General features: G+C 37.0%; 3 protein-coding genes across 4 annotated transcripts; 2 read left to right on the forward strand and 1 right to left on the reverse strand.

Moving 5' to 3' along the window:
* Positions 1 to 15686: 15686 nt before the first annotated feature.
* LOC120092120 (protein S-acyltransferase 11) lies at positions 15687 to 19725 on the forward strand. Its single transcript, XM_039050332.1, has 4 exons — positions 15687 to 16142; positions 17169 to 17391; positions 17624 to 17922; positions 19174 to 19725. Exons 1-4 carry the CDS (start codon positions 16083 to 16085, stop codon positions 19651 to 19653), a joined length of 1062 nt encoding a protein of 353 aa, XP_038906260.1. The 5' UTR covers positions 15687 to 16082; the 3' UTR covers positions 19654 to 19725.
* Positions 19726 to 23021: 3296 nt separating this feature from the next.
* Positions 23022 to 25097, forward strand: LOC120091991 (large ribosomal RNA subunit accumulation protein YCED homolog 2, chloroplastic). Its single transcript, XM_039050176.1, has 7 exons — positions 23022 to 23242; positions 23490 to 23663; positions 24103 to 24192; positions 24375 to 24464; positions 24537 to 24617; positions 24726 to 24771; positions 24844 to 25097. Exons 1-7 carry the CDS (start codon positions 23105 to 23107, stop codon positions 24918 to 24920), a joined length of 696 nt encoding a protein of 231 aa, XP_038906104.1. The 5' UTR covers positions 23022 to 23104; the 3' UTR covers positions 24921 to 25097.
* A 10-nt stretch (positions 25098 to 25107) lies between these two features.
* LOC120091989 (anamorsin homolog) lies at positions 25108 to 30023 on the reverse strand. Of its 2 annotated transcripts, none has more exons than XM_039050174.1 (8): positions 29875 to 30023; positions 28134 to 28275; positions 27283 to 27446; positions 27090 to 27188; positions 26632 to 26791; positions 25824 to 25960; positions 25505 to 25579; positions 25108 to 25336 (listed from the first exon to the last, which is right to left on the reverse strand). In XM_039050174.1, the coding sequence occupies exons 2-8, from the start codon at positions 28264 to 28266 to the stop codon at positions 25298 to 25300; spliced, it is 807 nt and encodes a 268-aa protein (XP_038906102.1). In that variant the 5' UTR covers positions 28267 to 28275; positions 29875 to 30023; the 3' UTR covers positions 25108 to 25297. The 2 variants fall into 2 exon arrangements, with proteins under 2 accessions (XP_038906102.1, XP_038906101.1); XM_039050173.1 differs by lacking the exon at positions 29875 to 30023 and adding an exon at positions 29755 to 29775.
* Between the last annotated feature and the right edge of the window lie 42066 nt (positions 30024 to 72089).

Below are 72089 nucleotides of genomic sequence, written 5' to 3' on the forward strand. Positions count from 1 at the left end.
CTCCAGGCCCCTCAAGCAGTGAACTACTGCTAACATCTCTTTCTCGGAGGCGGCATACTTCCGTTCGGCATTATTTAGTTTCCTACTCTCATATGCGATGGGTGTTCGTCTTGGAGGAGAACACCGCCCAACGCAAAGTCAGAAGCATCAGTCTCTACTTCAAAATGGCTTGGTCACGTCGGCAATTCCGAGGACCGGCCCCTCAATCATCACTTTCTTCCCAAGCCCTCAAAGGCGGCTTGACATTCAGGAGTCCAGCTCCATTGGCTATCTTCTTCAACAGTTTGGTTAATGGCCCTGTTCTTCTCGAGATCCTTCTACGAACTGCCTATAGTAGTTAGCTAGTCCGAGGAAGGATCATAGTTCGGTCACGGATGATGGTACCCTCCAGTCTCTAATCGCGGCCACCTTGCCCTCTTCCATACCAATCCGACCACACTCAATCACGTGGCCAAGAAATTTATGTGCTCTTGGGAAAAGAGCACTTCTCTCTCTTTACATACAACTGATTTCTCCTCAGCTTTTCGAAGACTAGTTGGAGGTGATGTCGATGGTCCCCAGCGAGGCACTATAGACCACAATGTCATCAAGATACACTACGACGAATTTGTCGAGGTATTCGTGAGACACTTGGTTCATTAAGGTACAGAAAGTTGCTGGAGCATTGGTGAGGCCAAAGGGCATCACGAGGAATTCGAAGGCTCCATACTCGTGACACAGGTCTCTTAGGTTCGTCTCCTTCAGCAATTCGGACATGATAATATCCAGACCGTAGGTTCAGCTTCGAGAAATACTTAACACTGTGAAGCTGATCAAATAAGTCAGTAATGATAGGAAGGGGATATTTGTTGCGGACTGTGAGCTTATTCAAGGCCCGATAGTCGATGCACAACCGGAGGCTCCTATCCTTCTTCTTCTGGAACAATACTGGGGCTCCGTAAGGGGCCTTCGCCGGTCTGATAAATCCTGCATCTAACAACTCGTCTAACTGTTTCCGGAGCTCGGCCAATTCTGGCAGGGCCATCCGATATGCATTCTTGGCAGGCGGCTTTGCCCCTGGTAACAACTCAATCTCATGGTCAATCCCCCTTCGTGGGGGTAAAAACTTGGGCAAGCTTTCGGCATGACATCCCGATACTTTCCAAGACAAATAGAACGTCTTGAGGGATCTCCTCTTCAGTGGACTCAACTGATTCTATCGGGATGGCTATGAACGTGGGTTCGTCGTGGGCCAGGCCTCTCTTCAATTGGAGGGCTGAGATCATTCTCACCCCATTTGGCTGCTTGAAACTGGCTTGAACTACGGTGGGTGTAGATCCGATAATGACTAAGCATTTGGCGAGGGGCATGGTATGACTTTATGTTCAAGTAGAATTCCATCCATGTACAACGTCGAAATCATCCATCCTTGACAATCACGAAGTCAACGAAGCCTTCCAGCTTCCTAACTTCACTGGAGTTCTCTTCGCTATCCCCGTAATCGGTAGGGCTGCGGAATCACAGCTTCATCTTCCCTGCACTCTTTCCCAAGTCAAGTTCAGGCGGCGAGCTTCCGTTTTAGCCATGAATTTATGGGTAGCCCTAGAGCAACCATAGTATTTTTGGCCGATCTTTGGTTGACCCAAGCATCCACATACATGAGTCCTTTCTCTATTGGCTCCGTCGCCTTTCCCATCTTCTTCAGAGCGCAGATAAGAATTTCAATGCCCCAATCCTGGATTCTCATTTCTGCAGCTGGCTCGGTTACCGTCTCCTCCAGTTCAGCTTGTCTTCGGAGGTAGAGGCATAACGTGGCTTGAAAAGCAATTGAACGCGGTTCGATTTGGACATTCACCCGCCCTGTGTGGCCTCTACATATGAAAGACAGGGGTCGATGTGTATTGTTAGCTATTGTGGTGGCCCCCGCCAGTTGTTTCCTGATCTCGGTGGGATGATTTACGGTCCCCCCCTGTGTCCTTGCTCCTCCCTAGGTCTGGGAGACTAGAACGGCTGTTTCTGTTCCCCCATTGATTAAGTTGACTGCTTCCTCACATCTTGTGAGTCAATGCTAAGGTCGTATAGCCGTTCAGCTGCCGCATAGGCAGAGGAGAGATCCTGTACTCTCTGTTCATATAGTTTTGATTTCGCCCACGGTTTCAGCCCTTCAACAAAGCAAAAGACCTTGTCTTTTTCAGACATATCTCGTATGTCCAACATGAGTCCTACAAACTGTTTTACGTAGCTCTCTGATGTTACCTGTTTTCTTTAGCTCTCGGAGTTTTCGTCGAGCCAAAATCTCGACATTTTCAGGGAAGAACTGCGAGCGAAGTTCTTGTTTCAATCTATCCAAGTATACAATAGTGCAGCGTCCTTCCTGTATGTCTGTAAATCGTGATCTCCACCACAGTTTCGCATCTTCAACACTAATGCATCGTTGCTATGTGACTTTCGACTCTTCAGTCACTGTATTAGTCGCCTTGAAGTATTGCTTAAGGTCGAAGATATTTTCCAGGGCTTTCGCTTTTCGCACCCCACAGAAGGGTTTCGGTTCTGGGATTTTTATTCTGCTTACTGCCATTGCTCCCCCAGATGGGGCTTGGTTCCCTATCGCTCGGATGGTGAGATTCACCCTAGTATTCACATCTGCTATCTCGGCTCTGACGACGTCAAGGGCCGACCAGAAGTCTTCAGACAAATCGGTTACCATCTGAAGTATTGCTTTTTGGGAGCTGTCCAACTCTTCGACATGCTCCTCTATGTGGGCAACAGAGCCCGAGGACCATTGCTCGTTCAAAGCTGCCGGACCGTACTATTTTGGTCTCGAGGGTCTCTACCTTCATCATCAATTCTCTAACGGGTAATCCGTCTAGGCGGCCTACTACCGCATCAATTCCATCGGCTTTCTCAGCAACTTCTTGTAGCCAAGTCTCTAGGAAACGGACATTATCTGGGACCTCTCTCAGGTAAGAGTATTTGCTCTTCCATCTCTACCAATCTGTCCACATGGGACTTGTTCAGTTCTTCGTCGCGATATGATCACTGATCTTCCCTCTATAAGCCGACTAGGCTCTGATACACAACTGTCACAATCGCTCTTTCGGAAGCTTCTCTTAGCGATTGTGCGACACTTGTTCCCGCTCATGAACAAGTCAGCCAACTCGAATACGGACTGCCGATGGTACACAGAGTGCCTCTCGCAACCTCCACCCCCGTTTTAGGGAAAACGGTTTTAGAAAACGGGTTTGGAGAAAAGGTTTTCGTAAGAAGTTTTTGTGAGTTTGAATAAAGAAAAAAGATTGTAGTAGACTAGAAAGCAAAGCAACAACAACAGCTTTAGAGTACTACTCCGGGTATGAGGAAGTGATGGTTAGTCTTACCCCATATAGTGCATTCTGAACAAAAAGCCAACTGGCGCCCTTGCATATGCAAAAGGGCGAGTGGTCACTTACAATGAAAATGTAAAGAAAGCAAGCTAACTAAGCTAATACAATACAAATATGAAAGTATGCTAGAAGGGGTTGGATCGGGCATGCGCCCATGGGCAACAGGCCCTGGACAAGCATGACCGTGACACTGCGCACTCCGAAGTACTCCAATCTTGGATCTAAATTCCAAATATAAAGAGATAAAAATTTTAACCCAAAACCAAATGGGTAATCAAACCCTCAAAGACAAACCAAAATCTTGCCCAAAATTAATCAATCCCTTACTCAAAACAAGAGTCCAGTGATGCAGGCAGATTTCGGCGACGAACAGGGTTGACGGCGCTGGATCGACGTGACTGGAGGCAGCCAGCGAGCGGTAGCAGAAGGACTCGCGACGACGGACGCAGGCGACTTCGACGTGGGAGGTCGAGATCGGATTTGAGCGGCGCCGGAGTGCTGAGAGGCGAACGGTTTGACGGAAAAACAGTCGCGGCTCGGATCTGGGCGGTCGAGGTTGGTTCGGATCAAATAAAAAATTCGGAGGGGGGTTTCGGTCGCGCGTGAGGGAGAAGGGGATTTTGGGGGGGGGGGATGGGGGTTTATTAAAATAAAAAATAATAATAATAATAAACACTAAAAAGGAAATAAAAATAAACCATATTTTATTCTTTTCCTTATTCCACTTTATACTATTAAATTCCTTTCCTTCCTAAAATGAAATTAATTCCTGCCATTAATTTCTAAATTGAAAAATTTAACGCCAATAAATAAATTCCCACAATTACACTTGAAGTCCAAAATTTCAAAAATGCCCTTCAATAATAAAAAATTACTGAAATTATATTATTACTAAAAAAAAAATGCAGGGTGTTACACCAATTCCTCAGAGGACGATACTCGGTCTCTTGACTGTTTTACTATATTATAATTTGACGTGTGTGCTTGCATCTAGATCACTCTCTAATCAAACGAATCCCCAAAAATGGTAGGCTTGTTGAGTCGACGATTTGACCACTCTCATCCATACAAATCAAAGGAATGCCTTCAGAGGCAGAAGTTCACAACTCACTCAGGATTCAGGTCATATCACCTACCATTATATAATGAGATTAGTCATTTCATAGTCCGATCTTATACAAACTCCTTTGTTTGTATAAAATATTCCCGCTCACATGTTTCCACAAGAATGATCAAGATCAGATCATTTGTAGTACTTTACAACATTTGTAACATTTACAAAGCGAGTCATACTCGTAGTGTCACCAGGATAACGTATCTAGCCTTATCTATTTACTACAGACCATTTAGGTTATCACTTAACACATGATCCACCCATATGTCTTTACATATATTTTTAAGCTACAAGATAACCTTGGACATCAGTTAATTGGTTTGCGGATTTAATGCAACTAAATGTCAAATAAAACATCACATATTTTATTAGATAAATAAGATGTTTGTACAATACAATTACAAACTACAGGATCCTATGAGATTTAGGCATCAACCTCGACACTTCACACTCTCAAATTGGAATAAAAATAAGTTACATTTGTTGTAAAGAAGTTGAAGAAAATATCTACTCTAGCTGTCATTAAACTAACTAAAAATAGAACTATAAAGATGAGAGTAAAAGTGAGGAAACTTATCCTGTAATCACTTTGTTTTCCTTGAGAGATTTGAAATGAATTGCTCCTATGCACAGTGGATATAGGTTTTTATGGCCGAACCACTTTAAAAAGTCTTGGTGCTCATCTTCTTCACGTACTTCTTCTTCTTTTTCATTTTCGTCTGCAATTTTCTCTCCATAGATTCAAGCCTCAGAATGTACCTTCCCTTTCTTTGAATGATCAAGTTTGGTCATTTTGTATGTATTCCAAGTGTGAATAAGTAAAGGAAGCACGTGGAAAACTCAACAATTGATATGGTTCACTTCATAAATGAAAGATTTCCATCACAACCACCAAATGCTTTATCATTTTCTAGTCTTTCAACTTATAATTTACAAGTAAACAACTATTTGAAGACCAATAATTACCTAAATAAACATTTTAACTACAAGAAATAAAAATTAATTTTAGTTGTACACAATATAAAGAGACAAAAAAGGATGGGACCCCTGATTTTTATCGAGTAAAAAAAAAAAGAAGAAGAAGAAAAATTTTCAGAAACCTTCAAGATTAAGAAACACACACCTTTTCTTCAAGAAAAATAAGAAAACAAATAATACCATGATCTTTTCTCTGATTGTAGTGACCTAGAAATGTTTTGAATAGTTGTAACTCAAATAAACAACTTAACCTTGAAGACCCATTACTCGAAAATCAAAGAGAACAAGTACGAGAAAAATAAGAATGAACAAGAAATTTTACTGAGTAATGAACAACAACAATAAAGAAGAGATGTCCAACTGTAGATCATCATCGAGGAGTTCCTCTAATCAAATGAATGAGAATAAAAGAGATAACATCAGAGAAGATAGAGGAAGAAGCTCGAATGACATATGATCTTCAAAATTACTCGAACTGAGGAGATCGATGGTTGAACGAATGAATAGAACAAAGGTTTGAAAATGAACGACAAAGAATTATCAAGAAATGAAAAGGCTTGAGAAACGAGAAAATGGAGAAAGAAGTACTTTAGCCTGAAGGAACGAAAATCTTAACGCTTTTAGTTTTCTTACATTCGTGATTTGATCGGGCAACCCCACCCCACAATAGCTTTTTGTATGATAAGCTATAATGCAAAGCTATTAAAGGTTTTATTTGTTGTAATGGTACCCCAACTTCAAGTGGGTAGGAAATATTATACACTGAGACATCCTTAAAGTTTGTTCAAAGTGATGATATATTAAAGAACATCAAAATAAACGTGGAGAGATGTAGTTGAATTTGTTCAATTAGAAATAAACAACCACTGCAATTTATTTTTCAACCACTATAGTTTTATAAAATGGTTTATAATATTACGAGGGGTATTTGAAAACGTTTCAATTTCATGTTTCTTATTTGTTGTTTCTTGTTTTCTTAGAACCAGAAACATAAAATAACTAGAAACATGAATATGTTTGGCAACTAATTTTGTTTGTCGTTTCATTAAAAAAAAAAAAAGAACATTAACTTGTTTGATAACTATTTATTGTTTCTCGTTTCTTATAAAAATTTCCTTTACCATTTTAATTTTCACCTTATTTCATAATTTAAACATAATTTAGTTATACAATATAAATTAATATAACATGCACTAAAATTTGTAAATGACAATGACCAAATATTGATATTATCTAGTAGAAATAATTTACGATGTAATATTAATAACATTAATACAATTGTTTGTATCCGATGCGGATGACAACTATTTCTATTTATTATAGGAGTTTTTTCTTTTTGCACGGAATGTGCTTTAAGATATGTAACGCGGAATACATTTCATAACTCTTTTAATATAATCATCGCAATTTTACTTTAAAATCGGGTTAGGATTTTGGAAAAGTTGTCAAGTTGGGTTTGATTTTCCTACTGCAATCCGATCTTGGACGAAAAAAAGCGTGAACAATATTCATCGAGTTTTTATTCAAAAATCAAGCTAGGGCTTTGGTAAAGTTTTCGGGCTTGACAGTTCATCCCTAATCAAATATGAATGTGAACACAGTAAGTGCCCTCTAATATAAGCATAAAGTTTATATTACATAGGTTTGTGGGGGGCGGGTCAAAAATCATAAATGTGCCTGAGAAGAGGTCATCCATATAAAATACTCTGATTATAGCTCATTTTATGTAAGCCCTGAAACTCTTCCCTTAAAATTGTTTCTAAGATAAGTTTAACTATGAGTGTTGCTTTATGCATGGATGGATTAAGAAGGGTAAGGTGTTATGCATTTGGGGGAAAATGCACCAAAGATATTGTGTAGGCAAAGCTTTTAAGTGTTGAAGGAAGTATGATCTATGTTGGACTTGGGTGGTGTGATGAAGAAAGGAATTACCTAAAAGGGTGAGCTATGCGCTCAAGGTGGGAATTGATTATGCCTAAAAAAAAGTTATAGGTGAGCCTTGTTAGGAGGCCCACACGTTGGTGAGAGATGAGTAAGTGTGCATTGGGAAGGAGTATGAAGTACGTTGGGAAGCCTTATTTGGTGAGTCGTGCATAGGAAGGCATGAGGCAAGGGCTTGGTGTGAAGGTGTTGGACAAGTTAAGCTTTGGCAAACGCATGTGTGAAGGACCATGCGTTGGAGGAGCATGCATGGCGGGTCAAGGAAATGGAGGTTTTGTCTATGCATTGGGAAGCTTGAGTTGATCTATGCATTGAAGGTAAGGAGAGGATGACCTTGTCCATGCGATTATGAAGGTTGTGACCGAAAGGAGGAAGTTCTTTTTTACATGTAGGATGAGGTGGTAAGTGGATAAGTGAACCAAGTGTTAAAAGGGTGCCAAGTGGGGGAAAAGTTGTCCAACTTTTAGGCAACGAAGCTATGCAGACGAGTGTATAAATAGGGGCAGAAAGATGAAATCGGTTTGCACATTTGACTTGAGAAAAAAGAGGAATTTTTCAATCAAGTTTCAGGGAATTCGGTGAGAAGGATGACCGGAGGCTGCCATGGAGGAACTTAACTAGAAAAGATGATCAAAACTAAATAAGAGTCAAGTTTGGTATGAGTATGGAGCAATCGAAGCAAGCTGAGGATTTTTGGAGATTTTGAACATTTGGATAGAATTAGAAGCCCAAATAAAGATAAGCTTGTTCAAATATTGTTTAAGAGGTATGTGGAATAAATTTGGTTTAATTTGGGTTGGAATTTATGCTTTAAGTATTGAAAAGGTGATGGAAGAAAGGAAGGCTTGAAGGAAGGTTGTCAGCTGAAGGTTGAAAAAGGTAAGCGAGAAGTCTGGCCTGTCGGTGGGTATCGACGCTACACACATCAGACATTTTGTGCGCGTTAGCCTCGCAATCATCGAGCGTCCTATGTGCCCAACGCTAGTCTGCCATGCGGTCAGTGGCATGCTCAACACATCCCTGACGCCCAATCTTGTGCTCGCTCAGCGCATACTCTGTGCTGGACTGCCACACATCTACAAGCCTTGTGCACGCGTCCCAGTACCCATGCCCCGACGTCTGCACCTAGTTTTGTAGCACATCTACCACTAAGCCTCCACCAGGTTGGCATTGTGTGTGTGCCAACACCTAGGTTGCCATACGCTTAGCCGTGTCATGTAGCCTTACCTTGTGTTGGGTCGATGTTGTCTTTGCTTAAGTGAAAGTCGGCGGGCTCAAGTTAGCTTTGAAGACGAAGTTGGTAAAACTTAAGGATCGAAGGGAGTTGAACTTACTGTGAGTGATTTTATTTTCAAATGTTTTGATTATGAATATATGCTTATGGTATTATATGCTATAATAAGTAGGTTTTATGAATAAACACAAGCATGATCTATTCTTATTAATCTTGAAAGTATAATTCAGATAAACATGTTTGATCTCATGTTTACCAAAAGAGTTTGATGTATGATGTTTTACAATTTCATTGTGGATTTGAGGAAGGTAAATTTCAAACCACTGGATTAGGCATTTGGGAATGTTAGTATACTTTGTGGACGTCTAGCAAGAATTGTCAGTATACTCAAGTTTGTTTGGCGAAAATTGTCGACATGTGTACATGGGGTGGAATAAATTAGGTACAGGGTCTAGTTTGATTTTCTTGGATTTACTGGAATTTTATATGAGTTTATTCTTTGGTTTAATTGAGAAAATTTATGATCATGCTAATTACTAATTTGCATATGTTTCCAAGATTTCTCAACATGACTTGATTTTTTATATTTGAGGGTTTATTTGATAAGAAAATTTGAAAGATTTATTTAACTACTCTAAGATCTGGTTACTTAATTTATCTTACTTTATTAAAGTATTTTCAATAAAACCTATGTTCGTATAAAAGTACCACTCACTAGGGTTCCTAGCTCATGTTTTCCTTGTTTTTCCCCCCTCCCCGGTAGTAAGAGAGTTATAGGATTCCAGAGTGCCTTGCCTACAAGAGTCCAATCTGCCACTGCGTTAGAGTATTTTATAGGCCAAATACTTCGAGTCATGTTGTTTCAAGTTTGACATGTAGTCATTAACATTAGTAGATGTAGCATTAGGATCCAAGTTGTAATCTAAACTTGCACTTGGGAGTAGGTTATGAGTTGTCTCATATGTAATCAAAGTTTATGGTTTTATATTATAAGTTGAATGCATAATTCTTGTTATAAGTTAAAGTAGAGCACGTCTGGTTGGACAGTAGATGTCATACGAGGGTTGGCATTTACTATCCTCACATCTTCTCTTAGGTTTAGAGAGTAATGCGAGAGGTGTGTGACATTTTATGTTGGGGATTCTGTCGGTGTTTTCAACTATTATAATCTATAATCAACTATAATATTACTATTTCAAATCTCTTTTTTGTTACAACGATTACTATTTCTTACTCAAACTAAAACTATATGCACCCTATACATAGACTATTATAACTGCCAACTATAATAACTAACTCTACGCCTCAAACAACTCCTCAATAGCTATTAACTACCGCAAATAAAATATATTGCTATGTATTTGAATTTTTTTATCACTTAGTTTTATTTGTTAAAATTTGTAATACAAACTTATATGTATATTCGTAATTTTGAGAAATTGTCAGGAAAAACCCTTTTTAAGTTTCATCCTTTCACAAATAGTACTCTTTTTGAAAACTCGTTAAAGTAGTTAATCTAGGCCGAGATCGACATCAAGATTTGAATAAAAATATATATATTTTTCATATAATACCAACTATTGATGCTTTTGGGCTTTCTTGATAAAATTTTGCTGAGGATGAACATTGAGACCAGGCTTTCTCGAAGAAATTTTGTCGGGATGAACACCGAGATCCACATATTTTTTCTAAAAATTATGCAATATTTCCAAATCTTATACCCAACTCTTACCTCTTTTCAAATTTTATTCTGAAATCTTTCTGAAATCTTATCTCAAATGTTATGTAATCTTGCAATTTTGACACCCAATTTATGTTTCTACAACTTTCCAATTTGATTTACCGATTATCTAAATGAACTTACCAATTATATTTTCAAATTTCTTCAAATTTATACTCACTAGCGGTGTGATTTTTAAATTTTAGAAAAATTGAGATTAAGAAAACTATGTGGATCTCAGTCCTCATCCTAGTCAAGATTCCACCAAGAAAGTCCAAAAGAATCGATAGTTTGGATATAGGATGAAAAAGTTAACTTTTTATACAAATCTTGGTGGTTGATCTCAGTCGAGAAGAACCGGAAAAAATTATTTTAACGAGTTTTTTAAAAAAGTGTTAGTTGTGAAAAGTGAAATTTAGATATATGTTTACCGTTTATCTGTAATTTTATGCATACTTGAAATTAATAAATACATTTTTCTAAAGAAAGGTATTTTTACCATTCGATTAATCTCAAATATATTGGGAAGAATAAGTAAGAATCCCGCAAAAAAGCTACCTCCTTTTGTAAAGGAAATATTGAGAGGCATTAATTCCCTTGTCATTCCATGAAAAAAGATGAGGACTAATAAACATTTTGGTATCTTTCAAAGGGATTTAAACAAGCACATTTAAAAGTTGATATCTATCCAACAAGCTTCTAATGCAAGGGAGAATCGAGAGAGGTGGAAAAAAAACCACAAAAAGGATTGATATGATATATGGTCTAACATACATGTGTCAACATAGTACTTTTAGAACACTAAACTAAGCTTAGATTGATTGAGCACCAACTAAAAGTTTAAACAATTGAATCTTTCACCCCCACATTTTATAGTTCTAATACATCATATGAGGTAGAAGAATTCGAGCCTTGAAGAGTATTACAGATCAATTACCAATTAATTATGCTCATTTTGGCTCTCAACCTCAAATATCATTGAACTTTCTTTAAAAAAAAAAAAAAATTTTTATCTAGTTTCTAGTTGATCCTTAGATTTCAAAATATTACACATTGACTTAGTGATTCTTTATCTCTAAAAACAGAGTGTCCTAACCACCCAACAACTATTCCATCCCGGTTGTCCAGGGGCTTTTTAAGACGCTGACAGTTGTAAGATCAGACAAGTCCACCTAACTTTCCTCATAGGGGTAGATAAGCATATTTTTTGCGAGGTAAACGACTCTCATTCTCGTGTACAGATAGAACCAACCCTAAGATCGAAAAGAGCCCGAGAATTGTGTATGTACCCCATTGAGTAGAACAAAGAGTGTTACCTCTTCCCTACAACCCATGACATACCCTGCTTTCTGTTAGTTTTCGGATACGAGATATCCATCCTAGTTATTATGGGTATGCCTTATATACTGCTTTTGGGCAACCCTCTCAACAACTAAGAGATCTATTCAAGGAACACAGGGACTAGTTGAAGTAATGAGCCTCACAAGATGGCTTCACGTAGAGTCCCAGAGAGGCACACCCCCTTAAGTTATCGATATTTTGTATTTTTAATATAAATTCCAGGTAAGTTATATATATAATCAAAATGTACCCTTGGATCAATGGTAAGAGGGCTCTCATTGCTTGGGTCTGACTCATGTATATGATGACACGTCGAGGATAAAAGTGTAAATATTGAAATTTAGAGATCAAATCAAAACTAAATTTAATCAAAATTAAAAAACTGTATATTTTGAAATCTAGAGATCAAATAGAAATTAGATTAAAAAAATAATCTAAATACCAAAAAGATATTTTTCATATAAAATATCATTCAACAATCAATACTACGAAAAAGCAGTTTAAAAGTGAAAAGGAAGTGTAATGAAAGACAATTTAAAAAAAATGGTAAGGGCGTCTCTTACTTGATAAAAGATAAAAAGTAACATGATTTCTTTAATTTTTTTTACCACGTTAGTCCCTAGGTTAAAAAAAAAAGTAACCTGATTTCCTTATTATTATTATTTTTTTTCAAATTAGACAAAAGAAAAGTAACATAAAAGATTGAGGTTAAATTTATAAATCCTAGAATTTATGAAACAAGTTAAAATAAAACTCAAATTTAAGTATAATTGTTAGGCTTTCCAACTTTCAACTAAGACCCAAGTGAAAGAAAGATTGATTCAAAATAGGGGAACACTCAGACTTCAGGTTCAATGAGGGATCAAGGAGGCTCTATGTGGTAGGGATGTTTGTGGGTTAGGTTGGGTTGAGTTTAGAGATATTTTAGGGTCAACCCTATGATTCGGTTTGTGTATTTTTCTAACCCAAACTAACCCTTGTTAAATTATGAACCCAACCATGAAATATTTGAGTTGGGTTGGTTCAGGTTAATCGAGACATTTATTTAAAATTTTATTCTAAAAATAAATAAAACGTAAATATGTAAAAGTTTAATTTAATTATTTTCATATATTGAATTAAGATTAACAACTCAATTTCAGTTTATATAGTGAAAATTTTCTTTATTGTGTAAAGAAACTACTTCTAAGAGTTGTTGAAGAATAAATTATTCAAAAAATATTAGAATTAAATAAAATTAAAATCAATATATGTGTAAGTAATTGTGTTATAAGTAAGAAGAAAATATATTTTAAAGTTAATAATAAATTCGGGTTGGTTTGAGTTATATTAGGTGAACCCATGAACCAGCCCAACCCATAAAATTTTCATTTATTTGAACCCAACCCAACCTAAATGAGTTGATAACCCAACCCAAACCACACGAGTTAGGTTGGGTTGATCGATTTTTTCGAGTCAACGGGTTTTTTGAACACCCCTACTATGTGGTAGAACAGATGCAACATGTAGGTAAGCTCTTTCAACTTGATCCTATCCCTTTTAGTTGATCAACTCTCATAAGAACAAAATACTGACCTTTCTCTCTAACAGGTTTGAGAGAAAACGATCAAGAATTAAGCATTCATATGAGAAATGGAGAAGATGGACACTGAAAACAAATTAATCATTTGTTTGAATGCCGAAAACAAATTTAATGGAATGAAGCAAAAGATGAGGAAAAACAAATATGCATGCCCTTTTTTAATCTAAAAAACAGTTTCAAATCATCATTGACCTTCAGGAGAAAAAAAATAGAAATTAGACTTGTTCTTGGGTGGATTGACCCCCACCAAACTCCAATAACACAGTTTGCATCCCATACCAGGAATTAATTTGTCTCCAATTTATATGGAGAAACATAAGAAAAAAATCAAGAGAATGACATATGATTTAATATTGAAGCGGTAAGAGAAAATGTGGATAAAAAGTATGGAAAACAGTCAGGAAGCAGAACAGATATGAGCAAGGAAATGAAGAACAGAGACAAATTTAATACAATATAAATTGATAAAAAAATATAATTCATTCGAGCCAGTGGAAAGAACATAGTAATAGTGAGAGGAAGAAAAAAAATTATAAAGATTATAAAGATTTGCAAGGAAGAAAATCAAACATGGAAGGAAGAACATCAAACATGCAAGGAAGAATATCAAACATGCACGAAGAAGAATAAAGACAAATTTAATAACATATAAATGGATAAAAAAAAAAACTCATTTGAGCAAGTGGAACAGTAGACAGTAGGAAGAAAAAAATCATCAAGGTTTGCTTTGGACAGTCTAAAATCGGAATTGGAAAATAGAACATTCAACAGTCCCGAATCAGAAAATCAAACATGGAAGGAAGAACATCAAACATGCTAGGAAGAACATCAAACATACAAGGAAGAATATCAAACATGCATGAGGAAGAACAAAGACAGATTTAATAACATATAAATAGAAAAAAAAAACTCATTCAAGCAAGTGGAACAGTAGAAATTAGGAAGAAAAAAATTATCAAGGTTTGCTTTGGACAGTCCGGAATTGGAATCGGAATCACAAAATAGAACCTTCAATAATCCCGAATAAGAAAATCAAACAAAGAATGTAGAACATCAAACCTGCAAGGAAGAATATCAAACATGCACGAGGAAGAACAGAGACGGATTTAATAACATATAAATGGATAGAAAAAAATATAACCCATTCGAGCAAGTGGAACAGTAGACAGTAGGAAAAAAAAAATAATCAAGGTTTTGCTTTGGATAGCCGAAATCGGAATAAAAAAAAATATCAACTATGCATGAGAAAATTAAGACGGATTTAATACAAATCTTCAGCGGAGAACAAAGTAATCGCAAAAAAAAAAAAAATATAAACAAAAAAAACTAGATCTACTATAAAAAAAAAAACAAAATATCGTTAGATCTACAACAAAATCGTTTGTATCTACCAGACCTAACAAGAAACGAAAGAAGAAAATCGGGAATAGACCTACAGAGAAGCCAAAAAACCCATTCGAAATTAGAGAAACGAAGAGATGTATAGAGAAAAAAAAACATACAGAGGAACCAAAGCAGAAAACGAAGAGATAAAGAGAAATACAACCCATTCCAACCGGAGAGAACGAAGAGACCAGACGAAGAAGAGAAAGGGAGCAGAAACCAAACGATGGAAGAAAGGAAAGATGAGAAGAGAGAGAGTGGTGATTAATTACGCTTGACAAAAGAGAGAGAAAGGGAGCAGAATAATGAACTTGCAAATGGGGTGTGAAACGAGGGAAGTAAACATGGAGTAAAATGATGGGTTTAAAACCCACCAACTTTAAGTTAAATGTCCATCAAACATCGGGTGGGTTTTTTAAGCCCACCAACCTAACTCAAGATCCCATCAAGAGGTGCCTACGTCTACAAGAGGAGCTGGAATTATCAATCTAAGTAAAAATACAGGGTAAAAGATAGATAAGTTCTCTATACTTTTGTTTTTCTCATCAACTACTTAACTATTTGTTTTGGTCTTTTATATATAAGATAGTATTTACACAGTAGTTGTAATAGAAAGTTTAAAATAAAGGTTGATTCATTAATATAGTTACTGTTTTACAATAATGAATGAATGAGAGTCAACAAGAAAAATGATATCACTATTAGATCTCAAGTCATTGAAAGTTTTATTAATGGGTAGACTTCAGTCATTAATAGGTATATGAACGATATAGTCCAATTATAAAACCAAAGAAAATAATACTACAAAACATAAAAGAGACGACAACGAGAAACTAAGGTTCGTAACACTTTGAAATCTAAGATTAAATTGAAATCAACCTCAATCCTATTAAACTGGTTAATACTTTAGAGATGAAAATGAAAAATAACTTAAAATGTAGAGAGAAAAATCATCATTATCCGTTCATCAATGAGATGGGGATGCCTTCTAATTTTGTATGGTTTTTACATCTATTTTTAGATGAAGAAAACCCATCATTTAGGGTTTTTACCCATTTTCAAAAGATTAGATTTGACAAAAACGGTTTATTATCTCTTTGGGTTTGCCGGCGATTAAGAATTGTTTCTAAAGATGAGAAGACGAATGGAAAGTACTGTTCAAACGTATTGTCAAATTTTCATTTCCATACGTACGAAATTTACAATGCTTTTTCAATACAGAGCTTCCAATTCGGCGTCCATTCAATTCGATTGAGCTCAAAAGCAAGGACCAAGCCGTTGAGCAGGTCAACCGCCGCTGACAATCAAGTTCTTGGTGGGTCTGCTTTAGATTTTGGTTGTTCGATTGCCCGCAGTTGAGGAACATGATACTATGCGACAAAGGTTGGTTCTAAAATCGACCGCTCCTCTGTTTAGGATTATTCGGTATGATTACGGCAGCTCCAACAATAAAGCACGAGGAGATGATTGAGGTCGACCTTCCCAAGGTCAATTCTATTTCATTAGTTGATTTCATTAATAGACTTTTTCTAGCTTGCTTTTTTGTGGGTTTATTTGGGTTTTGATTTTGATGTTTTTTCTTTTTTCTTTTACCTATCTGGATTTCATTTGATCGTTACCCAGTTGGCTTTAATTGCATTTGGGATAACCTTGCTTCGTAATCTTTGCTGATAAACTGTTATTCGATAATTTGGAATTAGTGTTCAAATTTGGAGTCGGGTTCCTTGTAAACATTACTGGGAGAATGGAAAAATCGGTTCTAACGAGTCATGACCGGTCGATTCCTGTTATGTAGTTCGAAGAGTCGACGGAAATGAAAAGAAATAAATTATGTTCAAATTATGTACAGTATGATCAACTAACCCAGCAGGGAAAAACTACACAAATATTATCACCGATTGTTGTGATAAGTAGATAAATGGAAACCTTAAACAAGATTTCGGTTTATGTGATAATTGCAGCGATTAAACAAGTATGGTTATTTATGTAAATATTATGAGTAAATAAACTTATGGCAGCCTAGCAATTTCCACAGAACGATGATAGATTATTGCTATCCCAGAATGATGTGATAGTCGTTGTATGGTGTTTGATAATGCCATAGTAATCCTTTTTCCGGATGGATTCTTATTTCCTTTACATAGAATTTTGATGGTAATGATTATCTATGTTTCTTACCAAATTTACAAATAAACATGTCAAAATGATGGAAGATAAAAACCGAAGCAGTAAGGAGAATTTCTATCTACAACGATATCCTTTATGGCGGTCTTGCCAGTTTGATGCTCATACACGGTCTTGTTATTTTCATCTCATTTTCCTTTTAGTGTTCTCACATTAATATCAAGTTTCTGTTTCAGTTAAAGAAGTGGTACCTTGCTAGTGGTATGACGAGCTCATATTTTTTTTTCTGGATGACCAGCAATTAATTTTTTTGAAATTCTTGACTGTTTTGCTTGTTGGCAACATTTAAAAGCTCCCCATCCTTTTTCTCATAATATTGGCATATACAGGAGCATGTCATAGCATCAGTGGCAGAGGATCGAGAAGCAACTTGTTGGGGTTGTGGGCTGCGCCTCTTGCTTCCATCAGGTGGGCCCATTTTCAAGTGTGGTTGGTGTGGAGCCATAACAAATCAAAGTGCACGGAAGCAGGAAGACAGGGCCTTAAAGTGGAGGTGGTTACGAGACCGGGGGTTTGTTTGTGTCCTACTCGTATTCATACTTTTTGTGATATGTAAGAGGCTTCTGTTCCTTTTGTTATATATACCAATTAATGTTTGTCAAAATAGATTCCATTCCCTGGTTGCTAACATTTTGGAACAATTTTTTTTTTTAGTTATACTCCGTGGGATCCAATTTTTATATTTCCTTGTATCACTACTTTATAATCCATTTACTTGCAGTTGATATAATAAACAATAGATGTCATGTCATCTAATCTTCCATGCATTTTCTTTGAACTACAGGTGGTGGCGTATGGGCCGTATATCCTGTTATTTTCTCAATCAGCCAATTTTGTGGAATTTTCCATTCCACTATAACCATGGTTTTGGCTGTAGCCACCATCTCTTCATTCAGTCTCGCTGCATTTAGATCTCCTGGAACACCTCCAAATGTTCTATGGGGCAGCTATCCCGTTGTAGAGAAGGGTGACCTCGAAAACTATACCTTTTGTCACTACTGCTCGAAGCCAAAGTCACCAAGAACTCATCATTGCCGTTCCTGTGGTATGTGTGTCCTGGACATGGACCACCATTGCCCATTTGTAAGTTCTTCTTTCAGAGATTTTCTCAAACAAGGAACAATTTCGTTTACTCTTATTCTGTAATGCGCAAGATAGATCACTGCTTAAAATTTGTCGATAAACTTCTTATGCAATAGTCTACATTGTAACATTGGTGTAAAGAAATAAGCATTTTTCTTAACTTGGGATTTAGAAAGAAATAACTGGAAGAAGCTTACAGTTACAGGGACTAGGCAGCAACTCTGGGAGACTACAAGGGGAATAAAAAAGAAAAGAAAAAGAAAAAAAAAAAAAAGAACTACCTACTTGCCCAGAGAGATAAACAACAAAGAAGAAAAAAGCAATACTATTTTGAATTGGAAGACGAAAGAGAGGCATTTAACAGAAGTAATACTAACTGTGGACTTCTTCAGCACAAAAGTTGCAAACCAAGTACGATAGAAAGGATTCCGTGTCTCCTGTGATGCTAAAATGAAAATTTGAAGATATCTCCTCTTCTGAAGGAGACAACTAAATAAGAGAACTACCTGAAGTAGCAGAGTGGTTAATTCCAAGCAACAGTTTATGGATGCCTTGGACGATTTTATATGCCTTCATTAGTAGGATAGACTAGAGGGTGGTTGATGTGTCAGGTGATCTTTCAATGACTACCGTGATCACTGCAGCTAGGAGCTTTGTTATTCTATTTGCTGTTTGGTCTTTACATTTGCATTCTTATAGTCGGCATTTGATTTAGCGTAAAAGCTTGTCCTTGAGTGAACCTTAATCGATCGGTCCAGAGGTCGGCAAGGACTGTAATCAATAAAAGGGAGGGAGTGAATTCAAGTCAGGGTGGCAGAATTTAATCTCTTATAAGTTATAATTACAAACCAAATCTAGTAAATTCAAACAATTATCCCATGGGAATAATCAAGAAGTCCACAAGTAGCGACCTAAACACTCACAGAGTCACAGATATCAAAAAAGAAAAGAAAAATTGTCATTGAGGTAGAAACTAGATGTTAACTATAGACATAAGGACTCTCCCTAACTCTCTATGCCTTCTGTCTTTTAATGATGCCTACCAACAAATTCAATCCTTTTAGTAGAATGTCTGTCACCCTTTGGACCATTAACGATGGATCATGATTGACATCTACCTTGTTCTTTCTTTATTTTATTGTTATGTTGGTAATTTGAACTTTGGAGAAGTCCCTGTCAATAATGGGATGGGTCTTTCTTCATAATGAAGTTTTTCCTGGCATTCTGACCATAATTCTTTTGGGGGTGCAGATTGGGAACTGTGTTGGTGCAGGAAATCACAAACACTTCATTCTATTCCTCATTTCAGCTATTGCGAGTACAATTTATGTTTCAATCATGGCTGTATACTCAGTTCTGCATATGTGGCCGCCGTTATCGTTCCACGATTTGGGTCGCCTAAATGGTTCTGGAAGCAGGTTCGGTTGGAATCTTTCAAAGGAAATCTTTCATGCTGTTCTGAGCTCCACAACGCTACTGTCTATCAGAGGGTTCATACTCATTTATCTCTTTATCTCAAGTTTCTCCGTTCAAATTGGATTGATCGTACTTCTATGCCAACAGCTATGGTATATCTACGAGGGAAAAACTTATTTGAGTCACTTGAGTTCACAGGGTGATGATGGAGAAAAGGATTGCCAAAATCTTCTCCGCTTCTTTGGCTGCCCATCGGTTGCTTTCTCTCGACATTTTCCGATTTTTCGAACCTCAAGAAAAAGACACGAGAAGTGAACAAAATTCGTGTAATGGTAATCACTGCATCCATTGATCAATATAATGATTATATGATGTATTTTTTGGGTATATATCTTTCTGGTTTTTTGCCCTTTTGGAATCCTTATCGTAAACTCGGAGTAGAAACAGGCATTTGACTCAAGTACATCCAGTACATAGGTGAATGATTGTGGAAGGAAATTATGGAAAATATTAGAGAAGTGAGAATTCCTCAGTGTAGTGATACAAGATGTGAAGTTATAAGCTATAAATTATAGCAATGGTAGGGTCCTAATGTTATGTTTAAATGTCAAAATGAAAGATGATAACCATTCAAAGTTAAGCAACATTTGCACCGGTTGAGAAGTAATTTATAATGGTAATGCAAAAAGTGGGTCCCAGTTAATTACTTTTGTTATTATTTACTTGTCTTCCATAATCATAATGAGATGTGGAATCCGTATTGAAATTTGTAATCAAATTGTTTAATCTGATTGAGGAATAAAATATGTTTAATTTGATTGTGGTTGAAAATTATATGGGATTCACTACCTTAATAAATAATAATCCAATTATGTTTGCGATTCAGACCTATTACGATTCTTCAACCTTAGTTCTTAGGTTAGTTCTTAGGTTGTAACTCATGAAAAGTATTGTCCAAAATTTGATATTTTTCCTACCAGCATTGCAATTCAGCATTCTGGGAAAGAGGATTATTGAGTTAGAAAAATCTTGAAGCTTAATGAAAACATGAATGGTAACTTCTTAACCCTCTTTTTCCAAGTAAAAGAGAAAAATATAAAATACAGGGAATATGAATCATGTATTCGGTAAAGGAATGTACTTATGGTCTACAAAGTTCATAGGCCATATAATTTTATTCAATTTTATTTGTTACCATTTAGTAGAATTGTGGTTATTAATTTCAGTATAGTATATTTGTCTCCTTGAATAAAGTATTTTTTATACCAAATTCGTTCATGGTTAAGAATCGTGGGACAACAAGCTCTTTGAATGTATATATTTTCTATTTACACAATCTATCATTAATTTTTCAGTGCCAAAATGAGTATTGCTCAACTAGTAAACATGTATGATGACCTTAAGGATAGAAGTTCAATTCCAATACCTCACAAAAAAGTCATTTAGTTAATGTTGACTATCTACGTGAATCTTGAAAATATGTTCTTTAGATTCAACGTAGGTAGAAATAGTAAATCGAATTTTAAAATAATAGTAGGTGTCAAATCTAATTAAGATATGAAGTTCGTTCGATAACTATTCTATATTTTTTCTCTAAATTTCTCATTTTTATTTATTTGGATAAACCCTCAAATTCCTAATCATATTTTAAAGACAAGAAAAAAAGTCTTTTAAAACTACATTTTAGTTTTACAAACTTGACAGTCTTTTGAAACATGAGTAGCTCAAGGAAGAGAGGATCTCATACTTTTAAATCCTTCAAGGAAAAATGGTTTGAAATAACCCTTTCTAAGTTTTACCTTTTAAAACTAGCAATCTTTTTTTAAAATTCGTTAAATTAATTTTTTTCTTCTATTCACGACCACCAAAGTTTGTATAAAAAATTAATATTTTCAATTTATATCCAAATCATCAATTCGTTTGGACTTTCTCGATGAATCTCAACTACAACTACAATGAGGATCGAGATTCACATAATTTTAACAAATCTTAATCTTTTCAAATATTTCCAAAATTTAAAAATCACACTGCCAAATATTATGAAAAATTTGAAAAGATAATCAATAAATTCAATTAGATAGTTTAAATAAATTTTAAAATTCGTGTAAACATAAATTGGACATAAGATTTGCAAAAGATTTTATACAAGACTTGGGGAAGATCTTATCTATTCTTTTGGCTCTTTCGGTTAAATTTTTCCCATATGAACACCAAGATCAGACTTTTTTGATTTCGCCCATGATGAATTGAGATCCATATATTTTTTCAAATAGTTTCGCAAAATTCGATCTTTCCCAAAATTTAAAAATGACACCACAAGATCCATTTGGAAAATCCACTTAGATAATTGGTAAATCCATCTGTAAATTTGGAATTTTAGATATTTGAAACAAAATTGGGCGAAAAAATTGAAATTTTTATATAAGATTTAGTAAAGATAACAAAATTTGGAGAAAAATTTAAGATGTAAGATTTAGTAAAATTGGGAAAGATTACATAATATTTGGAAAAATTAGGAGAATCTTCATGTTCATTCCGTGCGAGATTTCACCAAGAAAGCTCAAAACAATTGATAAAATGAAAAAATTAATTTTTTATTCAAATTTCCATCTCGACCAAGATGCATCTAGAAAAATTATTTCAACAATTTTTTTTTCTTTTTTAAAAAAAGGTACTAGTTTGGAAGGATGGAATCTCGTAGATGCTAATTCTAACAATTTATCTGCTTTAAGCTTCCACTTAGTACATGTTTCTTATGATTTCGATTGGATTTACCTACATGCCTTTTCTTGACGTCCTCTCCCCAAATATTGAAAATCATACTTCGTGAATATTGTATATTTAGTCCATACTTACCAAACTCTAATGAAATGTGGTTAATCTTAATAAAATTCCATTGATATCTAAATCGTAAAGATAATTTAATTATTTTGAATCTCCTTTACTTAAAATTAAAAGTATCACATTTATTATTAGCATTGTTGTTATCTTAAGGTAAAGATATAAATTGATATAATTATTAGTTTAGAGTATAAATTGATAAAATCTTCAAAATTCAAGGTTTAAATTGATACAATCCCAAAAATTTAAGGAATTATTATAATTCTTATTTTAGGGTATAAATTGATGTAATCCCTAAAGTTTAGAGATATAAATTGATATTCACCCTAAAAAACAATCAAAATTAGATATCAATTTTTTTTATTATTTTATGATATAGACTTTTTATTTTATGAAAATATTAATCTCTAATTAGTTTATCAATTTATTTATACAAGAAATCTCATGATCTCTTAACAGTAATTTCTACTATAAGGACTAAACCATTACAAATTTTAAAATTAAAGACCAAATTGTTATACAGTAAAATTCAAGGACTAAATTGTTACAAAATTGAAAGTACAAAGATTAAATCATTACAAACCAAAGTTCATAGATCAAATCGTTACTTTCACGAAAATTTGGAGACTACATGTGATTTTTAACAGAAGAATTGTTATCAAGTAAGAAAAATAAAATCAACTAGATCTCTATAATATATAATTAAAATGCAAAATTAGAAGAGTCGGCACAGAGATTATTGGCAATAAAATTCATAGCAGCCAAAAAGAGGTGGAGAGAAAAATAGCAAAACTTAAATCAAAGTGAAGACATTTCCAAAAATAAATTGGGGCCTTATATTTTGTGTAGATAAGGTTCCAATTCCAACTACCTGTTTTTTTCTGCACGTATTATCATCTCTCACAAAGAGTGTAGAGACAGAGAAATGGCAGAAACTGGGCACCTTGTAACAGCTAGAAATATCAACTCCATTTCAAGTTCATTCAACAAAGCTGCTGCACCTAAATATGCAACTCAAACATTCAAAATCACAGCTTCTTCAAAGAGAAATGACATCTCCTTGGTAAACACATTCTTCTCCTCTTCATCTTTCAGATTTCTGCAGATTTCCATTTTCAAAAACTCTTCCTCTTCTATCTAATCAGTTCATCTTTTAACAATTGCCTATTAATTGATGGAATGAAAAACTTGGATTGTTCAATCTAGTTTCTGGCTTCTACTTGTTTGCTCTATTGTTGAGAGTCTCTAGAATGTATAGTTCTTCATACAATTCCCTTCCAACTCAAGCAAGACTTTTTGTTTTAATGAAGAGAAGAAGCAACAAAACGTCAAGGCGTCTAATCACAATATCAACATCAGGAAGCAGATGGCAGGGGAAATGGACCAGTGATTACCTGCTTTCCCTGCGAGATCTCAACTTAGAAGACTTGGTAGAAGATGAACACAAAAATGCACGCGTCTTCATCAACCTATGTATTGAGAAGGTAATTTCAATACTTTTTTCCTCCAAAAATCTATTTTATGTATAATGATATTTAATGAACACAACTTGAATCTAACTCCAACAACATCTAACAATGGATCCATATCCAATAACATCTCAGAATGAATCATTATTGGAGAGGCCGAGACGGGTAGAGACTTTTTTAAAGAATGAGACTTGTTTAGAGAGATGAGTGTGTTGGGGGGAGAAAAAAGGACTTTTCTTTAAAAGGGAGTAGTAAAGAAAATCATTTTTCTTCTTCTTTTTCTTTCCTTGTGAAGGAGCATGCTGAAGAATCCATTTCTCAACTCAACGAGAATAGATATTAAACAGGCATTTTTGAAGCAATTTAAAGAAGCCAAACAGCCCCAAATCAGACCAATTCTACACAAAATGCTCTGTCAGATTACTAGAATACTGATTTTCCCTTTGTTTACCAGCATGCAAGTTTCGGGTTCACCGTGGATGGGAAGATCAACACATCATTCACTCGAAAGTGCTGTACCTGTTCTTCACCATACTGCAGAGAGGTAGCACTGTTTAAATAACCAAACAAACTTTATTAGATTTACTTGCGCAATTGCAGAATTTCAGGGCAATTACTAGAAACTTCCACAATTTTCTGTTATCTTTATCTCATCTATCCACGAGGTTTCAATTCAGAAACATTCCAACCGAAGTTCTAACACATACAATTATCTTAATCAAACAGATCAATGCAAACTTTAATGTATTGGTTCTGTCATCAAACAGAACCAACAGGGAGATTCATCTTCCAGATATTGGAGGTGACGATCCATCAGTAAGTTTCTCAAGTTTTTGCATTTCTTCACTTCAATCACTAAGAACTATGACACCTTCTTAAACTTAACAGGTGATCTACGTTAAACCTGGACTTGAAGCTGATCTAGATTCATTCGTACGTGACACAATTAGGCTTACAACCTCAACCAAGGTGAGAAGTTGAATGCAAATAGAATTGGCCTACTTAACAATAACCATGATATCTAAATACTACCAAGTTTCAATTGGAAGAAGTTAACCAAACAGCATACTCTTCCAGGACACTTGCTCAGAGTTGTGTGAGAAATCTCAACCCACAGTACAATGTAAGTGGTCAAGTGTCACTCAAGCTTCCCTTGCAATCAACGTTGGAACTAATTGAGCAATGTTCATTGCAGATATTGGGGCACAGAATGGTGCATCTATAGACAAGAGATGGTCCAGGCTTTTGGAGCTTAGAAAATCAAATGCATAGATAACAAGCAATATATACATATATATATGTATATATATTAATGATTGTTCAGGTTTCAAAAAAACTATAATATTGATGATTGTTCAAACTAGGCCTTAAAAACATGTCTGCCCATTGGTAAAACTCAATTGTTTATCATGTTTTTAAGTATATATCATGATGGAAAAGTGGTTGGCATCTTACGCAGTGGAACTAAAACTAGTTTTGCCTCCTCAATTATATTTCTCCTTCAAGTAGTAGAAGACCAATGAGTTAGTACGGATTGTAGGTATACAATTGTCCATTTGACCAGACCATTCATCAGATGGTCAAAATACACAGTATAGCTAAATCGACCAGGGAAATTCCCAATATAGGTCAAAAGTAATGAAAGAACATCATATATCAGCAGCAAGGAAATTCCCAGGTAGTGACACCTGCATGCAAAAAAAAAAAAAAAAAAAAAAAGGGAAACTTAGTAGTCAAGCAACTGTCAAGGCATTTCTGCTCCTCCAAAGGCTAGAAGTTCAAATCGTCCCGCCCCGTGATGTAATATTCTCAAAACTACATCAAAAAGTAAAGAGAGTTATAAAGATTTTGCCTACCTTCTCCCCAAGTTTAAATGCTGGTAGACCCTTGTATGGGCACGTACTGCACCGAAAAGCATCTCCCAGTCCACACTGTAAGTCGTATTAACGTTAACATGCAGAACAGATGAATAATAAGGTAGATGAATTGCAAGTGAAAGCAAAGAGACTGAACAGAGGTAAAACATTCGAGGAACAAATGAATAATCTTGCTTTCCATAAAAACATAAGGATAATCAACAATTGATGCCATTTCAAAAATCATAAAGTAAATAGATTCTATCCATAAACGAAAAATGTCCTCGATCATTACGATAACTATGTATTCTTTACTCACATTGCCACATGCAGATTGAGGATTTTCCAACAGATCTGAAGTCAATCCCAGTTTTTCTACTTTCTCCTCTGCTTCGGCCCTACCACAAGTGCAGTTCTTGCAAGCTTTCCTTGTGCTGCCAACTTCACAATCACCAACTGTAGAACAAATTAAATGAGAAATGGTAACCAATACTGCCTCCACTAAATAAAATTAAGGTAGAATTTCAAGTTCAGTTTTAAACTTTCAAGTTTGTGTCTATTTGAAATTTGAACTTTCAATTTTGTGTCTCATAAGTCTCTAACCTTTCAATTTTGTACCTAATAAGCCTCTAAACTTTCAATTTTGAGTTTAATCCATCCTAAACCTTCAAATTTGTATCTAATTGATCCCTAAAATATGTTCAATTTTTTGTCAAAATTAATTGATTATTGATATTTTAAATATAAAAATGAATTTCACGTCTAGTAAATCTCTAAAAGTTAAAATTATATGTTTGAAAGAGACGGGGATTTTTCTTCCTTAAATAAATAAATAAAAAAAAAAGATCTAACACTTCAAGAACTATTAGATACAAAATTGGAAAATTTAGGGATCTATTGGACACAAAGTTAAGGTTTAAGATCTATTAGATACTTCTAAAATCTTAGGAGCTTAATGAACATAAAATTGAAAGTTTAAAAATCTATTAGGTACTTTGAGCATAGAGACCTACTAGACATTTTTCAAAGCTTGGTGATCAAATAGACACAAGCTTGATAGTTTAGGGATTGAACTTGTAATTTACCCTAAATTTAATATATAATGTGTCAAGCCTTTCATCATTTACCTGATGGTAGCTGGGGTTTCTTCAAATCCTCCTCAGTTAATAAACTATCTTCATCGATCAAATCAGAATCATCATCAAGCTGAATCTTTGGTAAACTTTTTGCAGGCTTCTTAATAGCAAAAGAGGAGCCAATCTTCCAAGAAGGCTTTTTGGCTCTTATCTATGTTCAAAAAAGGAACACAGCAAATATAAAAATGTTGCAAGAAATCGAAACAGAAATAAACAATGAAGTTGGTAGAACCAAATGGTTAAAGTTAAAAGAGATCATGGAGTTAAGATGCCTTTCAATCATCTTTACATAAAGAAGTTGACGGAAGCAACATGAAACATTGTATTAATAAAAAATTACCAGTCATTTTCAACATTACTAAAATGTAGGGTGGTGGTTTCTTCAGTTGGTGGGATGGAAGGGGGGGTGCTGTCTAAAGAGTCTAAACTAGATGATATCTGAATCTTACCACGACATTCTCTACATCAGATGGAGAAACTGATTTCTTTTCTGTTACTTGAGCTTCAAGAAAGCCGGCCAAAAGTAATCTACTCACCATGGCAGGGGACTGCAAAAAATAAAATAATATAAAAAACTAAAAATGTATCCATCTCTGTATCAATATTTTAAATATAAAAACCTACTAGCTATTCAGTAATTACCTCATCTTTCTCAACTGCAACGGACTGTGAAGTCTTGTGAATAAGGATTATCCCATCAGACTTCAAAACTCTTGAGATCTCCTCACACAACTGATCACTTGGAAAATCAGATCTACAAATAGAAACGACAGCATCCATGGATGATGCTCCAAGTGGCAACTTATCTATCATAAAACAATAACTATCAGTAACACAATTTACATCATATGAATCAAGAACCTGTCAACTCCTCATGTGCATGAGACCAAGAAAAAACATAAGAATAAGGAGGAGACTTGGAGGAGGAAAATTAAGATAAACCATCACTTTATGTTTGCATTTAACTAACAAAATGAAATGAAAAAAAAAAAGGGATTAACAGGGACTAGAAGCTGCAAATAACATTGAAAAGCCACTGGTCTGCATGCTAGCTCTCTCACACAGGAGCCAAGAAATCTCGACTCTGAGGACACTGACCATTGGCATTTATATTTGGCTACTCCGAAAGCTACAGCTTTCAGGCTAACTGTATGGTAAGAGTTTGACATACATGCAGAGTGTGTGTGTGTGAGAGAGAGAGAGAGAGAGATTTAATTTTGAAAGAAAATATTGAAAAAAAGATGACAACATTCTTTTTTATCCCTCCAAATATCGCTTATCAGATATCCGTAATGCTGTTTATTTTGATATAACATAATATTTCATTAAATAAGGGAATAAATCAGAGTCGGTAAGTTTATGTCACCATTATCACATCAATTTAGTCCTTCAACTTTCAAGATGAAATGCATAATGCACAAGTCCATTAAACCAAATATCAAATTGATTGAACTATTGGATAGAACAGGCTATGAGAAGGCATAAAAACTTACTTAGAGAAAAGGCTTGAGTGATTATTTGTGAATCACAGTTCCCAACATATTCATTCCCAAGCTCTTGTAAAACATTAATAACAATGCTTGTAGCCAGAATGGCGTCATCCGTAATTGCCAGTATACTCTTCATGGTGGTGTCCTACAATAACAAAGTTATGTACTTAAATTCACATAAAGGAAGAGGAGGAACAAATAAAGAAGTAAATGAATCCCATCACTTCACAGCAGAAACAAGAGAAACAGAAAACAATTAGCAAACAAGCTCCATTTCAACAAATTATACAGACAAAAATAACAACAGAAATAGAAAATAAATTCGGTGAATGTATTAAATTTGAAAAACTCTTAAGAAATTGTAATTTATCAATGGAAAAAGACCTATTTGTGCTCTCTCTACATTGCAAGGCCAAGAAAATTCTCAATCATTCTCTAATGTAATTTTGCTCTATATTTTACAGAATCCCTTAGTGGTTTAATGTTTGCTTGTCTTTCCAATTGATCCTTAATCCTCTTCACTTTCTAGAAACGAGGAGCTTCAATCGAAGTATGAAGGATTTTTAGAAAGGGATAGTCTCAGTCCCACCTTGAGAAATTTGCAAAAGAAAAACAGAAGAAGAAAATTGGAAAGTGGATTATGACAATTTCTTTTGTTGAAAAAAAAGTAAAGTCGTAGATACAGGTATTCTTTTAGCCTTCTCCTTGTATTTGAGATGGTCAAAATTTTTACAGTTCTATTGCTCAGCCTCCATTCATCGATAGGATTTTCTGGCTTTTCAGATTTCCATTGGAGGAGAAGACTCTTTGGCATAAATCAAAATCAATCTGACGTAGTACGGGTACTTGCAATTGGGTTAATTTGTTGATCTTCATCTGTGTTGGAAAAACCCTGGAAAGTGATAATAGTTCCTAGCAATAAGTGAGAGTACTTCTGTTTTGATGGATCGTTAAACTTACTTTCCAAATATCACCCATCCCAAACTTACCTTAGAACTATGGTTGTTTTTAAGAGTAGGCTTAGTTGACTGGGATGAGAAGGCAGATAGCTCATCATATGCAACAAAACCGTATCATAAAATATTCTGTGTGTGTTGGACAGGCCTCTTTTCCTTCTCACCTACTTTTCCTAAATTCTACAACATTGCTTTTGTTGGAACCTCACCTATAACCTAATTCAAAGAAAGAATTCAAATGATGATGAGTCCAAAGGTCGTCTATTCCTTGATTGCTCTTTCAACTCTCGCTTCCTGAGTATAGGCTACTTCCTTCAGAGGCTTTTTGCCCCGTATGCAGGAAAATACTCCTTTCAAGAGAGAAATTCATGTGGCTCAAAATCCCAAGGGAATAACTTGAGAGAAGAATTTGCAGTCCTCTTATCATGAGTGTATGGTCCCTCATCTGGTTACAAAAATGAAATTCTTGACCAAAATTTCACTTCTGACTACCCATCGGAGAAAAACAGCAGAGGAAAAAAAAACAAACATACAAACAAAAAACCCATACCGTAAACAAATCATCTACCTAACTCAAACTAAAACAATTTCCCAATAATCGCATGTTAAAAAATCTATACATTAATATTGAAGACGGAAGAATTCAATAAAGTAACACAAAATAACACCATCGATTATCTCCAATCAGGCGAATTGAAACAAACTATCATCCTTCAGGTATTATCCAACTAATTAATCATAAGATGAAGAAGCTGAAACTAAAAGAAAGAGAAATAATGAGATACTACCGAAGAGGAATAGCCGGCTGGCGGTGGGCGAGAGATGAAAAGGCAGGACTTCGCGAGAGAAAATCGCAAGAGAGACGATTACAAATACGGTAGAGGAAAAGGCTTCTTTTTCCTTTTGGGTATAAATTGTGGGCCGAAGTAGAACGGGGGAAAATTTGGGTATAAATGGTGGGCCGAAGTAGAACTGGGGAAAATCGACAAAAATGACTCTGGGGAGTTTTATTATGTATTTTTGACATATTTTTGAAAAATATTTTTTTTTTTATCCCTCGATGATAAAAATGATGTAAGCATGAAAAATTTTGGTTATATAATTACTCATATGTCTCTTATTAAATTCACACTTTTAATTTCAACAATCAACCTACCAAATTAATTCACAAAAAAGTATCCACCACAAACATTTATTCACAAAAAAAATAATTCATAAAAAATTAATTGACAAAAAATTCTTCACATTCCAATGCAAAAAACTATCCAACAAAATCGATTTTCCATGTTAGAATTCATTTGCTTGTATTTATGCTTGTTTGGTTGATTGTTTCTTTATATATATATATATATATTAAGATACTCGGTCGGGCTTCATCGGGTATTCACCAGGTACAAAAGGAAATAAGTTAAAATTATCCGATCGAACTTCACCGGGTACAAAATAGTTTAAGATACCTGATCGGACTTCAACGAGGATGAAGGAAGTTGATTGAAATCACCCGACAGGGCTTCACTGGGTCTTTGTCGGGTATGAAAGAAATTTATTGAGCATATTTTGCATGAGCCCGACCGGGAATTGGCGCCTACTTGTATGGGTCCGTCCGGGAATTATTGTGTTTTGAACATATTTTGCATGCGTCTGGCTGGGAATTAGTGCATACTTGCATGGACCCGACCGGGAATTAGTGTACTTTGAACATATTTTGCATGAGCCCGATTGGGAATTAGTGTACTTTGAACATATTTTGCGTGTGCGTGGCCGAGAATTGGTGTATACTTGATGGCCCTGGCTGGGAATTAGTGTACTTGAACATACCGTTTTTTGGCCCACCTATACCCGGGCAGGTTGAAGATCGAGCCAAAAAAATAGTATATAATGTTCCGATTTCCACCCTGATCGGGCCCCATTAGTCCCACCCGGTCACAGATCCGGTCAGGCTCGTATAAAACCAGACCTCGGACCGATTTTCAGGAAAAAAAGGGTCCAATTTTTATAGAAAATTTTAACTTTTAGGCTCTAAATTGTTCAGAAAATGATGAAAATGATGTTCTAAGGAAAAAAAAATAACATTAAAAACGGGTGGGGTTTTGGAAGAGGGTTTGTGACTTTTGAAATGTTGAAGGGCGTTATAGTAATTTTACATTGTTTGTAAAATTGTGGGGTAAAAAAAACAATGTTTTTAAAAAGGGTCTAAATTTCAAACACAAAACTCCAAATAGCCATTTTTGCCAGTTGCCCGTAGAACTATCTACAGATTGGATTGGGTCAATTTGGAGAAATTTTATGAACCAACCCGAAAATAGGTCGGTTTGGGGGTAGTTTATAAACCCTAGTAATAAAATAAAACAAGTTATGAAACAGACAATTACAAGATGGTGTCAGCAGCATTTGTAGAAGAGAGACCACGACGGTAGCACTAAATAGAGAGAGAATGTGGTGGCAGCAGTGGCATAGTAGACTGAAAAGAAGAAGAAGCCGACGAGGAAAGCACCTGAGAGTTGGGAGATTTGAAGTGGGTGTTGAAGGAGAAATTTTGAATCAATCACAAATTGTCACATTATTTAAATGAAATTCTAAATCATCAAATTTGGAATTTAGGAGTTGACATTGTTGGGATTGGTGTCCTAATTCTCTTGGAGTCTCATTGTTTTGTAAAGATACACATTGTTCAATGAATAAAATAAGTGTCATTTAATTCTGGCATTTATTCATATCCAATAAACAAAGCTCTTTGGTTATCTTATGTGAACTTAAGCATGTATATATGATATACAAGTGGATCATGCCTTAAGTGATAACCAAAATAGGTATGTAGTATAAGGATTAAGGTGGGATACCTGATCCTGGCGACACTACGGATACAGCTCGCTTTGTAGAAGTATGCAAGTGTTGTAAACTACTACAGATGGTAGATCCTGACCATTCATGTGGAGATGTGCAAGCGAGGGTGTCCTATACAAAGAGTTTGTATAAGACCTGGATCACGAGATGACTAGACTCTGTGTATAACGCCGTTGATACTAGAGACTTACATCTCACCTAAACGACCATAGGTGACACGACCTCAATCTTGAGTGTTTTGGGAACTCCTGCCTTTAAGGGCGGTCCTTTGATTAGTATGGGTGAGAGTGGCTAGATTTTCAACTAAACATGCCTACCTTTTTGGGGACTTGTCTGATTTGGGAGCTGGGAAATCAATCCACAATATGGAATTCACTCCATTTCCGAAGCAGGGATAAGTAGAGAGATTACTCCCTTAAGGGTTGATTCCGAGACTTGAACATAGTGACCACAACTTCTCTTTGGAAGAGAAGACTCAGTCATAGTAGGACTATGACTTATGTTCATTAGAGGGATCAGTGGTACTTAAGGAGACAGATGTAACTACAGGGCATAACGGTTATTGGCCCAGCTGTACTTACGAGTGATCTGTGAAGGGTTGTCGCATTGCTGATTGGTTAAGATGGACACATAATATATCTATGGTAAGGAGAGTTCAGCTGTAGGTCTTTAGTGGAGTGTCTGACAGTTAACGGATGGTGGATCCCGTGACTAAAGAGTTTAGAGTTATTCACGTACCACTGAAGCTTCGAGCTACAGGTCTATGAGGTCCCCTTGGTAGCTCAATGGATTCAGTTAAGGATCAGTTCTTGGTGTTGATTTGAAATGTTCAAATTGACAAGAGGTATTTTGATTATATATGATATAATCGGTATGATGTATGAGATACATCTAGTGGAGGATTGATGTAAATGAGATTTACATTAGGTACCATGGAATAGAAAAAGAACTATGGTTTATATGTTTCATGAGATGAAATATTAAAACTATAGGTTATAAATATAGTATGATAAGTTGGTTATCATTTATGTTTATAATAATATTAATTATTGGATAATTAATTCCTTTTCTTTTAAATAACCAAAGTAGTGGGTGGTTATTGAACCATGGTAACCGTGAGTTTAAAAGGAAAATAGTTTTCCTATTTTGGAAAAAAAAAAGAAGAAGTTATTTTACAAAAGATCCAAAAAGTTTTGAGTTTTCTCTCCACGCAAAAGAAACTCACGAAGTCGTCAAGTAAATTCGGATTTACTAAACGACGGCTGGGCAAGCTAAACGATCATGCAAAGTAGAGCTAAATGATCGTGCAGTATTTACTAAATGATCACATAGTTTTACTAGACAATCGTTGGCCCAAGGTAAACGATCATGTAGAGTCTGTAAGCGACAGACCGAGCTAAACGACCGCATAGCTTTTGTTGAAAGATCACATAGCTTTATCTAAACGATTGGGCATCAACCTATACGATAGGTCTCCACCATCTCCCACTTGCCCACTCGTGTACGTGATCATTGTTTGCTTCGTTCATCTGCCTCATATTAAGTCCACACAGAGCCCACCCTCTAGATTCTCACATCGAGAATACCAAGGTCGCCTTGTTGGTGGTGTCAGAATCAACTCGACACTGTTGAGGTTTTCTGGAGGCTGTTTGTGGTACTGTAGAGGTCGTTTGTGTTGCGGAGGAGTTCGTGGCCGATGCGATCGCTGAGGACGAGTGCAAAGTGTTCGTGCTGTATTCGTTGCGGTGTTGCGGTCGTGTAGATTGAGCGTTTGAGGTTGCTGTTGTTCGAGCATTCGGGCGCAACCGAGCGTAGAGACGCTTCTACCATTGTTAGTACGGTTGTTCCTTTTGTGCATTTGTGACTTTCATGCTGTAATTTCTGCATCTTAATTATATAATCGCTTGTTTGAAGTCGACTGTAAATGTATTGTTGATTCATGATTGTAATTTGGAATAGTCTTGTTTCGCTGCTCATGGAAATCTCACGTCCGATTTCCTTCAATTGGTATCAGAGCCAGATTATCTGATATTCTAAATTACAGATCTGAATTGAACGCATTTTACAGTCGCAGTGGGTTTCTACATTTGTTGTTAACCATTTTTCTATATCTGTGGTTGTGTTGATGAACGTTTTGGGTTTAAATTACCTTTTTGTTAAAGCTTTCGGTATTACAAAGTGTTATTGTAAGGGCCCCTGTGTTTTTGGGTGAAATTAACTTTGCAATCGAGTCTGTAATTCAAAATATTTGAGTTCGTCGAGTCGTTCGTGATAAAGCTTCGATGCATGGTGATGCAATTCTCAACAAATAAGAAGATCAAGCGTTGGTCGGATCGTGTAGCCTCATGTAAACGATCGTTGGGATTTCACCATTTAGATTTTTTTTTCTAGACGATTGTGTGTATTTTCTAATCGATCGTTTAGCTAATGCTAAGCGATGGGGTAAATCGTTTACCATATCGTGTGGTGTTGGTTGCGCGACCGCGTAGGCGCTGGATGTAGAAAATCGTAGTGGGAGCATGCGATGCTCGTCGTTTAGTAGAATGCGCGTGCTAGACGATCGTGTAGTTAGCAAGCTTCATCGCTTCGTTACTATTTATGCGATTGCACGTATGCGATACGGAGACGCTAGCTAAGCGATCGCTTAGGCGATGGTGCTTCGCGACATTGTAGTCGCTTAGACGATCGCGGAAGGCGAACGTTGTGCGGAGCGCACTAAGCGATCGTGTACTTCAAGCTTCATCGCTTAGTAAAGGTACACAATCGTGTAGTAATAACTAAACGATTGTTTGGATTTTTCTAGACGGTCGTATAGTAAATGCTAAATGATCGTTTAACTCTGGAGTGCTGGTAAGTGATAGAACGAAGTGTTTGTTTTATCGTGTAGACGATCGCGAGGTGCTTAGTACACGATGGTCGGAGAAGCGATACTTTTCCGAGCGGTTCAAGACTCGGATCGCCTATTTGAATCGGAGATTCCTTGTCTTTGTAATAGTTAGCTTTCCTTTTTGTGTTTTAAGGCAATTTTACCCAGTTCATCAACTTTGATTGCAATTATTGATACATGTGATGTATGATGCTTATATGTCAAAGTGCTTGTCATACAGTTTAACCCACCTTAGGTTATGCAATTATTCATGGATCATGTATTATAATTGTTATAATATTGCATGAAGAAATTAATTGAAAGCATGTGCATGCATCATGAAATATAAGAGTTATATTTTACATGCAGTGAGCATTATCATGCATCATCATTTTATTATAAGTGTTATAGTTTAAGGGTGAATGGAAGCATGTTTTGCTTGTTTCATTGCCGTTTTGTATAAGTGTTATATAAAAGAAGTAGCAATGAATGGACAATGCATTGAGCATGACACTTAGGCCGTTTATAAGCGTTATGAATGCCTTGCATGTGTTAGCTTAGCATTGTGGTTGTTTCCATTTATAAGTGTTATTAAAGGAAATTAGACCTAAAATCAATAATTCAGAGTTGCATGCGGACTTGGGGTGAACTCAAGTTTTTTAAAAGGGTTTTAAAATTGGATTGAGATAGACCTAAGTTCAAATGGTTCTAAAGAGTTTAGTAACCTAAATTAATCTTTTAAAATCGGTTTAATAGGATTAAATTGGTTGAAATAAAAGGTTAAATTTGTTGTAAACCTATATATAAGGGACCTTTTGTCTAAGGTGGGTTCTGGCTAGGCTGGGGCTCTTAAGTCAATGGAAACGTAACACCCCTACCTAGGAACCTACCTGGAAAGGTGAATTAGATAGATTTTCAACAAGCACGTGATGATTTGGTCAAAGACTCCGTTAAAGAGTTTAATGGATGATGATCAAAAAGTTGTTTCACTATCCAAGGTAAAAGTTACTCTTGGAAAAACCTAAAAGTCACTTAGTTAAAATCCTTAGTCGTGGTTTTTCTAAGTAAGCTAAACCCTAGGTTATAAAATACTCAATGGAAGGAAGAGGCGTATCAAATATGTCTATGATTCCACTCATGTTTCTCCTTATATGTTCATGTTGTGAGATTCATGCTTGGCCTCGAGATGCCAAGATGCATCCCCATTCGGATGGTGTTTGCATGAGTCAATATCAAGGTGGACGGAGAGAGTATTTATAGTAAGTGGGTGAAGGGTGTGTGTTAACACGTCATATGGTCTCTGTCATTGGTTCACACCGTGAGATCATTCTGTACGCCTTCATGTTGCCTTCGGAACATCCCCCTTCGGATGGGTTTTGTGCAGTTGGTCAATATCAAGGTGAAATTCAGAAATGGATAGGGTCGCTTTAGGTTTTTCCCCAATCGGATTTTTTCCCATCGAATTGACCTTTTAGGACGGACCTATAGAGCTTAAAATGGCAAGTCACACTTACGAGAGATTGTTAAGTAAGTTAATGATCTCTTAGCCAAATTAATGATGGCTTGTCGTTATAGGAACAAGAGTTATTCTGGTATTAATGACTGGTTGAGAACTTCTCAATTTAGAGGAGTGATAACTGACCTCCCTTCGGCGGCTTTTGTCCTAAACCTTTGAAGGTCATTGCGAAACTAGATGTCAAATGGGGTTCATGTTAGTTTTGCTAAAACTTATTGGATGTTGTTTTGTTTTACAACAGGTATTTTCTTAAAACCTAACATAGGTCAATGTGTTTTCTTTTCAGCAACTCGTTCGTATTTCCATTTAAAGCTTTTAAAAATGACCGATTACTTATAGTGGAAAGAATCGCGTGAAACGAATTTCGTGGCAAATGATCTCCATCCCACTACTCTCCAAAAGAGGAGACAAGACAGTAAATATGATTTATTGGTCTTGGAGACATGTCTGGTAGAGAATGATGATTCTACCTGAATCATCGATTCAGGTGCTATCAATCTTGTTAGTTCCTCTTTCCAAGGATTCAGTTCCTGGCAAACGTTGCCACAAGAAGAGATGACTCTTCGAGTTGGTACTGGTGAGGTTGTTTCAGTTGTTGATGTAGGCAGGCTGAAGTTATTTGTTGACAAGAAACGTTATCTGTTACTGGATAATATTTTTGTAGTTCCTCATATTAAGAGGAACTTAATCTCGGTTTCTTGTCTCATTGAACAAGGCTACACTGTCTCTTTCTCTGAGAATAAAGTGTTTATTTTCAAGAATGGAATGGAGATTGGTTATGGTTCAATGAAAAATAACTTATATGTACTAAGGTCATTAGTCATAAAAGGCTTGTTTAACACTGAAATGTTCAGTACAACAACAACAGCTAAAAGACCAAAGGTTTCTCCAAAGGAAAACGCCCATCTTTGGCATCTAAGGTTAGGTCACATCAACCTCAATGGGATTGAGAAGCTGGTGAGAAGTGGACTTCTAAAGAGTTTAGAAGAAAACTCCTTGCCGATATGTGAATCATGCCTCAAAGGCAAGATGACCAAACGACCTTTTACTGGAAAAGATTATAGAGCCAAGGAAACCTTGAAGCTTATACATTCATACCGATATGGTCCGATGAGTGTTAGAGCTCGAGGTGGGTATGATAATTTTATCTCTTTCATAGATGATTATTCAAGATACGGGTATTTATACCTAATGCAATGTAAGTCTGAAGCCTTTGACAAATTCAAGGAGTATAAGGCTGAAGTTGAAAACTTGTTAGGTAAGAAGATAAAAACACTACGATCTGATCGTGGTGAAGAGTATATGGACCTCGAATTCCATAACTATATGATAGAATATGGAATCAAATCCTAACTCTTGGCCACAGGTACACCTCAGCAGAATGATGTATCAGAAAGAAGAAACAGGACCTTGTTGGACATGGTTCGGTTTATGATGAGTTATGCTCATCTTCCAGACTTGTTTTGGGGTTATGCAGTGCTGACTGCATGTTATATCCTGAACAACGTTCCCTCGATGAGTGTTTCTGAAACATGTTTTGAGTTATAGAGAGGTCGTAAAGGTAGTTTACGCCACTTCAGAATTTTTGGCTGTCCAGCACATGTGTTAGCGCCTAATCCAAAGAAGTTGGAACTGTGTTTGAACGTTTGCCTTTTTGTAGGATACCCCAAGGAAATGAGAGGATGATACTTCTATGATCCGAGTGAGAACAAAGTGTTTGTTTCCACTAATTTTATCTTCTTGGAATAAGACCACAGGAGGGATCATAAGCCATGAAGTAAGCTCATTTTACGTGAGATCTCAAGTGAGACTGAGACCGATGAGGGTTCAACAAGAGTTATTGAACAGGCCGACAGATCAACAAGAGTTGTTGAGTTCGAGACATCTAGTCAACCAGCTCAAGTATTGAGACTGCCTCGACATAGTGAGAGGGTTATGAACCCACGGGATCGCTACATGGGTTTGACTGAAGCCCAAAACATCATTACGAATGATGGGGTCGAGGATTCGTTGTCTATTAAGAAAGCAATGAAGGATGTTGACAAAGATGAATGGGTTAAAGCCATGAACCAGGAAATGGAGTCTATGTACTTCAACAACGTCTAGAAGCTTGTTGATCCATCTGATGGGGTAAGACCTATTGGATGTAAGTGGATCTATAAGCAAAAGAAAGGTGTAGATGGAAAGGTGCAAACCTTTAAGGCTAGACTCGTTGTAAAGGGTTATACCCAGGTTGAGGGAGTTGACTATGAGGAAACTTTCTCACTTGTTATCATGTTGAAGTCTATTCGGATTCTCCTGTCCATAGCCACATTTTATGATTATGAAATATGGCAAATGGACGTCAAGATTGCCTTTCTTAATGGTAATCTTGAGGAGACCATTTATATGACTCAACTAGAGGGGTTCATCATTCCAGATCAAGAGGAAAGAGTTTGCAAATTTAATAGGTCCATTTATGGGCTAAAACAAGCATTTAGATCTTGGAACATCAGATTTGACACTGCTGTCAAGTCGTTTTTCTTTGACCAGAACGTTGATGAGCCTTGTGTTTACAAGAAGATCATTAACAACTTAGTAGCTTTCCTGGTACTGTATGTGGATGATATCCTACTCATTGGGAATGATGTAGGGTATTTAACTGACATTAAGGAGTGACTAGTTGCCCAGTTCCAAATGAAAGATTTGGGTGAGGCACAGTATGTTCTCGGGATTCAGATTATTCGGGATCGCAAGAACAAACGGTTAGCCCTATCTCAGGCACCATACATTGATCAAATGTTGATTAGGTACAGGATGCAGGATTCCAAGAGAGGTTTGTACCTTTTAGGCATGGAATCATTCTGTCTAAGGATCAATGCCCTAAGACATCTCAAGAGTGGAGGAGATAAGACGAATTCCTTATGCTTCTGCTGTAGGAAGCTTGATGTATGCAATATTGTGTACCAGACCCGACCTTTGCTATGCAGTAGGGATTGTTAGTTGGTATCAGTCCAATCCAAGATTTGATCACTGAACGGTGGTCAAGACGATCCTCAAGTATCTTTGGAGAACGAGGGACTACATGCTACGGAGATAAGGATTGATCCTTACAAGATACACAGACTCTGACTTTCAGACCGATAGAGATTCTCGCAAATCGACATCGGGGTCAGTGTTTACTCTGAATGGAGGGGATGTAATTTGGCAAAGCATCAAGCAAGGATGCATCGCGGACTCCACTATGGAAGCCGAATACTAGCGGCTTGTGAAGTAGCTAAAGAGGCTGTTTGGCTGAGGAAGTTCCTTTCCGATTTAGAAGTTGTTCCACATATGGATTTGCCGATCACACTGTATTGTGATAACAACGGGGTTATGGCAAATTCAAAGGAGCCTCATAGTCATCGTCGGGGTAAGCATATAGAACGAAAATATCAACTGATCAGGGAGATTGTGCATCGCGGTGATGTGATAGTCACGAAGATCGCATCGGAGCACAACGTTGCTAATCCCTTTACAAAGGCCCTCACGGCTAAAGTGTTCGAGGGTCACCTGGAGAGTCTTGGTCTGCGGGACATGTAGTATCTTGTCTAGGGAAAGTGGAGATGATACTGGGGTATGCCCTAGTTTATTGTATATTGTATTATACATTAGTCTCCCGAGTCATTAGGACAAGTGGGAGATTGTTGGGATTAGTGTCCTAATTCTTTTGGAGTCTCGTTGTTTTGTAAAGATACACATTGTTCAATGAATAAAATAAGTGTTATTTAATTCTGGCATTTATTCATATCCAATAAACAAAGCTCCTTGGTTATCTTATGTGAACTTAAGCATGTATATATGATATACAAGTGGATCATGCCTTAAGTGATAACCTAAATAGTTTTGTAGTTTAAGGATTAAGGTGGGATACCTGATCCTGGTGACACTACGGATACGGCCCGCTTTGTAGAGGTTTGAAGTCCACTAGAGAACTCTATAAATAGATGAGCTCGCTTCATTTGTGGGGATTGACAATTCTACACTTCAGAGGGCTTAGAGAGAATTCTCCCAATAATCAGAAGATTCCTTAACTCCTAACCACACTTGAAGACTGACATCATTTGGAGGTACAAATATTCTTCCAAGACTTCAACTTCTAGAATATCACACGATTTGCTTCCTCAAATTCAACGTTCTCATTTAATTGAGAGAGAATTAGAGGATCAAGTTCTAGAGATCGAACCACATTGCGTAATATCAACCTCAACACAAGTTCAACTCCACGAAACAAGTTTTTCTAGAAACCTTATGTTAACAAATTGGCATGTTCGGTGGGATATCTCTATCTCTCTCTCAACATCCAAACAAATCAATGACACCAAAGAAAGCTACATCCAAAATAACTGCTGCAAGCGACTCCTACATGGGACCTATCACTCGCAGTCGCTCAAAGAAGGTTCTACAGGGACAGGAGCAGATCTCCACCATCACACATAGCATTCTAAAGCAGTTGACAGAGTCTCCTAAAGGTGGGGTTGTCATCAAGGAAAATCCTTGTTTGACAGCTCTACTTCTGCCTTCAGCAAGTCGAAGAGGGAATCACACCCGGATGTGATGTCTGTCATGATGGCAAATGCGACGACTGAGATAGACATGGCAGAAATGGAAAGAAATATATCTGTCTCTTATACACATCTAGATGTGTATAAGAGACAGGATATATATTATAAAAGATGTTGAGGAGAGAGATCATGAGATCGCTGCCTTAAGAGACAGGTGTAGGCTTGTAAAACCACTAAGTTAAGTCAAACCTTTATTGCCAGAGCAAATGACAAAGGAAAGACCATGTTGCAAGAAGCTCAATTGCAACGATTAAACTCTGTTGCCTCTTTATCGATTCAACAATTGCAAGATATGATCATGACCTCTATAAGGGCTCGGTATGGAGGTCCATCTCAGACCTTCTTTTTGTATTCCAGGTCGTACACCCAGAGAATTAACAACTTGAGGATGCCTGTTGGGTACCAACCCTCGAAGTTCCAGCAATTCGACAGAAAGGGTAACCCGAAACAACACAATGCCTATTTTGTCAAAACATGCGAGAACGCAGGAATCAGAGGAGATCTACTAGTCAAACAGTTTGTCAGAACCTTGAAAGGAAATGCTTTTAATAGGTACACTGATCTAGAGCCTGAGGTGATTGACAGTTGGGAACAACTAGAAAGAGTGTTCCTGAATCGCTTCTACAGTATATGCACTGTCAGTATGATGGAGTTGACAAATGACAAACAACAGAAAGGAGAGTCGGTCATCGACTACATCAACCGATGGAAAGCTCTGAGCTTGGATTGCAAAGACCGACTCATCGAATTGTCTTTAGTAGAAATGTGTACTCAAGGTGCATTGGGGACTTTTTTTTTGCAGGGAATAAAATCCCGTACATTTGAGGAATTGGAAACTCGTGCCACGATATGGAGTTGAGCATCGCCAATAGGAGGACGAAGGATTTCCTGATCCCTGAGATGAAGAAGGACAAGAAAGAGATAGAAGGCGCTAAGAAGATTGTGAAGAGCACCACGAAGGAATCAATGGTTGTTAATATGACACCATTGAAATTTTCTTCGAAAGGAAAAGAGAAGAAAGACGATGGAGGCAAAAGGCATTACCTAACTTTGAAGGAGAGGTAGGTAAAAGTTTATCCGTTTCCTGACTCTGATGTTGCAGATATGCTCGAGCAACTGCTAGAAAAGCAGCTTATTTAGCTACCGAAATGAAAACAACCAGAGTAAGCCGGAAGAGTGGAAGATTCTAACTACTGTAAGTATGACAGGGTTGTTAGTCACTCGATCGAAAAATGTTTGTGTGGAAAGAGCTGATTCTAAGGTTGGCTTGTGATAGAAAAATTAAGTTGGATTTGGATAAGGTTGCTCAAATAAATCATGTCGCAGTGGTGGTAACTTCGAGTGCTCCAACATCGGATATGTGTTATGATGAAAATGAGAGCTTAATCTAGTTTGAGACCTTTGAACCGGTAGTCATTCGGTTTTAGTAAGTGGTTCGAATAAGAGATTTCTATAATAAAGAAGAACATGTTGATGATGACGATGATGAGGGATGGATTCTTGTAATGCGTCGAAAGAAGGGAAAATTGAGTTCTACCTGAAAAGATTCACACTTCTATCTGAGTTATCGAAGAAGGAACATGACTCAAAAAAGGAAAGGAAAAAAAGATGAGGAAAGCGCTAGAGGTTGTTGCATGTCACACCGTTAACACGTTAGGAGAAAAAGATACTCCTCTAAGTTTAGTGAAAGTGATGAAAGAATCAAAAGACCTATTATCATTCAGCAAAGATGACCTGTTGTCACTCCCTTAAGCAACTAAGACAACTCTCATCGACGTGTTATTAGAGTCCAATGCATCTAGTTTGCCGACCTCTACGATGCGTGCATATGCCTCTTGTTGTACATCCATAGGTTTTTCAAACGAGGATCTACTGTTGGGATCAAAGCAGCATAAAAGGCCACTGTATGTCTCAGGATACGTTCGAGAACAGAGAGTTGGGTGAGTTCTCATCGATAATGGATCAGCCGTCAATATAATGCCCAAGACGATTATCTTAGAGATCCATCATCTCGCAATTAAGTCGAAGTGTTGGCCAATTAAGTAAGGTCAATGACGCTTTTAACCATAGCTTATTCCCCAAATTGCAGTTGAAGTCAATAAGTTGATCGAAGTAGGGTTTACCCGCGAAGTCAAATACCCAACGTGGATAGCCAACATTTTCCCTATTAGAAAGAAGAGGGAACAACTTCATCTTTGCATGGACTTTTGTGACCTAAACAATGCATGCCCGAAAGATGATTTTCCATTGCCCATCATGGAGATCATGGTTGATGTGACAACAGGGCACGAGGCCCTATCCTTTATGGATGGATCATCTGAGTATAACCAAATATGAATGGCTCTTGTTGATGAGGAAATGACGGCCTTTCAGACTCCAAAAGGAATATATTGTCATAAGGTGATGCCCTTTGGGTTAAAGAATGCTGGCGCTACTTACCAATGGCCATGCATAAGGTGTTTGATGATATGTTGCATAGACACGTAGAATGTTATGTTGATGATCTCGTGGTCAAGTCCAAGAAACGATAAGATCATTTGAATGATCTGGAAGTTATGTTCGACCGTCTACGAAAATACCAGTTGAGGATGAACCGTCTCAAGTACACGTTCGATGTAACCTTAGGGAAGTTTCTTAGTTTCGTTGTAAGGGTATTGAGGGATCAAGATAGATCAATCCAAGATCGATGCCATTCAGAAAATGCCGATGCCAAAAAATTTACATGAGTTAAGAAGTCTTCAGGGGAATTTGGCTTACATCCAGAGGTTTATTTCCAATTTGACTGGTTGATGTCAACCTTTTCAAAGACTCATGAGAAAAGGAGAAAAAATTGAATGCGATGAGGCCTGCCAGAGTGCTTTTGATAGCAAAATGAGGTACCTGCTTAGTCATCATGTTCAGGTGCCCTTGTAGCAGGCAAACCATTGATATTGTACATTGTCGCGCAAGAAAGATCATCGGGGGCATTGTTGGTGCAAGAAAGGGATAATGGAAAAAAGTGTCCTCTCTACTACCTAAGCAAAGCTTTAATCGGAGCTGAAATCAATTACTCTTCTATTGAGAAAATGGGTCTTGCACTCTTCTTCGCTATTGACAAGCTGAGACACTATATGCAGGCCTTCACGGTTCATCTAATTGCGAAAGCCGACCCCATCAAGTACGTTCTATCTGAAGGAACTATTTTACAAGAGCTCCAAAAGTGGATCGTCCAAATCCCATTTCGATTGAAAACTCAAATTTACAGTCAAACATACATATATTATGCATCTTAACTAAAATTACAACATACTTTTGAACAACAAAAGCGTTCAAATAATTATACCTTTGAAGAAGAATTCTTCGTGTAAATGCCTCGTGCTAGCATGAACTCTTCGAACAGTCACAAACTCCTCGAACAACAACCAAACTCGAACCAAAAGGTGAAGACACTACCACTTGGTATCTTTAGTATTCTCAGGGTGAAAACCTAGGAGTAGTGGGCTCTGACTATTTTGGTTAGGAGGGAGTTTGTGAATTTGGAGGAGGAAGATGATTGAAAAAGAAACACACTATTGAATAGCAAACTGCTTCAATCGTTTAGCTCAGAGTGTCTATCGCGTAGGCTCTCTCAACTTCGTGTAGTGTTTGTTTCGTATGTTCTAATTGAAAAAACTATTTTTTTCATTTATTCCATTTTGCCATAAAAACCACTTAACCACCCACTAAGGTGGTTAGAGAGAAAAGTGAATTAATTATCCAAATAATTAATAATATAAATAAATATGATAACCAGCTTATCATATTATATTTAACCTATAGTTTTAATATTGCATCATATACAATATAAACTATAATTATTTTTCTCTATTATATGGCATTTAATAGAAATCATATTTATATTAAATGAACAACTACTTGAATCTTATTCAAATATTGATTTCTCCAATTAAACTATAATGTATCAAATACATTATATCAATTATATCATATATAATTGAATTAATTTAATTATATCATATACACTTAAATTCCCCCTTATTAATTTGAACAATTCAAATTAACCCAAAATCTGATTCTCAACTAAATCCTTTTGAGCTACCAAGGGGACCTTATGGACCTGTAGCTTGAAGCTCCAACGGTGTGTGAATAATTAATTAAACTCTTTAATTACATTATCCACCATTCGTTAACTGTCGGGCACTCCACTGAAGATCGACAACTGCACTCTTCACACTACAGATAAGTTTTTATATCCATTAGATATAATCAATCAACAATACGATGACCTTTCACAAATTGCTCGTAAGTATAGCTAGGCCAAATTACCGTTTTGTCCCTATAGTTACCTCTAACTCCTTAAATACCACTGATCCCTCTAATGAATAATAGATCATAATCCCACTATGACTAAACCCCTCTCGGGCTAGGAGAGGGTGTGGCGCCACATTGTTCAAGACCTGAAATCAGCCCTTAAGGGAGCAATTTATCTACTTACCCTGCTTTGGGGAAGAAGTGTTGGGATTGGTGTCCTAATTCTCCTAGTGGTATTGTAGTTTGTAAATAGATTGTACACATTTTTATTAATAAAATAAGAGTTATTTATTTGCATTTACTCATATCCAATAAACTAAGATCCATGGTTATTTCATGTAAACTTAAGCATGTATGTGAGACATACAAGTGGATCATGCCTTAAGTAATAACCTAAATGGTCTATAGTATAAGGATAAAGGAGGGATACCTTATCCTGGTGACACTACGGATACAACCCATTTTGTAGATATTTACAAGTGTTGTAAAGTGTTAAAAATGGTATGATCCTGACCATTCATGTGGAGACATGCGAGCATGGGTGTCCTATATAAAGAGCTTGTATAAGATCGGACCACGAGATGATTTGTCTTTTTATATAATGCCATTGATAATTGAAACTTACATTTCATTAAAACGACAATAGGTGACATGACCTTAATCCTTAGTGGTTTGGGAACTCCTACCTATGAGAGGGTCCTTTAATTAGTATGGGTGAGAGTGTCCAGATTGCCAACTCAACTAGCCTATCTTTTTGGGGATTTGTCTGATTGGAGAGCTGGGAACTCAGTTACATAAGATGGAATTCACTCCTTCCCCAAAGCAGGGGTAAGTTGATAAATTGCTTCTAAGCTGATTCCAAGTCTTGAACATAGTGGCCATACCCTTTCTTCGGAAGAGAGGATTAATTATAGTAGGACTATGATTTATTGTTCATTAGAGGAATCAGTGATACTTAAGGAGTTAAATGTAACTACAGGGGTAAAACGGTAAATTGACCCAACTGTACTTACGAGCGATTTGTGAAGGGTTATCACACGTTTGATTGGTTATATGGACAAAGAAATATATTTGTAGTGAAAAGAGTACAACTGTCGGTCTTTAGTGGAGTGCCCGACAGTTAAAGGATGGTGGATCTCGTGACTAAAGAGTTTAGTTAGTTATTCACGTACGGTTGGAGCTTCAAGCTACAGATCCATAAGGTCCCCTTGGTAATTCAATGGGTTCAAGTTGAGAATCAGATTTTGGGGTTGATTTGAAATGTTCAAATTAACACGAGGAAATTCAATTATATGTGATATAATTGGTGTGATGATACATTATTTGGAGGAATTAATATAAATATGATTTATATTAAGTACCATAAAATAGAAAAAGAACTATGGTCTATATGTTTAATGAGATGAAATATTAAAACTATAGGCTATAAATATAATATGATAAGTTGGTTATCATATTTATTTATAAAATATTGATTATATGATAATTATTTCTTTTTCTCTAATAACCGATTGAGTGGGAGATTATTGAAATTTTTATGGTAACCGTGAGATAAAAGGAAAATTGTTTTCCAAAATTTAGTAGTTTATCCATTCAAAATTTTCTCACAGAAAAAGGCTATCAAGTAAAAATTGTTTTTACTAAGCGATAACTGTTGAAGGCTTAAATGATCGTTTAGAGTTGACTATACGATAGTCACTCAGCTGATCGTTGCTACACGATCGTGTAGTAAATTCTATGCGATAGGCTTCAGTTTACTAAACGATTGAGTACATCGTCTATGTGATAGACAACTTCATATCTCCAACTTACTCGATCATCTACTCATCACATACCTCCTCTCTGCCTCAACCCAAGATCATACAGAGCCCACAACTCCTAGATTCTCACACCGAGAATACCAATTAACACTTGTGGTGGTGTCCTAACTCAGTTCGTGAATTGAGTTGGACTCGATTGGGTTCGAGGATTTATTGGCTATTTATGTTGTTGGTGTGCTGTTTGTTGCATTCGAGTGTTGCTATGGACGCATTGGAGACTGATCGAGAGATACTTAAAGAATGGTTCTTCAAAGGTACACATATTCTATCCCTTGAATCATTTATAATATGTTATAATTTCTATTGATGCATAATCTGTATATTTCTGTTTGAGACTAAAATTGTTTGTGTTCATTCGAATGGAATTTGGAACCATCCACTTCCGCTGCTCATGGAGATCCCCGTTTTAGATTTCCTTCAATTGGTATCAGAGCCAGGTTGTTCTGATATTCCAAATTTCATTGCTGTTTTGAAATTCTTTCACAGCCGTAGTGGGTTTTCAGTTTGTTCTGCAATGCGTTTAAGGGTTAAATGTGCTTGTGGATGTGTTGATGAATGTTTATGGGATGGTTGCCTCTATTTGAAGCTTTTTTTAAGTTTACAAAGTGTTAATTTGTAAGGGCCTCTATGTTTTTGGGCATAATTAACAAGCAATGAATTTGTATTCAAAGTGTTTGAAGTTGTTTGATTCGTTCATGATGAAGTTTCGAAGCATGGAAATGCATTCTCATTGAGGAAGAAGACAAAAGGTTGGTCGTATAGTATAGCCCAAGTTAAACAATCGTTGAGATTTAGCTAAATGATCGTATAGAAAAGTTCCGCCTAATCGTGTAGTATACTAAATGATCGTTTAGCTAATGCTAAATGATGGGGTAAAGAGTTTACTCTATCGTGTAGTGTTGGCCGCTTGATCGTATGGATGCTTGAGGTAAACGATCGCATAGAGTATTTAATGCTCGTCGTTTAATAAAAGGCGCACACACTACAAGATCTGTAGTTTAGCATGCTTCATTGCATAGTCACTGACTATATGATCACCTAGTATACGATACCTTACGCTTGCTTCGCGATCGTTTAGACGATTATGCTTCACCACATCGTTATCGTCTACTTGATTGTTTAAGGCTTACGTTGCACGATCGCGTGGACTTCATGCTTTATTGCATAGTCAAAGGTACACAATCATTTATAGTCACACAGCGTTGCTAGGCGATCACAAGGATTTGGTACACGATCAAGGAGATGCGAGCTTCGCCCGGACGATTCAAGACTCGGTTCGCCGGCGAACCGATAGACTCATTGTGCTTTGTAATAGTTAGCTTTGTTTTTTTTAGGATTTGAGGCTAATTATCTCGGTTCATCAACTTTTATTTAATGTACATGAGATGTATGTTTGTTTATATGCCCTAGTGTATGAAATATAGATTTAAAACCCACTTTAGGTTATGTATTTTATTCATGCATCATATATTATAAGTGTTATAATATTGTTATTGGCATGATGAAATTACAAGAAAGCATGCTCATGCATCATATAATATAAGAGTTATATTTATGCATGCATTAAGCATATTCATGTATCATTTTTATATTATAAAAGTTATAGTATAAAGGTGTATGGGAGCATGTATACTTGTTTCATTGCTTTGTTATATAAGTATTGTATAAAAGTAGCAATGAATGAACAATGCATGGAGCATGACACTTAGGCTTATTTATAAGAGTTATGAATGCCTTGTATGTGTGAATGCCTTGTATGTGTTGCTTTGCATTATGGATGGTTTTGGTTATTTCCTGTTATAAGTGTTATAATGGAAATTAGAACTAAAATCAATAAGAAAGTGTTGCATGTGAACTTAGTGAACTCATGTTTTAAAAGGATTTAAAAATTGGATTGAGATAGACCTAAATTCTTGGTTCTGATGTGATTAGATACCTAAGTTTAATCTTTTGAATCGGTTTAATAGAATTAAATTGATTTCCATAAAAGATTAAATTTGTATTAAATCTATCTATAAGGGACCTTTTGTCTAAGGCTGGTTCTAACTAGGCTGGGGTACTTAAGCTGACAGAAATGGAACACTCCTACTTGGGAACTTATCTGAAAAGGTGAATTAGATAGATTTGCTGCAAACATGCAACAGTTGATCAAAGAATTCGTTAAAAAATTTAATGAATGATGATCAAAAGTTGTTCAACTTTCCAAAGTAAGAGTTACTTTTGGGCAAACCTAAAAAGTCACTTAGTTAAAATCCTTGGCCGTGTTACTAAGTAAACTAAACCCTAAGTTATAAAATACTCAGTGGGAGGAAAAGATGTATATGATATGTCAATTCCACTCATGTTTCTCCCTGATTGTTCATGCCGTGAGATTCATGCTTGGCCTCATGGTGCCCTGGGAGCATCTCCCTTCGGATGGTGTTTGCCTGAGTCAATATCAAGATAGACGGAGATAGTGTTTAGAGTAAGTGGGTGAAGGATGTGTGTCAACATGTCCTACGGTCTCCTTCATTGGTTTGCACCATGAGATCTTCTTACACGGCCTCGTGGTGCCCTGGGAGCATCCCCCTTCGGATGGTTTGTGTAGTTGGTCAATATCAAGGTGAACTCCAGAAATGGATAGGGTCACTTTAGTTTTTGCCCCAATCGGATTTTTTCCCTTCGGATTGGCTGCTTGGGGTAGAACTCTAGGATCTAAAATGACGGGTCACACTTACGAAAAATTGTTAAGTAAATCAATGATTTCTGAATCAAATCAATGATGGCTAGTCGTTATAGTAACAAGAGTTGTTATGGTATTAATGACTGGTTGAGAGTGTCTCAATTCAGAGGAGGGCTAAATTGACTACCCTTCGGTGGCTTTTGTCCTAAACCACTGAAGCATCATTGCAAAACTAGATGTCACACGGGGTTTATTTAGATTTTGCTAAACCAATTTGGATGTTGTTTTTCAACAGTATTTGCTAAAATCTAATGTAGATCAATGTGTTTGTTTTTTCAGCAACATGTATGATTTTCCATTAGTTGCCTCTTTTAATTTGACCGATTACATACATTGGAAAGAGTCTCTTAAAACATATTTCGTGGTAAATGACCTCGAGTTTGTCATGGTTGGGGAGTGTCTTCAAGTCCCGACTCTTGATGCACCGCGAAATGTTTGTAATGCATATGAGGTGTGGATGAAGGCTAACTCGTTGGGCCGACTTCATATTTTGGTTAGCATACCTGATGCATAAAAGGGTAGAGAACATGGTCATTGTACGTCAGATCATGGACTCATTGCAAGAATTGTTTGAATGTTAGTTATTACTTTTTGAGCACAAAGGGATGGATGACAAAGAAACTAGTAGTGTCAATTCCTTAGATAATCTCCAGTCTTTCTTGAATGTCAAGGGACTAAAAGAGAAAACAATTGTTCCTAACTTTGGAAAAGTTCATCAACGAGAATTATTATCTGAAATGGAACTTGGAGCTTATTTAGGTTCTGACACTGATCCCACTACTCCCTAAAGGAGGAAGAAGTCTAAAGACAATAAATGTGATTTCTTTGTCTTGGAGACGTGTTTGGTAGAGAATGATGATTCTGGCTGGATATTTGATTCAGGTGCTACTAACTATGTTAGTTCTTCCTACCAAGGACTTAGTTCCTGGAAAATGTTGGAAGATGGAGAGTTGACTATTCTAGTCGATACTGGTGAGGTTGTTTCAGTTGTTGCTGTAGACAGGCTGAAGTTATTTTTGGACAAGAAACGTTATCTGTTACTGGATAATATTTTTATAGTTCCTTATATCAAGAAGAACTTAATCTCGGTTTCTTATCTGATTGAACAAGGTTATACCGTCTCATTTTCTGAGAGTAAAGTGTTTATTTTCAAGAACGGTATGGAGATTGATTTTGGTTCAATGGAAAATAACTTATACGTACGAAGGCCATTAGTCATAAAAGCCTTGATACTGAAATGTTTAGAACGACGACAACTGCAAAAAGACCAAAGGTTTCTCCTAAGGAAAATGCCCATCTTTAGCATCTAAGATTAGGTCACATCAACCTCAATAGAATTGAGAAGTTGATGAAATGTGGACTTCTAAAGAGTTTAGAAGAAAACTCCTTGTCGGTATGTGAGTCATGCCTTGAAGGCAAGATAACCAAACGACTTTTTACTGGAAAAGGTTATAGAGCCAAGGAAACCTTGAAGCTTATACATTCATACCGATGTGGTCCGATGAGTGTTAAAGCTCGAGGTGGGTATGATAATTTTATCTCTTTCATAGATGATTATTCAAGATACGGGTATTTATACCTAATGCAACGTAAGTCTGAAGCCCTTGACAAGTTCAAGGAGTATAAGGCTGAAGTTGAAAACTTGTTAGGTAAGAAGATAAAAACACTACGATCTGATCGTGGTGGAGAGGATATGGACCTCGAATTCCAGAACTATATGATAGAACATGGAATCACATCCTAACTCTTGGCCATAGGTACATCTCAGTAGAATGATGTATCAGAAAGGAGAAACCGAACCCTGTTGGACATGGTTCGGTCTACGATGAGTTTACATTTTGAACAACGTTCCCATGAAGAGTGTTTCTGAAACACTTTTTGAGTTGTGGAGAGGCCGTAAAGGTAGTTTACGCTACTTCAGGATTTGGGGATGTCTAGCCCACGTGCTAGTGGCTAACCTTAAAAAGTTGGAACCGCGTTTGAAAGTTTACCTCTTTGTAGGGTATCTCAAAGAAACGAGGGGTGGATACTTCTATGATTCGAGTAAGAATAAGGTGTTTGTGTCGACAAATTCTATCTTCTTGAAAGAAGATCCTATCAGGGATCATAAGCCACGAAGTAAGCTTGTTTTACATGAGATTTCTAGCGAGGCTACTGAGAGTTCATCAAGAGTTGTTGAACAGATTGATAGATCAACAAGAGTTGTTGATGTCGGTTCATCTAGTCAACCATCTCAAGAGTTGAGTTTTCCTTGGCATAGTGGAAGGGCTGCGAACCCACCAGAACACTACATGGATTTGACTGAAGCCCAAAACATTATGTATGATGATGGGGTCGAGGATCCATTGTCTTATAATCAAGAAATGGAAGATGTTGACAAAGATGAGTGGATTAAAGCCATGAATCAGGAAATGGAGTCTATGTACTTCAATTCTATCTGAGAACTTATGGATCAGCCTGATGGGGTAAAACCTATAGGGTGTAAGTAGATCTATAAGAGAAAATGAGGTGTAGATGGAAAGGTGCAGACCTTTAAGGCTAGACTCGTGGCAAAGGGTTATACCTAGGTCGAGGGAGTGAACTATGAGGAAACTTTCTCACCTGTTGTCATGTTGAAGCCTATTATGATACTCCTGTATGTAGCCACATTTTATGATTATGAGATATGAAAAATGGACGTCACTGCCTTTCTAAATGGTAATCTTGAGAAAACCATCTACATGGCTCAACTAGAGGGATTCATTGTTCCATATCAACAACAAGGAGTTTGCAAGCTTAATAGGTTCATTTATGGGATGAAACAAGCATCTAGATCATGGAACATTAGATTTGATAGTGTGATCAAATCATTTGGCTTTGATCAGAATGTTGATGAGCCTTGTGTTTACAAGAAAATCATCAACAACTCAGTAGCTTTCCTAGTTCTATATGTGGATGATATTCTACTCATTGGGAATGATGTAGGTTTTCTGACTGACGTTAAGAAGTGGCTAGCCACCTAATTCCAAATGAAAGATTTGGGAAAGTATGTTCTAAGGATCCAGATCATTTGAGATTGTAAGAACAAAAGGTTGGCCTTGTCTCAGGCATCGTACATTAACCAGATGTTGATCAGGTACAAAATGCAGAATTCCAAGAGGGGTTTATTACCCTTCAAGCATGGAATTGTTTTGTATAAGGAGCAGTGTCCTAAGACACCTCAAAAGGGTGAGGAGATGAGGTGGATTCCCTATGCTTTGGCTATTGGAAGCCTTATGTATGCAATGTTATATACTAGATCATTGAACGACAGTCAAAACGATTCTCAAGTATCTTCTGAGGCGGATTTCCTATGATTTGTCTCTTTATATAATGCCGTTGATAATTGTGACTTACATTTCATTAAAACGACCATAGGTGACATGATCTTAATCCTGAGTGTTTTGGGAACTCCTGCCTATGAGGGCGGTTGTTTGATTAGTATAGGTGAGAGTGGCCAGATTGCTAACTCAACAAGCCTACCTTTTTTGGGGATTTGTCTGATTGGGGAGCTGAGAACTCAGTTATACAAAATGGAATTCACTCCTTCCCCGAAGTAGGGGTAAGTAGATAAATTGCTCCCTTAAGGGCTGATTCCGGTTCTGAAATTGTTTGTGTTCATTCGAATGGAATTTGGAACGATCCACCTCTGTTGCTCATGGAGATCTCTGTTTTAGATTTCCTTCAAGAAGTGAATTCCATCTTGTATAGCTGAGTTCCCAGCTCCCCAATCAGACGAATCCCCAAAATGGTAGGCTTGTTGAGTCGACGATCTGGCCACTCTCACCTATACAAATCAAAGGACCGCCCTCATAGGCAGGAGTTCACAACTCATTAAGGATTAAGGTTATGTTATCTATGGTCATCCTAGTGAAATGAAAATCTCTATTATGAACGGCGTTATATAATGAGACTATACATTTCATGGCCCGATCTTATATAAACTCTTTTGTATAGAATATCCCTGCTCGCATGTCTAATACCTAAATAATCACGATTAGATCATTTGTAGCACTTTAGTTTACAACATTTGTAACATCTACAAAACGGGCCATACTCGTAGTGTCACAAGGATAAAGTACCCAGCCTTATCCATATACTACAGACCATTTATGTTATCACTTAAACATTATCCACTTGTATGTCTCCACATACATGTTTAAGTTACAATGATAACCTTGTATGTTAGTTTATTAGTTTGTGGTCAATGCGACTAAAATATCATACATTTCATAGATGAAGTGAATAAAATTTCAAATATTATTAATCACATATATGTTTGTTCATATAAGGTTTACAAACTATAGGACCATATGAGATTTAGGGTATCAACCCTAACACTATCTAGGCTAATCATCTCTGGGCATTTTGCCAAATGGGCAATCATGCTTCAACAATACGATATTGTTTATGTGCCGCAAAAAGCGATTAAAGAACAAGCGTTGGGCGATTTCCTGGCAGATCACCCAATCCCATCAGATTGGAAGTTAAGTGAAGACTTGCTCGATGATGAAGTTCTCTTTACATAAATCACAGAGCATTGGATAATGTTCTTCGATGGTACGACACGAAGCAGTGGTATAAGGGCAGACATCATCCTCATTTCACTAGAGAAACACATGATTGTTGAATTGTGTTTGAACAATATCGCTGAATACCAGGCCTTGATAATTGGCCTCCAAATGGCTTGGAGATTGGAATATTGTACATGGAGATTATTAGTGACTTAAGTTGATAATCATTCAGCTCTTACTCCAGTATGATGTGAAACATGCTAACTTTGAAAGCTTACTTCATTTATGCCAGACAATTGATGGAGAAATTCGAAAGCATGACATTGGAGCATGTCCTGAGGATAGAAAATAAGAAGGCGAATGCCTTGACGAACCTGGCTATTGCCTTGAAAATTCTAGACGACGTGTCTCTAAGTATATTATGCGTCTCCGGTCGAGACTGCATGTGAAGAAATAAATGCGATATCAGTTTGCTTAATCGATGAGAAAGACTAACGACCCTCATTATAGGTTACAAATGGGTTTTATTTTGTCATTCCTTTGAAGAGCTCTTTCTTCGATGCCTTGGAAAGAAGGAATCAATAAAGGCTTTGGAAGAATAGTACTCTGATGTTTGCGACGCACATCAATATGGACAAAATCTTTCAATTCCAACTGAAAAGGATGGGTTACTACTGGCCAGGGATGATACAAGATTTGATGGAGTATGCAAAGAAGTGTGAGGCTTGTCAATACCATGCAAACTTCATTCATCAACTGCTCGAGCCTCTGCATCTGACTGTAGCTTCATAGGCTTTTGAAGTGTAAGGACTTGATCTCATTGGCTCTATAACACCTAAGTTTCGACAGGACATTCTTACATCCTCACAGCCACTAATTACTTTTAAAGGTGGGTTGAGGCCATCGCCTTCAGAGAAGCTAAAAAGGAAAATGTGGTGGACTTAACCGTTCTCACATCAACTATCGACACGGTATCCCTCATCAAATTGTGACAGATAATGGGAGGCAGTTTTCCAAGTTTAAGCAGTACAAGTCATCCATGTACAACACTGTTACAAATGGGTTGGCAGAGACATTCAACAAAACATTGTGCAACCTGCTAAAGAAAATTGTCTCTAAGTCAAAGAGAGATTGGTAAGAGAAGGTTGGTGAGGCACTTTGGGCTTATCGAACCACTCCCCGTACCCCTACAGGAGTTACACCATACTCTCTTGTTTATAGAGTGTAAGTTGTCCTCCCTTTGGAAAGAGAAATTCCATCACTGAGAATGGCAGTGCAAGAGGGATTGACTACAGAGGACAATGCCAAGTTACGCCTTTAGGAGTTATAAACACTTAATATCTAAAGCCTTTGATAAACATGTGAAACCTCGATCTTTTCAAGTCGGTGAAATGTAAGTCTCTATTATAAGCAGTATTATGTAATGAGATTAGTCATTTTGTGGTCCAATCATATACAAGCTCCTTTGTATAGAATATCCTCTCTCACATGTCTCCACATGAATGATCAGATTAAATCATTTATAGCACTTTACAACAATTGTAACATCTACAAAGTGGGCCACGTTCGTAGTGTCACCAAAATAAGGTATCCAACCTTATCCATTTACTACATACAATTTAGGTTATCACTTAAACATGATCCACCCATATGTCTCTACATACATGTTTAAGTTATAGATGACAACCTTGGATGTTAGTTTATTGGTTTGTGGGTTTAATATTACTAAATGTCAAATAAAATATATCATATTTTAATAAATAAATAAATGTTAGTACAATATAATTACAAACTACAGAACCCTACGAGATTTAGGGCATCAACCCTGACAATCTCCCACTTGTTTAAAACTAGTGGGGTGTACAATATAAAAGTATACTAATATATAAGTACACAAAGCAATAAACTAGGGCATAATACGCGTTCAGTGAAAAATCTCCCACTTGCCCTAGACTATATGTGACATGTTCTATAGACCCATACTCTGCAGGTGACCATTAAACACCTTAGCTGTAAGGGCCTTTGTAAATGGATCAACAACGTTATGCTCCAAAGCTATCTGCATGATGATCACGTCCGCTCATGCACAATCTCTCAGATGGGATGATACTTTCACTCTATATGCTTCTCGTGCTTGTGACTACGAGGCTCTTGGGAATTAGCCACAACACCACTATTGTCACAATAAAGGGTGATGGGCATTGATATGTCTGAAACCACTTCCAGATCAGTCAAAAATTTTCTGAGCCACATAGCTTCCTTAGCAGTTTCACAAGCTGCTACATACTCAGCTTTCATGATGGAGTCAGCAATGAAGCCCTGCTTGGTGCTCCTCCAGACTACTACTCCTCCATTAAGAGTGAACTTTGATCCTGATGTGGATTTCCTTGAATTCTTATCAGTCTAGAAATCAAAATCTGTGTATCCTATAAGCATCAAATCCTTAGAACCAAATGTGAGCATGTAGTCCCTCGTTCTCCGTAGATACTTGAGGATGTTTTTAACGGCGGTCCAGTGATCAAATCGTGGATTAGACTGATATCTACTGACTATCCTCAGTACATAGCAGATGTTAGGTCTAGTACATAACATCCCATACATCAGGCTACCAACAACCGATGCATAGGGGATCTGTCTCATTTCCTCAACCTCTTAAGGTGTCTTAGGACACTGTTCCTTGATAATATAACTCTAAGTTTGGAAGGGAGTAAACCCCTCTTGGAGTTTTGCATTGAAAATTTGACAAGCATTTTGTCAATATACGATGCCTGAGACAGAGCTAGCGTTTTGTTCTTTCGATCTCTAAAGATCTGAATGTGAATGCTTGATAACTGGTAGAACTACAAGTTATTAAAGCTCAAATTATTAAAACAATGGGAGAAAGCAATGTTAAAATAGGCAATATTGAGATTGAATGCGCCAAACTAAAAGAAAATTGTGATCGCTAACACTCATTGCATAAAAACAGTTAAATTGCATTGTTCTGTGCAGGTATAATGCGATGACACGTTTTGAGTTTGCGATCAAAGGGTACCTCAAAGATGATCACATAAAGACCTTACATAAAGGCGATCGCATAATATAATGAAACATGATGGGACGTAAAGCTAATAACGATCAAATTGGAAATGCAGTCGACCGCCGTTGAAGACCATACCGTTAAAAATACATTGAACTTCCAGTGACTATCAGACGGCGCAACAGGGTATGGAAATTAATGTTGTCCGTTCACGCAATCATTAGTGAGAAGAACTGCTTTGTCTAGAAGTCTATAAATACCTAATACTACCAAACCAGAAAGGGGAGCACGTGAGGAGGCGAGGCGGAGTCGAGGGAAGGGAATTCTTTAGAAGAAATAAATTTTCGGAGAGGTTGAGAGACTGTCGGAACAACACAGAGGAGAGACATCCAACCCTTGCGAGAGCAAGAGTCTACAATTCGGGAAAGAATTGAAGTGATAAGAGTAGTGTAAAAAGCTAGAGGAAGTAAGACATTGCTTACCTGGCTTGATACTTCTTACACCATTTATTGTTTTGTACTCAAACACTTTATTTGTAAAAATGGAAACTTCATTTCAAATTATGATCAGTCTCTCCACACCATGCATGAATAACTAAATTTGTGAATGGGTTGATAAGTACTTAGTTAGCATGACTTAAGCTATACACTTTATGCGATCATCTTGTCTTATGCATGCTTCATTCATCATTTGGAGTACTTGAGAAAGTAGTCTAAAAACATAATCTAGGCTTGAGAGAGTCAGATTAGATCGCATAAGTAAGAATAGAGACTTAGAATAAGTTCTATATGCTACATTCCATACACATTGCATGCCTCCTAAAAATAGGAAATGTGACATTATGCATTGAGAAATGTAGTGTTTAATATTTATGTATAGCATAATCACATGACTTGTACAAAACCTTGAGAAATTCTAGCTAAATCTCTTCTCAACCCCTTCACTGCATACTTGTTACAACATCACCCTTTCATTGTTGCGCATTTAATTCCATCGCATTAGAAAATCTAAGTTAAATCACCATCTACTTCTTAATCACCATCGCAATAGGATCAGAGAGTCCGTAACATATCTATTTAGTAATCCCTTCGTTCGACCCTGGACTTACCAGGACCCTAAGAAGGCTTATACTTGGGCTTTGTTAGGAAAGCTTGCATGATCATCGCATCCACACATCCTTTCATCGTATGATAAATCAATGCATCAATGCCCAAAAAAAACCACACCTTTCCAAAATCTTTCATTTGGAATAAAGTCGCTAGCCAATTCTTAATTTAAATCAGTAGACCTACATCATTCCCAATAAGTAGGATATCGTCTACATATAGCACTAGAAAAGCTATTGAATTGTTGATGATTCTCTTGTAAACACAAGACTCATCAATATTTTGATCAAAGCCATAAGATTTGATCGTAGTATCAAATCAAATATTCCAAGATCGAGAAGCTTTCTTCAATCCATAGATGAATAGATTAAGCTTGCAAACCTTTTACTCTTGACCTTGGGTTACGAACCCCTTAGGCTGCTCCATATAAATGGTCTCCTCAAGATTGCCAATAAAAAAGGCAGTCTTGACGTCCATTTGCCAAATCTCATAGTCATAATATGAGGCAATGGACAGGAGGATCCAAATAGACTTCAAGATGGTAACATGTGAGAAAGTCTCCTCATAGTCGACTCCCTCAACTTGGGTATAACCCTTAGCCTTCAAGGTTTGCACCTTTCCATCGGCAACCCATTTTCTCTTGTAGATCCATTTGCAACCTATAGGTTTTATCCCATCATGTTGATCTTTTAGATCCCAAACCAATTGAAGGACATAGACTCCATTTCGAGATCTATAGCTTTAATCCACTCATCTTTGTCAACATCCTCCATTGCCTTTTTATAAGATAATGGATCCTCAACATCTTCATCAGCTACCATAGCTAGGATTTTTGTTAAACCCATATAACGGATAGGCGAGTTCGCAACCCTCCCACTACGTCGAGGTTCCCTCAACATATGAGGTGGACATGACCTACTAGATGAACCAACTTCAACAACTCTTGTTTGAAGGAACTTTTGATAGAGAACCAGTGAGCGGAAATGGATTGCTCCAAAGTCCATTGAGAAAGAACACAAACATTTACAGTCAAGAAAAATAGATCATGCATAACGAGTAAATTACAACATGCTTTTTAAATAACAAACAAGGGATCGAGTATGCAATACCTTTGAAGAACCATTTCTTCAAGTATCCCTCCATTGTTCAGCAACGTGTCCAACAACATGAACTCGAACACAACAGTTAGAACTCGATTTCAACGAGCAACTGGATGAACCTTGATCACAACCGAGTACAACTCGATCCTCGACCCTTGAACAGAACAAGAACACCACCACAAAGGTTACCTTGGTATTCTCGGTGTGAGAATCCAGGACTTGTGGGCTCTATATGACTTTAGATAGAGGAATGGAGGAGGTAAACAATCGAGTATGCGACAGAAGAAGGAAATCTATCGTATAGACTTGATACTCGATCCTGTAGAAGAAGAAGCCTATCGTATAGACTTGCTACTCAATCGTGTAGCAATGAGTAACTGTTGTATAGAATAATCTATGCCTATCATTTACTCTCTCTACAAGTAATCTGATTACTTGATGCTTGTAATGTCTGTTATCGCAAAAATGAAAACTATTTTCATCTTTATCCAACAATTCTCCATAAACCGCAAATAATCTCCCACTCAAGTTGGTTATTGGAGAAAAATAATATTAATTATCTCATAATTAATATATTATAAATAAATACAATAACTAACTTATCATATTATATCTATAACCTATAGTTTTAATATTGCATCATATGCAACATATAAACCATAGTTCTTTTTTTCCTTTATGACATTTAATATAAAACATATTTATATTAATTCCTCCAATCAAATAATGTGTTAAATACATTATATCAATTATATCACATATAATTGATTCAATTTAATTATATCATATATAATCAAGTTTTCTCTTGTTAATTTGAACACTTCAAACTAACCCAAAATCTGATTCTCAACTTGAACCCATTGAGCTACCAAGGGAACCTTATGGACCTGTAGCTTGAAGCTCCAACGGTACGTGAATAACTGACTAAACTTTTTAATCACGATATCCACCATCCATTAACTGTCGGGCACTCCACTAAAGACCGACAACTGTACTTTTCGCACTACATATATATTTATGTGTCTATATAACCAATCAATAGTGCTATGACCCTTCACAAATCGTTCGTAAGTACAGCTGGGTCAATTTACTATTTTACCCATGTAGTTACATCTAACTCTTTAAGTATCACTGATATCTCTAATGAACAATCAGTCATAGTCTCGCTATGACCAAGTCCTCTCTTCCCAAGAGAGGGTGTGGCCACTATGTTCAAGACCCGTAATCAGCCCTTAAGGGAGAAATTTATCTACTTACCCCTACTTCAGGGAAGGAGTGAATTCCGTCTTGTGTAACTAAGTTCCCAACTCCCCAATTAGACGAATCCCCAAAATGGTAGGCCTTTTGAGTTGGCAATCTGGCCCTGTCTCTTATACACATCTAGATGTGTATAAGAGACAGATATTAGACTTATTGAGTCGGTGAATTTGGTCACTCTCACCCATACAAATAAAAGGATCGCTCTCATGAGCAGGAGTTCCCAACTCCCTCAGGATTAAGGTTATGTCACCTATGGTCATCTTAGTGAAATGTAAGTCTCAATTATCAACGATGTTATATAAAGAGACTAATCATTTCGTGGTCCGGTCTTATACAAAATCTTTGTATAGGATACCCCCGCTCATATGTCTCTATATGAATGGTCAGGATCAGACCATTTGTAGCACTTTACAACACTTGTAACATCTACAAAGCGGGTCGTATCCGTAGTGTCACCGGATAAGGTATCCTTCATTTATCCATCTACTACAGACCATTTAGGTTATTACTTAAGGCATGATCCACTTGTTTGTCTCCACATACATGCTTAAGCTACATAAAATAACCTTGGATCTTAGTTTATTGGATTGAGTAAATGTTTATAAAATAACACTTATTTTATAAATAACAATTTGTTTACTGAATGTTTACAAACTACGAGACTACTAGGAGATTTAGGATACCAATCCCAACATTGTTGAGGTGTTAGGTTCTTCAAAAACTCTTGTTGAAAGTTCAATAGTTTCCTTGGGAAGTTCATTCAACACAATCTTACTGCAGAACTTATGCTCCCTTATGTGGTCCTCTTCTAGAAATGCAGCATTTGTCGACACAAACACTTTATTTTTTTTAGGATCATAGAAGTAACCACCTCTCGTTCCTTTAAGTTAGTCTATAAATAGGCATAATTTTGAACGAGGTTCTAGTTTCTTAGGGTTTTCCTCAAGCACATGTGTTGGTGTCACAATCGCACTTTCAGAAGCTTCCCTTAGCGATTGTACAACACTTGTTTTCGCTCACAAATAAGTAAGCCAATTTGAATATGGAACGCCGATGGCACACCAGATGCCTCTCGCAACCTCCATCCCCATTTTAGAGAAAGCGGTTTTAGAAAACGGGCTTGGAGAAAAAGATTTTCGCAAGCATTTTGAACGTATGAATAGAGAAGAGAAAGATTGTAGTAGGCTAGAAAGCAATGAGCAACAACAACAACTTTATAACATACTACTCCGGGTATGAGAAAGTGATGGTTAGTCTTATCCCGATATAGTGTATTTTGAACAAAAAGCCAACTGGCACCCTTGCATATGCAAAAGGGCAAGCGCTCACTTACAACAAAAAGTACAAGGAAAGCAAACTAACTTAACTAATGAAATACATAACATGAAAGCATGATAAAGGGGGCTAGATTGAGCATGAGACCATGGGCAACAAGCTTGGACAAGCATGACCGTGACATTCTCCCCCATTTAATTGGTTAACGTCCCCGTCACCCGACTCTGCTCGAACTCAATGATCGCTGGAGCAGCATTCTTTAAGTCTTCCGCGTGCTCCCAACTGATTTCTTCGTCAGGGAGGTTTTTCCACTTCACCAAGAACTCTATGAGTTCTCATCTTGGTCTTCCAGTACGGTGTGTACGTCTGTCTAGAATTTATACGACTTTCTTCTCAGTTGAATTCTTCATCGTGACGGGTGGGCACTCAACATGTTACGTTGCTCGTCATCTGAGCCGGGGTGATAGGGCTTTAGAATACTTACGTGAATGATAGGATGGATCTTCATATACGAGGTTTTCCCGACCTTTTCAATCACCTCCACTGGTCTTTCATATTTTCTTATGAGGCGTTGGTCTCTCTGGCCTCGAAAACAAAATTGTTCTGGTCGCAACTTGATCAGTACTTTGTCCCTAGTTTGGAACTCGAGGGGCTTGCACTTCTTATCAACCCACTTCTTCATTCTTCTTGATGCTTTCTCTAGGTAGACGCGTGCTATCTCGGAGGTTTGACTCCACTCTTTGGTGAAGTTATATGCCTAAGGGCTTTTGCCTGCATAGAGATGGTCTACCAAGTGTGGCATGAGTGGTTGTTTACCACATACTATTTTGAAGGGCGTCTTTCTGGTTGCAGAGCTTTGCTGACTGTTAAAGCTGAACTGAGTAACATCTAACAACTGAACCTAGTTCTTCTATCTAGCGTCGGTAAAGTGACGCAGATATTCTTCAAGCATGCTGTTAAAGAATTCAGTCTGGCCATCTGTTTAAGGATGATAGTTGGAGGAAATATTCAGCGTAGATCTCAATATCTTGAACAACTCCATCCAAAAGGTCCTAGTGAATCTCCCATCACGATCATTAACGATACTCGCGGGGACACCTCATAATTTCACGATGTGTTTGAAGAACAATTGGGCAGTCATCACAGTTGTACACATCTTCGGCGTTGGGGTAAATGTGGCATATTTTGAGAATCGATCGATGATATCAAGGATCGATTCAAACTCTCCAACTTTGGGCAAGTGGGTGATGAAGTCGAGGGACACACTCTTCCATGGTCTAGAGGGTACAGGTAGGGTCTCTAGCAGACCCGATAATTTCACCCTTTCGACTTTATCTTATTGGTAGACAAGACAAGTCTTGGTAAATTTCATGACGTCGTCTTGAAGGCTCAACCAATAGTAACCTTGTTTTAACAGAGTATAAGTTCTCTGCCAACTATTATGTCCTGCCCATGGCGTGTCATGACACTCTTTCATCAATAATCTTCGTAACTCCCTAGATCGAGAATGTAGAGGAGGTTACCCTTGTTGTATATCAGATCGTATTCAACCTAAAAATGGTGTGTCTTCCCTTCTTTGGCCAACTACATAATGGCTTGAGCCAATGTGTCATTTTTCAAGTGTTCCTTGATAGTTTCACGCACTGTTCCACCCAACGTACTTGTTTCAGATGCGCAAGCATGCCCAAGGCTGCATGCTCGCTCTTTCGACTAAAGGCGTCAGCCGCTTGGTTTCATTTCTCTGATCTCTTCTCAAACTGGAAATCAAATTCTGCCAAACACTTTTGCCATCGTGCCTGCTTTGACGATAATTTTGGTTGATTGAAAAAGTGAAAAATGGAGCTATTGTCTATTTTGACCACAAATTTGGCCCCTAAGAGATACTGTCTTCAGGCCCTCAGGCAATGAACTATTGCCAACATCTCGTTCTTGGAGGCAGCATACCTCCATTCTGCATCATTCAGTTTTTTGCTCTCATACGCGATGGGGTTTCCATCTTGAAGGATAACACCACCCAACGTGAAGTCAAAAGCATCTGTCTCAACTTCAAAAGGTTTGGACACGTTGGCAATTCCGAGGACCTGTCCTTCAATCATCACTTTCTTCAAACCCTCGAAGGCGGCTTGACATTCAGGGGTCCAACTCCAATTATTATCCTTCTTTAACAACTCAGTCAATGGTCCTACTCTTTTGGAAAATCCTTCTATGAATCGCCTATTGTAATTGGTTAGTCCAAGGAAGGATCGTAATTCTATAATGGATGTTGGTACCTTCTAATCTCGGATAGCAGACATCTTACCCTCTTCCTATAGTGATTGTGCAACACTTGTTTCCGCTCATAAACAAGTCAGCCAATTCAAATACGGAATGCCGATGGCACAACGGGTGCCTCTCGCAACCTCCACCCTCGTTTTAAAGAAAGCGGTTTTAGAAAACCAATTTGGAGAAAAATGTTTTCGCAAGCATTTTGAATGTATGAATAGAGAAGAGAAAGATTATAGTAGGCTAGAAAGCAATGAGCAACAACAACAACTGTATAACATACGACTCCAGGTATGGGAAAGTGATGGTTAGTCTTATCCTTATATAGTACATTCTGAACAAAAAGCCAACTGGCATCCTTGCATATGCAAAGGGGCGAGCAGTCACTTACAAAAAAAAGGATAAGGAAAGAAAACTAACTTAACTAATAAAATACATAACATGAAAGCATGATAAAAGAGGTTAGATTGGGCATGCGGCCATGGGCAACAGACCTTAGACAAGCATGACCGTGACACTGGGCAACCCTAGATCCCAAAATGGCATAAACTAGCTTTACGACCATTCCATAAATCCAATGGTGTTCTCGTAACACTCTTGGATGGAACACAGTTCAAAATATAGATTGCAGTTTGTATTACATAACCCCAAAATGAGTTAGGCAAGGAAGCATAACTTATCATAGACCGAACCATGTTTAACAGGATTCGATTTCTCTTTTATGATACACCATTCTACTGAAGTGTACCAGGTGCTGAGAGTTGCGATACAACTATGTTCTATCAAATAGTTCTAGAATGTAAGATCTAGAAACTCCCTATCTCGATCAGATTGAAGTGTCTTAATTGTTTTATCTAATGCATTTTCAACTTCAGCCTTAAACTCTTTGAATGTTTCAAAAGCTTCAGACTTCTGTTGCATTAAATAAACATACCCATATCTTGAATAATCATCTGTAAAAGTGATGAAATATTCAAACCCTCCTCTTGCTCTAACATTCATCGGACCACAGAGGTCTGAATGTACAAGCTCTAAGGGTTCTTTGGCCCTATGACCTTTTCCAGTAAAAGATCTTTTAGTCCTTTTACCTTCAAGGTATGACTCACACACAGTTAAAGAATTTTCGTCTAACTCACTTAGAAGACCATTCTCAACCAATCTCTCAATCCTATTGAGATTGATGTGTACTAACCTTAGATGCCAAAGAAGGGCTTTTTCTTTAGGAGAAATTTTAAGTCTTTTATTTTGAGTTACCGCAGTTTTAAACATTTCAGTATTCAGAAGGGCTTTAGTTGCTAACAGTCTTAGCACGTATAAATTACCTAAAGTATTGTCATGCTTCATGCAATTCCATTTCGTTACTAACCATATAGAACACTTATATAATAAAGTAATGAAATAATTAATAACATACATTCATGTTTAGGTTGATGCCTTAAATTCTCGTTGGGTCCTGTGGTTTGTAAACATTGTATTGAATAAATGCTTGTGATGTAATAATATATGATATTTTCTTCACTTTTGTCTATGAAATATTGGATGTTTTAATTGCTTTACCATAAACCAATAAACCAAGATCCTTAGTTGTCGTTGTAACTTAAGCATGTATGTGGAGAACATACAGGTGGATCATGCCTTAAGTGATAACCAAAATGGTCTGTAGTATATGGATATAGGAGGGAAACCTTATCCTGGTAACGCTATGGATGCGACTCGCCTTGTAGAATAGTTATAATTGTTGTGACTTGCTACAGATGGTCTGATCCTGAGCATTCATGTGGAGACATGCGAGCGGCAGCATCCTATACGAATGAGTTTATATAAGACCGGACCACGAAGTGTTATAGTCTCGTTATATAACGTCGTTCATGAGATAATTGTTGATTTTTCTCCATAACTGCACAAGATAGTGGGATGTTACATTCAGTTTCATAATTGAAGGATAAAATGAAAATAGTTTTCATTTTGGAAAGATATCAGATAATCACTTCACAATTAAGTACATTGCCTATCGTCTAGTAAACGAGAGCCTACACGATATCTCAAGTTGTCCTAAATGATTGTGTACACGCATGACTTTCTTAAACGATCGTATAGTATTTTCTAAGCGATCGCATGCCCGAGCAATTTACCTAAACGATCAGTCCCAATTTACTACATGATCGTGTACCTTTTGCTAAACGATCAAGTATCCGTCTTTGCGATAGACTTCATATCTCTCCCACTTGCTTGGTTGTGGTCAACGATAGTTGTTTCTTCCTTCCTTCTACCAAATCCAACAGAGCCCACACCTTCTGGATTCTCACTCCGAGAATACCGAGGTTTCTGAGTGGTTGTGTCATCCTTGCTACCTTGTTCGTGTAGAAGACTGTTCGGTGGTAAGTGACAACGTGATTTGGTGGACAATAAACTTGGCAAACACAGCGACTGCGCGAGTTGCCGATCTTGACGAGAGTGAGAGTTCAAGAGAAGAAAAGTTATTCAACTGGTATGTCTCTCGTTCCTTTGTATTTATGTTTTGTTCTAAGCATGCCGTAATTTGTTGTTAAATGCATAACTTATATGTTTGATTGTGAATGCGGTATTTCTGTCACAATGAATTTGGAACGATCTTGCTTCCGTTCATAAGACCAATCAATTTAATTCTATTAAACCAATTTAAAAAGATTAAGCTAGGTTGCTAATCCCATTAGAAGCTTTGAACTTAGGTCTATCTCAATCCAATTTTATAACCTTTTTAAAACATGAGTTCACCTTAAGTTTGCATGCAACTCTTTCTTATCGATTTTAGTTCTAATTTCTATTATAACACTTATAACAGAAACAACCAAAACCATTCACAACGCAAAGCTAACACATACAGGACATTCATAACTTTTATAAACAACCTAAGTGTCAGGCTCCATATATTGTTCATTCATTGCTAGTTTTTATATAACACTTCTACAAACAAGCAACGAATCAAGCAAAAACATGCTTCTATACACCCTTATACTATAACGCTTATAATATAAAGATGATGCATGAATATTCTTACTGCATGCAAAAAAAATATAACTCTTATATTTCATGATGCATGCACATGCTCTCTTGTAATTTCATCATGCTATATTATAACACTTATAATACATGATGCATGAATAATTGCACAACCTAATGTAGGTTTCAAATCTATATGTCATACACTATGCCATATAAACCACATACATCTCATGTATATTAAACAAAAGTTGATGAATCGAAAAAAATTGCCTCAAAATTCTCAAAGCAAAAGCTAACTATTACAAAAGCAAAGAGTCTCCAGTTCAAACAGAAAACCGGGTCTTAAATCGTCTGGGCAAAGCAATATGTCTCCACTAATCATGCACCAAACGCCTCGCAATCGTCTACTCGAAAGAGTAAACGCTTTACTCAATCGTTTACCTATGCTTTCAGAGCTAAACGATCGTTTAGCAACGAAGTGTACCTTTTACTATGCGATGAAGCATGAAGTACGCGATCGTGCAACGCGCTCCACAACACAAGCCTTATACGATAGTCTAAACAACAACGATGCAGTGAAGCACCATCGTCTAAACGATCGCTAAGAGAGCGCCTTCGTATCGTATACCGCGTGATCGTGTAATCAGTGACTATGCGATGAGCATGCTAACTATACGATTGTTTAGCGTGCTTCTTTTTCTAAATGATGAGCATCAAATGCTCCCACTCGATCGTCTACCTCTAGTGTCTTCGCGATCGGGAAACTAACGCTACGCGATAGAGTAAACGATTTATCCCATCATGTAGCATTAGCGTTTAGTAAATACTACACGATCGCATAGAAAAATCTACACGATCGTTTAGCCAAATCCCAACGATCGTTTACCTGAGGTTACACAACACGACCAACTTTTGGTCTTCTTCTTCGCTGAAAACCACATCTCCATGCTTTGAAACTTCATCAAGAACGACTCGAAAAACTCAAACACTTTGAATTCTAGACTCGATTGCATATTAATTATGCCAAAAAACATAGGGACCCCTACAAATTAACACTTTGTAATTTTTTAAAAAAAAACTTTAAACAGAGGTAATTAACCCATAAACATTCATCAACGCCATCCATAAACGCATTTAACAATTAAACGCAAATGCAAAAAACTCATCACGACTGTAAAAGAAGTTCAAAACAGAAGTGAAATTTGGAATATCAAAACAACCTAGCTCTGATACCAATTGAAGGAAATCGGATATGAGGATTTTCATGAGTAGCGGAATGATCGTTCCAAATTCCATTCCTATTTGAACATAAACAATTACAGCACAAAAACGAAAACAGACAAGCTATGCACAAAACGAAGTTATAGCATGCTTTTTAATACAATCAAGGGAAAGATTATCATACCTTTGAAAACTCATCTTCAAACACCCTTGATCACAAACTTTCAAACAATCAGCAAGACTAAAAACCTGAATGCTCGAACACTGCGACTGCACCATAGCACGATCACAACGACCATGAACTCAGCGATCTCCAAGATCATGAACATAACGAACGGACTCCAAAAACCTTGAACTAGTCGAGTTGAGTACGACACCACCACAATAGCTACCTTGGTATTCTCAATGTAAGAATCCAGAAGTGTGGGCACTGTATGGACTTGGTTAGAGGACGAGACCGGAGGAAGAACATTCGTGTAACCGATTGAGCAAGTGGGAGATGACAGAGGTCTATCATATAGATGATGCCCAATCATTTAGAAGAAGCTCCGCAATCATTTAGCTATCGACCAGCTGAGTGAACTATTGGGTAGTGTCACTCCACGATCGTCTAGTCTCTCTTCAGCTATCGTTTACTGAATCTAATTCACTTTATAGCCACCGTTAGTCTTTCCGAGAATGGAAAATCTCAATCATTCTAAATTTAAGAAAAAAAATTTCCTTTTATCTCATAGTTACCATGAAGCCACCAATAACCTCCCACTTAATCGGTTATTAGAGAAAAAGAGATCATTATCCAATAATTAATATTATTATAAATATATATGATAACCAACTTACCATACTATATTTATAACCTATAGTTTTAATATTTCATCTCATGAAACATATAAACCATAGTTCTTTTTCTATTTCATGGTACTTAATGTAAATCTCATTTACATTAATCCTTCACTAGATGTATCTCATGCATCACACCGATCATATCATATATAATCAAATTACCTCTTGTCAATTTGAACATTTCAAATCAACACCAAGAACTGATTCTCAACTTGAATCCATTGAGCTACCAAGGGGACCTTATGGACCTGTAGCTTGAAGCTCCAACGGTACGTGAATAACTGATTAAACTCTTTAGTCACGGGATCTACCATCCGTTAATTGTCAGGCACTCCACTAAAGACCGACAGCTGAACTCTCCTTACCACAGATATATTATGTGTTCATATCAACCAATCAATAGTGCGATAACCTTTCACAGGTCGTTCGTAAGTACAGTTGTGCCAATAACCATTATGCCCCTATAGTTACATCTAACTCCTTAAAGTACCACTGATCCCTCTAATGAACATAAGTCATAGTCCTACTATGATTGAGTTCTCTCTTCCAAAGAAAAGTTGTAGCCACTATGTTCAAGCCCCGAAATCAGCCCTTAAGGGAGAAATCTATCTACTTACCCCTGCTTCGGGGAAGAATTGAATTCCATCTTGTGTAACTGAGTTTTCAGCTCCCAAATCAGACAAATCCCCAAAATGGTATGCATATTGAGTTGGCAATCTGGCCACTCTCACCCATACTAATCAAAGGACCGCTTTCAAAGGTAGAAGTTCCTAAAAGACTCAGGATTGAGGTCATGTCACCTATGGTTGTTTAGGTGAGATATACGTCTCCAGTATCAATGGTATTATATACAGAGACGAATCATCTCGTGGTCCGGTCTTATACAAACTCTTTGTATAGTACACCCTTGCTCGCATGTCTCCATATGAATGGTCAGGATCTGCCATCTGTAGTAGTTCATAACACTTGCAAACCTCTACAAAGCGGGCTGTATCCGTAGTGTCACAAGGATTAGGTATCCCTCCTTAATCCTTATACTACAGACCTATTTAGGTTATCACTTAAGGCATGATCCACTTGTATATCTCATATACATTCTTAAGTTTACATACAATAACCATGGAGCTTTGTTTATTGGATATGAGTAAATGCCAAATAAAATAACTCTTATTTTATTCATAACAATGTATATAAATTACAAACTACAAGACTTCGGAAGAATTAGGACACCAATCCTAACAGGTGCCACATTGTTCAAGCCTCAGAATCAGCGCTTAAAGGAGCAATTTATCTACTTATCCTAACCTCGAGGAGGGAGTAAATTTCGTTTTGTGAGTTGTGTTCCCAGCTCTCCAATCAGACGAATCCCCAAAATGGTAGGCTTATTGAGTCAACAATTTGGCCACTCTCACCCATACAAATTAAAGGACCGCCTTCATAGGTAGCAGTTCACAACTCACTTAGGACTCAGGTCATGTCACCTATGGTCATCCTGGTGAAATGAAAGTCTCTATTATGAATGATATTATATAATAAGACTAGTCATTTTGTGGTCCGATCTTATACAAACTCCTTTGTATAGGATACCCCCACTCATAGGTCTTCACGTGAGTGATCAAGATCAGATTATTGTAGCACTTTACAACAATTATAACATCTACAAAGCGAGCCATATTCTTAGTATCATCAGGATAAGATATCCAACCTTATCCATTTACCACAACTCTCAAATGAAGTAAAATAGCAATTACTAGTTCAGATAGAGTTCTATTTTTTCCTTTCAGTTTTTTCCGTTCATTTTAGAAGAATAATGTGTCGTCTCTTCATGAATTATTCCATGCAAGTTGTAGAATTTATTAAATTCATCTGAGCAGTATTCAATTTCTTTATGACTATGAAGTCTCTTAAATTTTCTGTTAAATTGGTTTTCTATTTCAGCCACTAACAATTTAAACATGTCAAAAGCATCACTTTTATTTTTTAGCGGATATATGAATCTGAAGTTAGAGCAGTCATCAATAAAAGTAATAAAGTATCTTTTACTATTCCTAGTCAAGACACAATCATATTCACATAAGTCTGAATGAATCAAATCTAGAGGCTCAGATTTCCTAAATACAGATTTATGCGAAGTCTTGGATATTTTAGCCTGACTACAATATTCGCATTTATCAAAGTCATTCATAGATAATTTAGGAATCATTTCCAACCTACTCATGTTACTAATTATTCGTTTATTAACATGACAAAGCTTGACATGCCAAACATTAAAAGAGCAAAGCATGTAAGCCGAATATTGAGCTTTATTCATATCAAGGTTTAGTTTGAACATCCCATCAGTTGCATATCCGTTCCCTACGAAGACATTATTTTTAGTGAAGGTACAGAAGCTAGGCCTTATAGTATGAGTCAGCATTGAGGAGATAGCCTGAGACCAGATTCTTCCTTATTTTCAGATTTTGTAGACTTTCTTCAGAATGACAGTTTTTCCAGAGGTAAACTTCAGTACTACCTTATCAATTCCAACAACTATTGTTGAGTGGTGATCCCCAAACAATATATTTCTATCCTTAGTTTCAAAATATAATTTAAATAAACCATGGTCATGGCAGACATGGCGCATAGCGCTAGTGTCTAGTCACCACCCTTCAGAACCCCCAGTTACATTTATTTTGTGATCATGGAAACTAATTCTTCTTCAGTCAAGTTCGCTTGCGCAGCAGGACAACGCCTATTCCTACAGTTCCTGACCATATACCCAG

The sequence above is a fragment of the Benincasa hispida genome, chromosome 11 (assembly GCF_009727055.1).
Source record: "Benincasa hispida cultivar B227 chromosome 11, ASM972705v1, whole genome shotgun sequence".
Taxonomy (NCBI): Eukaryota; Viridiplantae; Streptophyta; class Magnoliopsida; order Cucurbitales; family Cucurbitaceae; genus Benincasa; species Benincasa hispida.

Bases quoted from the DNA above. Each gene is read 5' to 3' on its own strand.
- LOC120092120 (XM_039050332.1), top strand. From the start codon at position 16,083: ATGATTACGGCAGCTCCAACAATAAAGCACGAGGAGATGATTGAGGTC. The intron at 17,392-17,623 runs GTAAGAGGCTTC...TTTGAACTACAG, and splicing joins ATTCATACTTTTTGTGATAT to GTGGTGGCGTATGGGCCGTA. The intron at 17,923-19,173 runs GTAAGTTCTTCT...TTGGGGGTGCAG, and splicing joins TGGACCACCATTGCCCATTT to ATTGGGAACTGTGTTGGTGC.
- LOC120091991 (XM_039050176.1), top strand. From the start codon at position 23,105: ATGGCAGAAACTGGGCACCTTGTAACAGCTAGAAATATCAACTCCATT. The intron at 24,193-24,374 runs GTAGCACTGTTT...TTAATCAAACAG, and splicing joins CTTCACCATACTGCAGAGAG to ATCAATGCAAACTTTAATGT. The intron at 24,772-24,843 runs GTAAGTGGTCAA...TGTTCATTGCAG, and splicing joins ATCTCAACCCACAGTACAAT to ATATTGGGGCACAGAATGGT.
- LOC120091989 (XM_039050173.1), bottom strand. The intron at 25,961-26,631 runs GTAAATGATGAA...TTTGTTCTACAG, and splicing joins GAAACCCCAGCTACCATCAG to TTGGTGATTGTGAAGTTGGC. The intron at 25,580-25,823 runs GTGAGTAAAGAA...TACGACTTACAG, and splicing joins CTCAATCTGCATGTGGCAAT to TGTGGACTGGGAGATGCTTT.